This window comes from Orcinus orca, chromosome 8 (assembly GCF_937001465.1).
Source record: "Orcinus orca chromosome 8, mOrcOrc1.1, whole genome shotgun sequence".
Classification (NCBI taxonomy): domain Eukaryota; kingdom Metazoa; phylum Chordata; class Mammalia; order Artiodactyla; family Delphinidae; genus Orcinus; species Orcinus orca.
This window is the reverse complement of record NC_064566.1, coordinates 4321707-4390050: the sequence shown is the minus strand read 5'-3', so window position 1 is coordinate 4390050 and position 68344 is coordinate 4321707. Positions and strand designations below refer to the sequence as shown.

Genomic DNA, 68344 nt, shown 5'->3' with positions numbered 1-68344 from the left:
AGTGACTCAGTTATACACATATATACATTCTTTTAAAATATTCTTTTCCATTATGGTTTATCCCAGGAGACTGGATATAGTTCCCTGTGCTATACATTAGGACCCTGTTGTTTATCCATTCTAAATGTAACAGTTTGCATCTGCTAACCCCAAACTCCCAGTCCATCCCTCTCCCTCCCCCTTTCCCCCTTGGCAGCCACAAGTCTGTTGTCTATGTCTGTGAGTCTGTTTCTGTTTTGTAGATAATTTCATTTGTGCCATATTTTAGATTCCACATATAAGTGATATCATATGGTATTTTTCTTTCTCTTTCTGACTGACTTCACTCACTATGATAATCTCTAGTTGCATCCATGTTGCTGCAAATGGCATCACTTCGTTCTTTTTTATGGCTGAGTATGTGTGTGAAATCTTTGAAAATTGTAAAGCACTGTAGAATTTAAAGAATCTTTCTTTTAATTGAAAAAAATAGTTAAATTTTGGAAAAACAAAAAAGAGGAGTCACTGCTGGGCCCAGACTCCAGTCGATGACATGAAGTCATGAGCATTCTATTAGAGCCACGCCCAGCTCTGGGTTATTCGAGTCTGGGATGGGCGATTGCATCCGTATCAGAAAACATCACGTTTCTTCCATGCTGGCCTGACACCCGCAGGGCCATTGCTGTGCTTATTCCCGAGGTTTCTGCCAATGGAAACTGGTGATGCCTGTCAGTTCTTTTGTTGTACGCAATACATCTTCCTGGGTCAGAGTTTTTGTGTTTTGGCTGTGCCGTGTAGCTTGCGGGATCTTAGTTCCCAACCAGGGATTGAACCCGTGCCCTCGGCAGTGAAAGCGAGGAGTCCTAACCACTGGACCGCCAGGGAAGTCCCCCTGGGTCAGATTTTATACCCCTGCTCCTGCGATTCGAGTTCAGATCCAGAAGCAAGAGGTGGTGGCAGGCCCTAGAGGAAGCGTCTCCCTTAGGAGTGATGGAGGGGGGGACTCGGGATGGCTTCTGCAGGCAACAGAGTGTCTGAGGGATTTGGAGGTCCAGCAGCACCGCAGTCTTTCCAAATGGGATCCGTTCCAATGTTTGGGGTTCCCCTCTTTCCCATAGGTACCCTGATTCACCCCAGGGAACCCGTGTAGCTACGATTTCAAACGGCCGTGCTGACCCCACGGGGTCAGAGTTTGGGTCTGGTTTTCGAAAACCTTCACCCTGTGATTACAAGAGATGTGGACTTTTGAAGGGCAGTCATGCAAGTTTTCTGGTACCTTAATAACTTGGTCGTGGGTTCAGGGTCCAGACTGCCCCAGCACCGTGTGACCCCATTGCCGTCCTCCTGCGGTCACCACAGATAGAAGTCTGCCCGTGAGGTACTGACGTCTGCTCTCGGATGGGACCACCGCGCTCTGCAGTGAGAACTGTTGGCAGCTGGGGTGGGGGGTCCTCAGTTCTCAGGACCATCAGAGCCCCGTTGACTTGCCTCCCCGTCCTCCCTTGCAGAGGCTGACACCACGTGGCTCCAGCACCCGCTGGGGATTCATCTCCACCTCCTTGCCTGCCGTGGCCTCCTGGCCGTCTAGTTCCATCCTGGCTGCAACCCGTGAGTTTTGGGTTTTGCTATCCTAGGTGCTCTGTCCATTTCTCTAGGGGAATTTGGAGAGATCAAAAGAGATGCGTCACCCTTCCGTCTTCCCCAGACGGCCTTCAAGCTCTCTTGAGATAGCAGCAGAAGTGTCTGCTCTGAAAGTCCCAGGCTTGACGGCAGCTCGAGGTGGGCTGTTTCTCAATAGAAACAAGAGCACCAAAGAGCAGAGCATGACGCCTGGGCCCCTGTCACCAGACCCTGAGGCCTGGCGGAGAGAGCTGCGAGCGGGGCCACCGGGCACTGTCTCTGGGTCACATGTCCTCCGCGCACTTGGCTGACAGGGCAAGTGGGACTGAATCCCAGCTCATGCACGAGCCCTGGGTCCCGTCCCGGGGCTGCAGCCTCCACCCTGAGAATGCACCCTGTGTGCTGGGGGTTTCCCTGACCATAGGGAGGGCGTGACTGCCTGTCTTCAAGGCCTCTTTCCACGGTGGGATTCCCTACAAGGGGGTCAGCAAAGTGGCCTCTCCCTGAGATGGTGGGAGCCGTTGCCAAGGTGAATGCACGCCCTCTTGGCTCTGAACTGTACCAAATCCCTCCCAGCAGAAATGTGGGGTTCCCTCACATCTGTGGTCACCTTGCCACCTGCATCCTCACCTGGGGAAGGGTCTCAGGGATGGGGGGCAGGTGGGCAAGCAAAGCCGGGAGAGTCAAAGGAATCAACCAAGTAGGGAGTCGCTGGCCCATCCTAGCTTGGCCCAGCTCGAGGGGGCTCCTGGCAGAGAGACCCCAGGCTTACCCCCCTCCTGGAGGAGTACCCCCAACTTTCCAACCCCTGCCCAGGCAAGGGCTGCTCGGTTCCCTGGTTGGTGCAGGCCTTTTCCAACCTCTCGGTCTGTGCTTGTGTGTTCTCTCTACCTGCTGTTCTTTGGAAAACTCCCACTAACCTTCAGGGCCCGGTTCAAATGTCACCTCCTCCAGGAAGCCTTCCCATGAAGCCCTGCCAGGACTTGGCACACCGAAGGCACTTGATGAGGGATGAATGGGTCCAGTGTGGCTCTCTCAGCCAGCTCTGAAGGGCAGCGAAGTTCCCTTGACATCCTTCTCCCAGATGCTTCCCTGTTCCAGCTGCTGGGGCGTCGCTGGCTCTCTGAGGCGCTCACGTGTTGCTGAGTCGTGTGGGGACTTCCCCTCCACGCTCAGAACAAACCTTGAGTGTGACCTGCCAGATCCGCTGGCCTGGCTTAGATCCTTGGCAGGACGGCCGTCTCCAGCCCGGAAGACCACCAGTGCCTCCCCGTCAGGTTTCCTGGTCCTGGTGGACTCTGCCTCTTGGGCCCGTGCTCCCCGCAACCCCCCTTCCCCGCCCCGAGGAGGCTGGGCAGCTGGCCGGGCAGCAAGCTCAAAGTCCGCGGTGCTTTCCAGGCGGCCCCGGGGTCTGCTTCTGCCCCTGCCCTGCTGCCTCGCTCTCACCCTCCCTGCGGCCGGACGCGGTCGCCCGCTCAGCCCCTTTTCTGTGCTGCGGCCTTTTCTCCCTCACCCTGGGGTTTATCATCTCAGGGCAAGGGTGCCTTTAAGATACTGCAGGATACAAATGGCCACAACGGAGCAAGGTGTCCCCACCCACAGTCCCTCTTAGGGCATGGGGGTGAGAACAGGTTTGTACTGGGTAAGCCCCAGTCCCAAGGGGTTCCCAGGAGGCATGTGGTCTCCTGGGGAGTTCTGTCTCCTGTCCCCTGTAGTCCACCCCGTCCAGCCATCACACTTTTTAATTTTTTTGCAGTATGCGGGCCTCTCCCGTTGTGGAGCACAGGCTCCGGACGCGCAGGCTCAGCGGCCATGGCTCATGGGCCCAGCCGCTCCGCGGCATGTGGGATCTTCCTGGACCGCGGCACGAACCCGCGTCCTCTGCATCGGCAGGCGGACTCTCAACCACTGCGCCACCAGGGAAGCCCCAGCCACCACACTTTAAAAGCGTAAATCCCACATGTTTCTCTCCCAAGCTTGAGCCCCTCCAGCTGCTGTCAGAACAAGCTACCCCTCAGCACGGATGCCGCCCCCTCCCTGCACCTCGGGCCCCTCCCCTCAAGCTCACTGTCCTCAGCCCTCCGTCACTCCCCCTACGTGCCACACCCCCTCCTGCCCTGCCCCATGGCCACTTCCTCCTCATCCTTCAGACCTCAGCTAAAATGTCACCTCCTCCCAGAGGCCCTCCCTGACCATCTCATGTAAAGAGGACCCCTCTGTGTGTGTTTTTCATTTTAAAAAATTTTATTTATTCCTGTTTTTTTTGGCCATGCTGCACGGCATGTGGGATCTTAGTTCCCCAACCAGGGATCGAACTCGGGCCCCCTGCAGTGGAAGCGTGGAGCCTTAACCACTGAGCTGCCAGGGAAGTCCCCGGGTGTGCTTTTTAGGATCGAGATTTAATGAATTCTCTTACCATAAACTTCACCCCTTTAAAGTATAAAATGCAATGATTTTCAGTACGTTCACCAGGTTGTGCCACCATCACCACTGTCTAACTTCAGAGCGCTCTAATCACCCGGAGAAGAAACCTCGTGCCCCTTGGCAGTCTCTCCGACCCTCCCCTCCCCCAGGCCCTGCCACCACCAACCGCCTTCTGTCTCCGTGGACTTACCTCTTCTGGACACGTCGTATTAGTGGAATCCTACATTACATGGCCTTTTGTATCTGATTCTTCCACTTAGCGTATTTACCGTCAAGATTCAGCGCCTCATTCCTTTTTACGGCTGAATAACATGCCCTCGTGTGGATCTGCCCCGTTTTGTTCCTCCGTCCCTCACGCCCTTTGTGCGTGAATCCAGCCTATGCTTTTCATTTCCCCACGGTGCTCTTCTCACTTTTGGTCTCTTTGATGAGACACGGTCTCCGAGAGAGAGGCCCTGACTGCGTGCTCCTGGCCGTGCCTCGGTGCGTGGCCAGGGCTGGGTGCGCCGGGGTGCTCGGTGAATAGGGCGCCCCGAGTGGGATGGTCTGAGCTCCGCCCTGCCTTGTCTCAGTGGATGCCGGCTGGTAGCGCTGTGGACCCACGGATCCAGGCCAGGCCAGCGATACCCTCCCGCCAGCACCTGTGCCTTTCTGCACTGGGAGACTCACACCCTAGGAGTGGCTCCAGCCAATGGCCTTGTCACAGGGGAGTTGGGGGAGCATCTAGGCTTCCTCGCCCCGAGGAGGCGGGGACATCCTGAGGTTTTTTCTCTGAGGTCCCCACGGGGACTGAGCCTGGCTGCTACAGGCTGATGGGGCACCTTCTACGGCTTCTTTCCCTTCCCTGACCTGCTTCTGGGATTGCCATCCAAACACACTGCTCAAACTCTGTCTCAGGATCCCAGCCCAGGAGGACACGAGTGTGCCTGCCTGACCTGGAAAGGCCCCAGATTCCTCCCCAGGCTGACACGGCCCCCGCCTCTCCCAGGCTCTCACTCCAGCTCCCCACGGGCCTTCTCTCCAGCAGGTACCCCAACCCTGAAGGCACCTGGGCTCTGCTCTCCAGCCCCCGCCCCGCAGACCCTTGTCACCCTCAGCCCATCCCTTGGCCGCCACCCGAGCAGCTCGGTTCCCGATGCGACCAGTGATCCGGGTCTCCCCAGATTCCTGTTGCTTGTGTCATGTGTGGGAGAACTCAAAATAGCCAGTGCGGCCTGTGCCCTGCCTGGGAAGGATCTGGTTTTCCCAGGGGTTGGTCCCCAGGGCACAGACGAGGTCTTGGTCACCAACGCCCCTGCTTTTGGCCCCGTGCTCAGCCGATGTGCTCTCTTCCCACGCTTGGGCAGGCTTGATGTCCACTGTGTCCCTCACTCGCCGTGTGACTGTGGACAAAGCACGTGGCCTCTCTCAGCCTCAGTTTCCCCAAGTGCAACAGGAGGATCGTCGCTGCGCTAATCTTGGTGGTCATTTCAAGACTGAAGTATGACGAGGGACTTGAGAGTTCTTGGTGATCTTAAAACACTGCGTCATGTTTCTCCCAGAGATGGTATAGAAGGGAGGGACCAGGAGAGCAGGGACAGGGTCTGAGGCCCTGTTGCGTGTCCCTTGTCGCTGCAGATGGGAGTTGCTGCCATCATTATCCGCGTTTTATGCAGGCAGAGACCGAGGCTCAGCAAGGGGGTGGGGCTGCCCGAGCTCAGGAAGCTGGTCGTGGGCAGGATATGAATTCAGATCTGCATGATTCCAGGCCCATGATTTTCCCTTGTAGCCGTGAGGACGGGTGATTTAAATTTTTTTTCCATGTGCTTTTAGAAATCATTTGAAACTGTTACGAGGAGCAACTTTTGTCTTATTCAGTAGTACCCAGGCCAGTTCCTGGCATGCAGGAGGCCCTCAGTAGATGCATGGATGAATGAGTGAGTGAATGAATTAAACCATAAAGCTACATTGGCTTTATGGGCACATAAACCGTGGGCACATGTTTTCTGCTCCTGCAGGTGACAGGGGAGACCTAGCCCCATGGTGGGCGTTGGCCTGAACTGACCAGGAAGGAAATGGATGAGATCAAGCAGCGTCACGAGCAGGCCCAGGGTGCCCGACCTCTGACGGTCATGGGCCCAGGCTGGGAAGACGTTTGGGCCCCTCTGGGGTCTCCTCCATGCCCTGGCAGCCTCTAACCCTATAACCCTATAAAACAATGCAGAAATGTGCCAACACGGTTGGCACGTTGCCCAAAATAACACTGCTGGGGGCCAGCGTTCGGGAGCCGTGGGGGCATCTCTGTAGTTCGAACCACGTTTGGTGCGTCCCGCGGGCGGGTATCTCGGGAGAGAAAGCTCTCTGTTGATGCTGCAAGCCGCCAACAGTGGCCCTGGTATGGCATGAAGGATGCCCAGGCTGACTCAAAGCCAGTGTCCCCACCAAGAGGACATCTTCCTCCACTGCAGGTTCCGGGGACAAGGACCACAAGAGCAACGCTGCAAAGGCAGCTGCGGGGGGTGGGGGGTGGATTCCTCGTCCGTTTACGGTGTATGTGGGGTGGGGGGTGGCAGGAGACAGGAAGACGCTGGCCCCTTATGAATCTCAGGTCTGTTTCCTTGCCTGGGCGCGGGGCAGGGAACAGAGTTTGCGCCAAGGATGCCCTTTCTCATCTGCTTTGTAAACCAGCGGCTCTGCGACTGCCCCGTTGCAGGAGTGATGGATGTTGCTTCCAAGATTAGGTTCTAGAGGACGGTGATCTCCATCGCGTTAGTCCTCTCCGACTTTTCTCACTTTCTTGTTCTGACGAAGCCGGCTGCCCTGTTGTGAGCTGCCTTATGGAGAGGCCATGGGGCAGGGAACTGAGACCCTTGGTCTATCAGCCCGTGAGGAACTGCACCCAGCCCACAGCCGCTGGGGCTCAGTGAGCCCGGTCCCTGGAGAGGTCTGCAGCCCCTGCCACACCTTGACTGCAGCCTGGAGAGACGCAGGCACCCATCCAGCTAAGCTGTATTCGGATTCCAGTCTGGGAGAAACTGGGAGACAGCAAACATCATTTCAAACCATAATGTTTTGGGGTTACTTGTTATGCAGCCATAGATAACCAATACAAAGATTTCACTGAATGTGTCTTAGGAAAAACATAAGTAGCACGTGAAATTGGGTTTGGGACATTTATTGCTCGCAACGACACTAAGCAGGGAAAAGCAATCCATTTAAATCAGTTTGAAGAGAACGATAAGGTAAATAAACGTACAGATGGGTGTGGGACGGCAGAAATCGGGAGGAGGAAGGAGATGACTGACTGAAGTTCTGAGAGCACTGAGATATTGGCGGGAGGGTCACTGATGCCACAGCAGGTGTGTTCAGAGGTAATTCTGGGTTGTGTCTGGGTGCAGCTGTCTACAGGGTGCCACAAGGGCTGCCTCTTCCCAGGCTGAGTTCTGCTCTGCTGAGGGGAGGCTGCACAGGAGATCACCCCGGTTACGGCCCCCTTCCACAGCCTACGCAGGGTGCAGCATCCTCAAGGGGGGAGGAGTGGCTCTGTGGCCTCTTTGCTGTTGCCCAGTGTCCAGTGGGTTGAGGGGACCAAGGATCTGGGAACCCTGGTTCTAGGACAGCTTCTTTTTAAAATTTTATTTTATTAAAAATTTTTTTTGGCCACACCACGCGGCTTGTGGGATCTTAGTTCCCCGACCACGGATTGAGCCCACGCCCTCGGCCGTGAGAGCACAGAGTCCTAACCGCTGGACTGCCAGGGAAGTCCCTAGGGCAACTTCTGGCTGTGGCCGTCACCTGCCTGTGGGCTGAGGAGGGACAGTAGGTCCATGGGAGGAAGGGGAAGGAGAGAGGAAGATGGGGGTAGGGGTGTCAGATGACGTCACTGTCACACCCCGGGTTTCCTGCAGGCCTGCTTCCTGGTCTGCGGCACCAGAAAGACCCATGGGCAGAGCTGGGAGGAGGCCTGGTGACCTCATCCAACGTCAGCCACAGACAAGGGGAGATGTTGGCAGAGCCTTTGTCACCTCTGGTCTCAGTTTCCCCATCCCATGGCCTTTTGGGGGGTGTGGCCAGAGCCCACTGAGTCCACGTCCCTTCCTCCAAGCCTGTCACAGCATCCTCTTTCCCAGTTCCGTCTGTGTCCTCCACTGGACCAGACAGACGAGGAGCTCCGAGGGCCAGCTGGCCCCTGACACTGAGTGCCTCCCTCTGCCCAGCGCCTGACACGTGTCACCTTGCTTGTATCCTCTCAACAGCCGTGAGAGGCTGGTGTAATTCTCCCCCCACCCCCACTTTACAGATGGGGAAACAGGCTCAGAGAGGGGCATGACACGCCTACATCCTCAGAGCTGGGCCAGCCTAGGAGCAGAAGTAGCAGAGTCAGGATGCTGGCATCCCAAAGCACCTGTTTTGTTCGCTGCTGTATCCCAGCGCCCAGACTGGTTATCCCAGCGCCCAGCCTGGTGTCTGGCAGGCAGTAGGTGCTCGGTAGACACTTGCTGGGCAGGACTGGCTGAGTGGTGGCTCTTGGTCAACCTCACAGAGCGGCTGGACCTTGAGGGGCAGCTCACCCGGGGACTGGACCTCAGCGGAGGTTACATTGCCGCTAGGGGGGCTGTGTATGCCCAGAGAGTCCTGAGAGCCAGTGCCATCTCCTTCATGCCTCAGAGCGGTCTTGGGTTTCTTATGATCCCACTTCACAGAAGAGGAAACTGAGGCACGCAGAGGGGCTGTGACTTGCCTGAGGTCACATCAAGGCCAGGCTGGTGCCCCTCTGGTTTCACTCCCAGGCCAGCTCTGCTCCCTTGGTCCTGTCCCCCTCAGTCAGTGCCCTGGGCTCCAGGAGACCCACACATGGGACCACCAGGCTGTCGTAGGACCCGGCTACCCAGAGGGCCCCGCCAGCCCTTTCTCTCCCCACGGGCACCTCCAAGCGCGAGGCTGGCTTACTTACTGAAAGTTAGTAGTGGACATGGCGCAGAGGCCATGTGTCTGCACCCCAGGGTCAGTTTGGTTGTACAGGGGCACGCACTGGCATCTGAGAAACCTTGTTTCTCTCTCCCCTTTTATGAGCACTCCTTCTGTTAACCCCACCTGCATCCAAACCAGCCTTGACCGACTCCAGAAAGTCCATGCAAACGCTTACACAGCACTGCTTTCCAATCGGGCCTCATGAGTTTGTACGAACATCAAAGGAATTCTTTAACTGCAGTAAAGACAATCCTTGGGGGATGGGCCATTTTTGCAAAGGGCTGTGTGCATCTATTATTTCCTTTTTCAGAACAAACATGTCTTACTTTTTCCTAGGTTTTATTTATTTATTTAATTTCTTTTGTTTTTACCGTTCTGCTCAGGTATTTTATGTGTGTTTGTCTTTTTTCTTTTTTTGGTGGGGGAAAGGTTGGAAGGGATACAGAAAAACAAAACCGAAGGGAGAAAAAAAATCCACACCCACTGCCACCCCCGGTCCCCGGCCTGAGTCAATGAGGGCGAGATGAGCACACACGGGGCAGAACAGCAATAACTTAGGGTGGGGGGGGGGCATCAGGAGAACCCCAGATATGATCTCTGGACTCCACAGCAGACGACGCTGCCTGTCTAGAGGCCCAAAGGGGTAGGGGTGAGGTGGGCAAGCGTACCGAGGAAGGAGCGGTGACAGGGAGGAGAGATCTGGGACTGGAGAAACTTCACTGAGTAGTGGCAGATGAAGTGCATTTTCAATGCTCTAGATATGCGCTGGGGAGGAGCTAGAGTTGGCCACACCTCCAGGGGGCGGGGCCCCAGGGCTGGCGGGTTCGGGATCTCCGCGCAGCTAGAGTCCCTGGTGGTGGCTTAGCCGGCGCTGGCTGCGTGGTAGCAGCCGGGGGATATGGCTGGGCCGCTCACGGCCAACTGGCCAGTGTGTGGATGGCCCAGGGGGGCAGGCGGTTGGCTAAACCCCGGCTGGCCTGTGCCAGGCTCCAGTTCCAGCCCTTGCACGGGCCCCCAAACCTTGCCAACAGGGCTAGTGGGTGTCGGGCAGTGAGAGGATTACCCCGCCGGGGCCCAGGGACAGGCAGACGGCTGCGGAAGCCATCCATCCTCGTTGGTCTTGGGGTAGAGTGCGAATAGGCCCAGGTCCCCCACAGCCCTATAGGGCCCTGAAGGTCATGGGCGACAGACACAGCAGAGCATGCAACCAGGGTCGAGAGATGCCCTGGTGCATCCGGGGGCCCTGCTGCCGCACCCATTTGTCCCCAGCTGCCAGAGCTGCCTGAGGTAGAGCCAGGCCTGGCCAGGCTGGGAGCCAGGCAGCCCCAAGGCCCAGAGGGACACCCATGAGGCCTCGGCGCCCCCAGTGCGGTGCCCTGAGCCAGGAGTAGGAATAGACGGGGGTCAGGTGCAGAGCTGTACGAAGAAGTAGGTAGGAGCCCCCGACCTCGAGGGCCAGCAGGGCTGCCTGCGGGCCACCCCCCCCCCCCGCCCCCGGCCGCCAGCAGTGGGAGCGGCAGCAGAAGTAGCAGGGGCAGGAGGCCAGAGGAGGACCCCGCTGCAAAGGAGAGTCCAGCCAAGAGGCCATGGGACAGGAGTCCAGGGAGCTGGCTAGTCGGGCTGGGCCTCAGGGGTGTGGGAGGGGGTTCGGGGGGCATGTCTGGTGAGGGACAGCCATCTCCAGGATCTCTCGGGGTCCTAGACGGAGCCCCCTCCTCCTCAGGCACTGGGGTCACTGCTGGACCCTGGACCCAGCCAAGGTCCAACTCCTTATGCAAGAGGCTACCATCCTCCTTCCCCCACGACCTCCATTCCCCGGATGCCTCCTGGCCCCAGGGGCTCCTCTCCTGGGGTGCCGGGGATGGAATTCTACGCTCCTCCATCTCCTCCCCAGGGAGTCCCCAAACTTCCTCATCAGCCAAACTCCTCTGCTTTTGTGGACTGGGGCTAGGGGTTCCTGACTCTTTCCCCAATATCCTCTGCTCTCCTGGCTCCAAGGCAGCCCCTTCCTTCCCCAGAATCCTCCTCTCTGGAGCTGCTTCCTCCTCCTCTCCCAGGATTCTTCTCCTTTTTTAAAAGACTTACTTATTTTATTTTATTTTTGGCTGTGTTGGGTCTTCGTTGCTGTGCGCGGGCTTTCTCTAGTCGCGGTGAGCGGGGGCTAATCTTCGTTGCGGTGCGCGGGCTTCTCATTGCTGTGGCTTCTCTTGTTGCGGAGCACGGGCTCTAGGTGCACGGGCTTCAGTAGTTGAAGCTTGTGGGCTCAGTAGTTGTGGCTCGCGGGCTCCAGGGCGCAGGCTCAGTAGTTGTAGCGCACGGGCTTAGTTGCTCCACGGCATGTGGGATCTTCCCGGACCAGGGCTCAAACCCGTGTGCCCTGCATTGGCAGGCAGATTCTCAACCACTGCGCCACCAGGGAAGCCCTCCCAGGATTCTTTGGTCTGCCTCCTGGCCAGATTAGCAGGGCTGCTCTTCTTTAAGGGTGCCTGTGTTAGGTGGTCCCAGAGCCCCAGGAGCAGGGAGTGGGAGGCCCGGGGAACACTGGCCTGCACGTACGTTGAGGCTCTTGGGCTGCTGGCGAACCTGGGCCGCGTGCTCTGCCGCGGTCTTGCGCACGCCACTTACTGTACTCCAGCTGGTTGCCCAGCTCTGTCTGCTGCTGCCGGCGGGTGAGCTCGGCCCGTGTGCGCTGTACGGCCTGGGGCTGCCGGAGCTCCGGCTCCCGTGTGGTCTCATGCTGCCGTAGCAGCAATGCACGCTCCAAGTCCTTCTGTGTCTGTTTCTTGTTCAAGTCCTGAGGCAAAAGAGAGGCAGAGCCCAGAAACTGGTCCGAAAGCCTTGTTGGTGTCAAGGAAGGGAGAGCCCCAGGACTCCTCAGCAGAGGGAGCCGAGGGTGGGGAGACGGGGGGTGCAGGTGAGAGGTGGAAGGGAGCCAAGCTCCTGGCGGGCCTGGGAACTCTAGCAGGGTCTGGCGGGCATGAGAAGCGAAAGAGGCGTGGAAAAGAAGCTGGGCCGCAACACGAATGAGGGCAGACGGGAACGGCAACCACAAGTGAGGCAAATGGAAAAGGATGTAGGTGTCTGGGATCTGGGAGGGGAACAGGGGAGGGAGTGGCCTACTCTCGAAGCAGGTCCTGGTCCAGGCTGTGACGAGCCAGCAGCATCTCGCGCTGGTACTGGCGACACTGCAGCTCCAAGGCCTGGCGCTGCTGTAGCTGCTCCTTCGGCCGCAAAAGCCACCCGGGCTTCTCCCGCTTGGAGTGCTGGGCTTCTGGCGCTCCCCGGCGGGGGCAGCGGACAGCAAGGAGGTCAGGGCTGCCTCACCCTCCATCAACCCCACCCACCGCTGCAGCCCCATCCCACCTCCTTCAGCTGCGCCTTCCGAAGCATGGAGGCTCGCTTCTGCGCCTCCGGCAGGGCGGCCGCTCCTTCTTCTGCTGCCCGAGGACGTGCTGCTGGCAGTTACCCGCCTCAGCCCGGGCAGCTCGCGCCGCCTTCTCGCCGGTAGCCTGGTGCCGCCTTGACGGCTTTTCGGCCGCAGCCCCAAAGCCAGCCCGCCGGCCTCGAGCTCCCGCTCCTGAGGCTCAGCCTTCAGCCCCGATGCCAGCAGCGGTGTCCCGTGCTTTGTCGCCTCTGCCTGCAGCTGCTGCCGCAGGGCTGAGTCCTGCGCGCGCTCCCGGGTCTGACGGCTGACCACGCAGGCAGTACGGATGGTGGCAGAGCGGTCCCGGCTGCGGCAGTAGGCCTGTCAGCAGGCAGAAGGGGTGGTGGATGTGGGAGCCGGGGCTGCAGGTGGCTGGAGAGGGCCCGGGCTCATCTCTGGCGGGTAGGGGTCGTCACGGAGGCTGTCAGAGCCCGGCAGCCGGTGGACGATGGAGCTGTGGGAGATGACGGCGTGCTCGCCCTCCCGCATCGCGGCCGTTTCCCGGGCTTCAGGGCCTGTGCCTCCTTGTCAGAGGTGTCTGCCAGGCTGTTGACTGAGCTGCTCTGGCTGGAGGGCTCTCTAGACTGGCCCGTGTCTTGGCCCGCTGCATGGAGGGCTTGGCCTCCTCCTCTGGGGCCTCAGCGCCAGGGCCCCTGGGCGCCTCTTGCAACAGTATCTTCTTCATCTTGCGGTACTGCACGTTGTCCGGCTACCGGACAGCATCCTTGGTTCTCTGGATTAAGTCCATGATGACTGCGGGTGGCTGCTCCCGGAGCACAAAGCGGTGCTTCAGAAGAACCTCTGAGGTTGGTCTGTCTTGAGGGATTTTCTGAAGGCAGGAGTCGACACAATTCCGGAGGTACTCAGACCAGTGTCCTGACCGGAGCACCGGGGACTCGCTGTCTGCAATGTGGTATAATGCACTCATCGCATTCATGCGAAACAGCGGTGGTTTCCATTCCGCCAGCTCGGTGCAGGTGATACCTAAGGACCGAGACATCCACCTTGCCATCGTCCTGCCCCCTCATCCATTGCCAGGATCACCTCTGGAGCCATCCAGTACGGGGCGCCCACGAAGGAGTTGGCAGGTGCCATGATGGGTGCAGAGCCGAAGTCCCCCAGTTTCACCAGGCCTGGCTCTGACAGCAGAATGTTTCCAGCCTCACATCCCTACGGATCACGTTGTGGGAGTGCACGTAAGCCAGGCCGTGAAGGGCCCCGTGGTTCCCAGCTGCAATCTCCACCTCCTGAAGGGGCTTCCTGTGCAATTCTAGGAGCTCAGAAGCTGAGCCCAGGCGATACTCCACCACCACCCAAGCCATGTGCCTCCTCAGGTAACAGCCCCGGTACTGAATGGCATCGGGATGCCGGAACTTCTGCAGGAACCGCACCTCCTTGATGATGTCCTGCCGTTTCTCATTTGACTGCTTCCCACTGTAGGACACCTTCTTGAGGGCCACCACCCCACTATTCCGGACACTTCCGGCAAAGTACATGGCTCCAAAGCTGCCGTGGCCAATTTCCCGGAGGTCACGGAAGAGCTTTTCCGGGTCGTTCTTGAAGAAGAGCTCAGCCACGTCGGGGTCCTTCAGGCTCCCGGCCCGGCATGGTGGCCCCTGGGGGTCCTGAGAGTGGGGCTTGACCTGCTAGGGGTCACTCTGGTGCCCAGGGTCTCCACCTCCTCCTGGGGTCCGCCAACGCCTCTGCCAAGCAGGGAGAGGGCCAAGGAGCCCTTTCCCCTTGCCACCTCTTCCCCCATCCTCCCGCCCCTTCCTGAGGGGGTCCCTCCTCTAGGGCGCTGGTTGCTGAATCCCGGATTTCTGATTGTGGGGTCTGAACCCCAGATATTTGAACGTGGGGGGGAGGCCGAATCTGATATTTGAACTCATGGGGAATGAACCCCGGATACTGGTGCACGCAGGGTCCCGAACCCCAGAAACAGAGCCCCAGGTTTAGAGAGGAGTCCCAGATATCTGGAATCTCAGGAGCTGAGACCCGGATATTTCAGAAGCGTGGGGTCAGGCCCAGAAATTCGGGACAGAGGGGACTGAGCCCCAGGTTTTTGGCCACTGATAGGGGGCCTACCCGGAGGATTCCGACGGCACAGCCCCTCTCACACCGGAGTCCGGGGGTGAGAGCCCCCACTCCCACCCCGGCCCCCTCCCTTTCCCTTTCTCTCTCCCCAGGACAGCTGAAAGATTGTACGTAGCTGAGGGCGGTCCCGATGCCCTCTGCCCCTCTCCTCTTCTCAGTCTCCGCCTCTCTCCTCACCACAGCCCTCCGTCTCGTCCCAGTGTCCCTCTCCCTTTTCCTCCCAATTCCAAGATGGACACAGGGCGGGAGCCTTTTCTAGGTTTTAAAATGCACGCAGATTGTTTAAGAAAAAAACAAACCAAACCCATGAACGCATCCTGTGATTTCTCTCTACCCTCCTGGGGTAACCACACTGGTGCCCTCCAGAGCTGTATCATCTTTTAAATACTTGCCAAGTGATGGGCTCAAGGATTTCATTGTTATTTTAATTTGCATGCCTGTATTCTAAGGAGGTGGAGCTTTGCGTCGAGCATTCATTATTCATATTTCTTCTTTTGTGTACTTCTGGTTCTTACCCTTTGCCCCTTTCCCACCTAGGGGGAATTTAGTCCTTTTCTTACTGATTTTTTTTTTAAAGAAGATGTTGGGGGTAGGAGTTTATTAATTAATTAATTAATTTTTGCTGTGTTGGGTCTTCGTTTCTGTGCGAGGGCTTTCTCTAGTTGTGGCAAGCGGGGGCCACTCTTCATCGGGGGCCACTCTTCATCGCGGTGCGCGGGCCTCTCACTATCGCGGCCTCTCTTGTTGCGGAGCACAGGCTCCAGACACGCAGGCTCAGTAGTTGTGGCTCACGGGCCTTGTTGCTCCGAGACATGTGGGATCCTCCCAGACCAGGTCTCGAACCTGTGTCCCCTGCATTAGCAGGCAGATTCTCAACCACTGCGCCACCAGGGAAGCCCCTCTTACTGATTAAAAAAAAAAATTAATTAATTTATTTGGCTGCCTCAGGTCTTTTCGTTGTGGCATGCAGGAACTTCGTTGCGGCATGCAGGCTTCTCTAGTTGTGGTGCACGGGCTCCAGAGCGCGTGGGCTCCGCAGCATCTTAGTTCCCGGACCAGGGCTCGAACCTGCGTCCCCTGCATTGGCAGGTGGATTCTTAACCACTGCGCCACCAGGGAGGTCCCTCTTACTGATTTTTTTCTCTTTTTTAAAACATCTTTATTGGAGTATAATTGCTTTACAATGGTGTGTTAGTTTCTGCTTTATAATCTCTCTCTTACTGATTTTTAAGAGCTCTATGGGAGGCAGAATTATGGGCCCCATGACCTCCCCCTCCCCATCATGCTTGTGGTTATGGTCAGTTAGATGGCAAAAGAGATCCTACAGATGTAATTAAGCATACTAATCATAGCTCACGGGCTCAGCCGCTCCGCGGCATGTGGGATCTTCCGGGACTGGGGCACGAACCCGTGTCCCCTGCATCAGCAGGCGGACTCTCAACCACTGCGCCACCAGGGAAGCCCTAATCAGCTGATTTTAAACTAAGGAGATTATCCTGGATTATCCCATGTGTCCAGTGTAATCACATGAGCCCTTATAAGCAAAGAGATGCTGCAGAGGGGGAGGTCAGAAGGATTGGAAGCACCTTGCTGCATCTTGAAGCATCTCATTCAAAGCATGGGAGGATTCAGTGCTCTCTTCCTGGCTCCGATGATGGAGGGGGCCATAAATAAAGAAATGCAGTAGCCTCTAGGAGCCGAGAATGACCCCCAGCCAACATCCAGCAAGAAATGGGTACCTCAGGGTGCCACAGTGGTTAAGAATCCGCCTGCCACTTCCGGGGACACGGGTTTGAGCCCTGGTCCAGGAAGATCCTACATGCCATGGAGCAACTAAGCCTGTGCACCACAACTACTGAGCCCACGCTCCAGAACTACTGAAGTTCACGTGCCTAGATCCCGTGCTCCACAACAAGAGAAGCCACCACAAGGAGAAGCCCGTGCGCCACAAGGAAGAGCATCCCCTGCTCACCGCAACTAGAGAAAGCCCGTGCGCAGCAACGAAGACCCAACGCAGCCAAAAATAAATAAATAAAATAAATAAATTTATAAAAAAGAGAAGAAATGGGTACCTCAGTCCTAGCCCCATGGCAGTGAATCTGCCACCCACCTGGATGAGCCTAGCCCAGGTGGGCTGAAACCTTGACTTTGGCCTCCTGAGGCCTTGAGATGAGAACCCTGCCCAGCCACTGGACTTCTGACCTCCAGGACTTAGAGGTAATAAGTGGGAGTTGTTTTAAGCTAAATTTGTGGTATTGTGTCACTGCAGCAATAGAAAAAAAGCTCTTTACAGATTAATGTTGGAAATACTTTTTATATATAGTGTAAATATTTTTTTAAATGTATCACTTGTCATTATAAACTTTACCCTCAATTATACTTAACCTCCCTAATTTCATTATCAGAGGGTAAATTCAAGTTCCATTTTGGGGGATGACCTTTGGCATCACTCCCATGTACCCAAAAGTCACATGCAAAACACAGATTCCTGGGCCCTGCCCCGAGTTTCCGATTCAGCGGGTCTGAGGGGGCCCAAGAATGTGCATTTCTAACCCGCGCCCACGTGATGCTGACGGAGCTGGCCGGGGACCACCCTTTGACAGAGAAGGCCTTCCTTAGAAGGCCTTAGAGCCCCGCCCTGATGGAAGGAAGCTGAGCCCCACCCACCAGGAGGCGTGGCCGGCTAAGCCCCCGCCTCCAAGAGCAAGATCTCCGTCTTCATTGGCTGGTAGGAAGGAGCGTCCCGTACATCACAGGGCTGTCCCCGCCTCCTCCCGAACCCCGGGGGCGGGGGCATTGCGCCTGCGCAGTGGAGCTCGGCGCTCTCGTCTTGTGCTTGTGTGAGGTCTGGGTGGCCGGCTGTGACCCCATGGCGGACCCCCGGGAGGAATCGGAGCCCCTTCTGAGCCGGACCCGCGGCGGCAGTGCCCGCCATTTCCCGGCGGGCGTACCCTCCTGTCACAGCATCCAAGTCGGCCCTGGTGAGCCGCGGCCTGGGGAGGGGCCGGGCCGCGCAGGGGTGGCGCGTGGGGTCCGAGCGGGCCCGGGCGGCGCGGCGCGCCAGGGAGCCGCCTTCCCGAGGGCGGGGCGGCTGCGCCGTGCGGACCCCGGCCCCGGCCAGGGCGCGGGCTTCAGCCAGATTCTGCGGGGTCGCGCCCTGCCCCCGACCGATCGGGCTGAGACGCCTCGCTCAGCCCAGGGGCAGCCAGCCTCCTGCAGCCCCCACGGTTCGCCCGGGGCCTCGTGCTTTCCGTGGATCGCCTTGGTGATTCCTAGGAGGAAGCACTTCCGTTTTCCCCAGTTCTTACGGGGAAAGTGAGGCACAGAGAGGGGCGTTCCCCTACTCAAGGGCTCACAGCCAGGAAGTGGCCGAGGTGGGATTCGAACCCAGCTGGGAGTGAATTGTGAGGCAACTCCTTCAGCGTCGGCTTGGGGCAGGCCTCCCCAGACCGGGGTGGCTTCCTTCCTTCCTTCTCTGCAGCTCCATCCTGCTCTTCCTGTTTACCCGCAGAGAGATTGCTGAAACCCAAGGAGGGCGGGGAGGGTGAAATCCTTCTGTCCCTGGCAGACCCCAAGGGCACTGGGTGCTGGGTTAGGGATGGAAGGGCCTCAGCCTCGTTTTGCAGAGGGGGAAACTGAGGCCCAGAGAGTGTCCAGGACCTGTCCAAGAACATAGACCTGGGATCTGTCTCAGCCGCTGCAGGCACCCACACTGGGTGCTCCTTCCAGGCCACCTTCTGTCTCTGGGCTCACTTTCCTCCTCTGTTGGGGAGGGGTCCGCAGTGTGTGCCTGTCCTGGGATTATTGGGGCGGGTCTCTGGCAGGAGATGGAAAACACGCCCACCTGCCCATCTCAGAGGCTGTCCTGGGAAAGTTCTCCGTCCAGTCCGTGCAAGACCTCCCGGGGCCCTGGACATGGTGGCATTCAGGGGATGCAGCCTTTGCGCCAGGAGGCCACTTCCCGGCTGTGTGACCTTGGCAGGTTGCCTAACCTTTCTGAGTCTCAATAAAAGTGGGGTGGTCGGGGCGTTGTGAGGATTCAGAGAGAGTCCAGGTGCCCGGCCAGGTGGCAGAGCTGGTGCACGTCAGTGCTGATGACCATTCTGGGCAGAGAACCCTGATCACTGCAGGTCCAGCCCCGGGAGAGTGCATGGAGGACATGTGAGACTCACCCTAGGGACAGGAGCCGGGGCAGGCAGTGTGGCTGGTGAAGGGGGACCCTGGGGATGGCTTTTTGTCCCGACGCCGTGGCCTTGGTGGGGGCTTTGGAGAACATGGACAGGACATTCTGTGTTCTGGATTTCCCTGGTCAGGCTGTCCAGCCAGGCTCTGCAGACCCTCATTCAGTTTCTGCCCAGCTCCCGTGCGGGGCTCCTGGATGGGGTCCTGAGCTCAGGGTCCGCCTGTCCGCAGCTAGCTGGACTCTCCTACCGACAAGGGTGGGGGAGGGCTGCTGCTGGGTGCTCCGTGGACCCCAGTGGGCCCGGTGGTCAGGTCCAGACCCAGCCCCACCTCTGGGCCGTGACCACAGGGTGGGGATAGTCATTTTCTCTTCCTGTTCCTGGTCAGGGAATTACCCTCTTACTGGTTATGGAAAAGTCAGAGGACAAGGGGTCACTGTGCCATAGAAGGGGCTTTGAGAATAACAATAATAGCAAATGTTTATGAAGAGCTTACCGTGCACAGCACTTCAGCTACAGTAACCCACTCCGCCTGCCCATCAGTCCTGGTGCGTAGGGCCCGCAGGAAGTGAGGCACAGAGAGGGTCAGGGGCTTGTCCAGGGTCACAGAGGCAGCTAGTCAGGACTCCACCCAGGTAGTGGGGAGTGGGCAGGGGCTGGAGCCAGAGCGGGAGGGGGGTTTATTCTGGGATGTTGGGGAGGGCAGGCTTGGGGCGGGGGGACCAGTGCAGGGCTGAGGTGTTCGAGCCCCCATGTCCTCTGTGCTCCGACATTCTACAGTGGTTGGGGGGGGGGCGCTGACAGCTGATCACCACCTGAGGCAATGAGTCCCTAGACGCCAAGCTGGGGCACAGCGCTCCCGGTAGGGCCGACAGCCTGGGAGGCTTTGGAGAGCTTGGCCTTGGCGGAGCCAAGTTCAGGGTGAGTGGCGCGGAGGGCACAGGGTGGAGGAAGCAGCAGGGGAGGAGGCGGGCAGGCGGGCGGGGTGTGGACTTTCTCCTGGAGCAGTGGGGACCCACGGAAAGCTGTGGTTACCATCTGAGGGTTTGTGACAGGATCCCTCCGGCCACCGCAGGGTGGGAAAGGGAGGCTGGTGTCGGGGCCGCAGAGCGGTGTGGGATGGCTTTCCTGAGGTTTGGTGCCTTGAGGGCCGGGTGGCCAGAGGGAGCCCCTTCCGCTGCACCCAGTCCTGGTCCTGGAGCGAGCTCTGGGGGCCTGGCTGCCTGTCTCTGCTTATCCAGGAAGCTTGTCTCCTTGGACCTCTCCAGGCTGAGTCCCCTGAGTTCTCACCCGGGGATTTGGTGACATGGGGCCTCTTCCGGCCCCTCAGAGCACCCTGCCCTCCCAGGCTCCCCTCAGCTGTTCACTCAGTTGATCAGTGGGACTTGTGGGCTGCTATGTGCCGAGCCCCACGCTGTCCTGGGCTCTGTGGGTACAGCAGGGAACAAAACAGGGTGCCTTCACATCACAGCGTTCCCGGGCGCTTCCAGGGGAAGCAGGTGGTCGCCACCCTCAGAGCCTCCGTGGGAGAACTTTTTGGCCCCTCACGTGAGCGTGGAGGTCGTCCACGGGAGGAACCTGAGGCCCAGATGGAGGAGGGTGCTGTTCCTGGGTGACACAGCAAGGTGATGGCGGAGACAGGACAGAGTCCAGCCTCCTGTCTCTGTCCAGGGTCCCCCACGTCCCCGGTGGGCACAGTCCCTGAGGACAGCGGCAGCTGCGTCCCTGGGGTCGGCAGGCAGAGTGGGCAGGGCCCGGAGCTCCGCCCAGGTGCCCGGCCTCCCCGCCTCTGGCCTCAACATCTCTGCATCTCTCGGGACCGGTTAAGGGCGGTTTGGGCAGCTCCTGGGCTCAAGGGCAGATGTGAAAGTAGAATCTTCAACAGAAGTGGTGACAGGCCTGTTCACCGCGTTTCCAAGCCTGGATCTGGGAGCTGCTGGGGGCTGTGTGCCGGCTCTGCCCCCCCGCCGGGGCCTGGGCTGCGCCGTCTCCGGGGCCTCTCTGGGGGGTCCTTTTTCCTGTGAGCTGCGGCTCCTCGTGCCTTTCTTGGCCCTTTACATCAGGCTTCTGTGCAAAGCTGCCCACCACGCGGTGGGCAGAACCCTAGGCCAAGGTGACAGACCAGGGGTTTGAGCCATGTGACTTGTCCTGAAGGCCCCTCCTAGTCAGGAACCTGCACCACCCCAGCCTCCCTGGCCCCGAGGACCCCAGTCCCTGGTTGGTGAAGGTTCCCTTGCCTCCCACCCTCGGGGTGACTCGGTTGCGGTCGCCTGGCCCTGTGGGCCTGTGACACAAGCAGGGAGCCACGATGGCCTCGGAAGGTCCTTCTTAGTGCTGAGTGTTTGACGGAGGGTCACACAGCGCCTCAAGCTTCTAGATATCATCTTCCTGTGTGAGTGTTAAATCTGTGACCTTGTTTGGTGAGCGGGTAGGCCGGTAGCGCTGCCCCATCTTACAGTCGCGTAAGGGGGGTGCAGCGTCCTGACGAAGGTCACCTGGAGGCTGGTGGTGGGACGGGGCAGAAGGGTGGCTGTGAGCACGTTCTGTGTGCCGGGCCGGCCCTGGGGGGTCCTGCACTTGCATTGGGGGCCAAGCTGTGTGGCTGTTAACACCCCCGTTTGACAGGGGGAGATGGGCACAGTGAGCTTAAGCCCACGGCCCTCAGCCTTTGAGCCAGTAGGTGCGGAGCCGGGGTCTGAGCCCCCTGAGCCTGGTTCCGTCCCACTGGCTGCTTTGTGCCCTCTGCCACTCCACCCCAGGGGGTGGGAACCGTGGGAGCTGCTGTTCCTCTGGGCCCGGAGCCCGTGCTTAGACCCTGTCCCACCTGGGGCCCAGCCCTCGGGGGTCCTGCCCTGTGGGCGTGCACACACGCTGCGGGGCAAGAGGCGTCTCGTCCCAGAGCCTTGGAGAGGATGCAGCCGGGTTCTTGCCTTGCTCTCGGTGGCCCTGAGGTGGACGGGCGCCTCCCGAGGCCCCTCCCCACCCTACGTGTCCCCTCTGCCCGCAGGTGCCGTGGCCAGGCGGGATCTGTGCTTGGACCAGGCTGTGGTGTTCATTGAAGACGCCATCCAGGTGGGCGGCGCCTGCTCCCGGCGGCTTGTCCCTGGGGCTCGTGGGGACTGCACGATGGCTGCCCCACTGGCCCCTTCTCTCCTGCCATCCTGGGGCCAGGGCTGCGGTTGCTGGACCGTGTGGTCATTGTGGCTGCGATGACTGGGCTTTGGGGTGTGGTCCCCTCGAGTCCCCCTTAAGGAGACACGTGCTGGGTGCTCTTCTGGGTCCCTCGTCCCTCATTTCACTGATTCACCACCTGCCGAGGGCCTGTCGTGTGCTGCCCTGGTCTCGGTCCCATGAAAGATGCCCAAAGGTGGCAAGACCTTCCCCTGCCTGCAGACAACACACAGGCTTAATCAGGGAAAGAGACTAGAAGCCACCAGTGCCCCACCTGGCGGATGAGGCTGGGGGCGTCCTGCATGGGGACACAGCTGAGGTGGGTGGGGTCAGCCTTGCACAGAGGAGGGGAGACCCTCACAGACAGGGCACAGCTGGCATCCAGCCAGCAAGTGTCCGTCCACCTACCAGCCCTGGGGAAACCTTGCAGCTTGGGAGGGTCTGACCCTGCTGGGTCCCGACGAGCCCCTGGTCCCTGTACTGAGTGGAGGTGGACCCTGCGATCCCGCCTCGGGCCTGTCGTGGGTGAGAGGGGTGCCCTGCACGGGGCTGGCTGTGCTGTGTGGCACGGAGGGGACCCTCAACGTGCCCCGTGTGACCTTCACTTCCAGTATCGCTCCATCAGCCACCGCGTGGACGCCAGGTCTCTGTGGCTGTACCGACGGTACTACTCCAGCACGAGCCAGTGGTGAGAGCGCATGCGCGCGCCGCGGGCCTCCCGCAGCCGGGCCTGGGGAGGGGGCTGGTCTCGGGGGCCAGGCAGGCTCCCCTCCCCGCCGTTTCCCCTCCCCATCGGAGCAGAGCCCGGCCCCTCTGTGGTGAGGGTTCCTTTCCAGCACCTTCCGGCCAGCCACGGCAATTGAGTTGTGTGCCGGTACGTGTTATCTGACCACACACACGAGTGGCCATGGAGCAGGAAGTGTGGGCTCCGGCCTTTGGACCCTTCCTGGCGTCCCGCCTGCTCCTCTGCTTCTTTGGCCCCGGCGTGTGGCTGGTTCTTTTGCCTTTTGACCAGTTTCGGTCCCTTTTCCAGGACTCTGAGCTTCACCATTTTCTTGATCCTGGCTTTGGCTTTTATCGAGACCCCCTCGTCACTCACCAGCACCTCTGACGTGCGCTACCGCCCGGCCCCCTGGGAGCCGCCCTGCGGCCTGACCGAGGGCGTCGAGGCACTCTGCCTGCTGGTCTTCGTGGCCGACGTCTCCATGAAGGTGAGGGGGCTGCACAGGTGCTGAGGTTGGGACCCGCGCCCTCCCGGCCCGGCTGCTGCTTCCTGGGTTTACTTTTCGCGCTCCTGGAGCAAGCTGCCTGTCCCACTGTGCGCCACGGAGCAGAGGCCTAGGCTGCCTCCTGGACAGCTCTCCCCCATCCCAGACCACTGATGGGGGCCGGCCGAGCCATCGGGGGCGCACAGCCTTGCGGGACCCTGGGAGAGAGTGGCCGAGGGTCCGGCAGTGCCTCTGTGGGGAGGGACCCCCGCTGAACAAGAGGGGACCGGGTGTCTCTCCATGGCCTACGCTCCCGCCCCGACAGAGGAGAAGCCCGGAGGGGAGGGGCTGCTGTCCCGCCCCCGGCCGTGTGCAGCTCTGGCTTCCTGACGCAGGTCCTTCTAGAAGCTGGAGCTGGGCCATGCCTTGCTTGCGTGAGCTGAGCTGTGTCAGGGCTTCAGAGCTGTAGTGACTTCCCATTGAGACGCAGGGTGTACCACTGGCCACGCCTTCTGTCGCTTCTGACAAACAACAGTGATTCTGATTCCGTTGCTCCAGCCCCGGCCCACGTGCACGTCCACACCCTGCCTGCAGGGCGCCCCCTTGCGGGGTGGTTTGGCCTCTGTGGCCTGACTCGGAGGGGCGTGGGTGAGCGTTGATGCATGTGTGTGTGACTGAGGGCCCGGGCGGTTTCTTATTTCTTCTTTTTTAGCCTATCATGTGGTTAGGAGGTCTGGGGGTTTTTAAACTGGAACTGAAACTGGGTAGAAGTTCTCATTAGCCTATTTGGAATGGTTGGTCCATTTGGGAAGTCTCGAAAGGTGAGAGAGAGCACGTGTTTTATCTGCAAGCTGTGACCTCCGGCGGGGGTCAGTGATGGGAAAGGGCAGTTAGGTGCCCCGAACAGGTGACGAGCTCCCGCCTTCCCAAGGCGCGTCCCCTGCGCATCTGGTCAGATTCCTAGGCTCTTCCGGAACGATTCCTAGGCACAAGCTACAGTGGTGGTTGGGTAGGCAGGACAGGCAGGGACCCCGTTACCCGTGAGGACATGGGCGCAGCCGGTCAGTGCGGAGCCCAGGGTCACGGGCTGCCCAGGGTCACCCGCAGGCTGGGCGAGGACCGTGGGCCTTCTGACCATGGCTCAGCTTCCTGCTGTGAGTCCCGCGGGGACCGTGCTGCTCGCTGAGGCTGCCTAGCGCCCGCGTGCATCACAGGCCTCAGACCGGCTGCCCGGCCGGGGTCTGTGTGGCCACCCCCGGCTCAGCTGCGTCCCTCTTGCAGAGCTACCTGGTTGGGTGGGCCCAGTTTCGGAAGAACCCCTGGCTGCTGGCCTACCTCGTGGTGCTGCTCGTGTCTCTCGTGGACTGGACCGTGTCGCTGAGCCTCATTTGTCAGGAGGTAGGTGGTGAGGCGACTCTGAGGGGGGCGGCGGGGAGCTCTGGGGGTTGGGGGGACGCAGCTGCCCAGGGGAACGGTGGGCGGGAGTCCCGAGGCCCTGCATCCGTCCGGCCCACCTGCCCGGCTCTGCCCGCCCTCCAGAGCACGTCAGTCACCCACGGGCCAGGGAGCTTTGTCCCCATCTTGCAGATGAAGACACTGAGACCTGGGGGAGGCGCAGGGCCCTGGGGGCGAGTTCCGGGGTTCCTGCCCTGCCTCAGCCTCGCTGACGACAGCATCTTTGTTCCCCCCGAACGCCCAGAAGCATCGCCCTGTGATTTGATAGAGCAGAGCTGGGAGCAGTTGGTTTGGGGACATCCTGAGCCATCAGGGCTGGTCGGGGAAGCACCCGTCAGGTGCTTTAGTCGAGAGAATTTAACATCGGGCCTCAGACGGGGATGAGCGAGCAAGAAATCGAGAAGGGGGCCCGGCGAACACAGACCTGCAGGCGGCAACCCCCCTGCCCCCCTAACCTGGGGCTAGGGGAGGAAAGGAAGGAGATTGGGGTTATGGAACCTGGAAGCTCAGGGGAGGGGCTCCGAGAGCTGGGACCCTGCCCGCTGGGGACGGGGTGCTGGCTCCTCCAGGAGACGCGACCACGATGCTGGTTCTGGGGGTGCCGGAGGAGGGGGACGCTGGATGCCCTGGGTGCTGCCGGCGGGAGCAGCAAGATGACGGGAGACAGCGGGCCCCCAGCCCGTGCCTCCCGCCTCCTTCCCGCTAGGCAGGGGCGGCCGATGAAGGAGAGGTGTCAGTGGCGGGTCCTGGCCCAGCTCACAGCAGGGCCGCAGGGCGGTGGAGGGCGCAGTGCCCCCTGCAGCCCCTGTGCCTCCGCCGTGGCCCTGTAGGAGCGCGACAGCACATGCTTCTCCCTGAGAAGGTGCTGCCATCTTCGTACCAAGGAGGAGGCCCTCACCCGCCCCAGAAGGCGGACAGACACCAGCCTGACCACCGCCGGCCCTACTTCTGAGTGACCGTCTCATGTCACCTGAGCATTTGTCACCTTAAGGCTGGACTGTGAACCTCAGCACCACCAAGGGGCCTTGCGTGAGATTAGGAAGGGGGGAGGGGAAAGGGGGCCACTGCTGGATACAAACCTCTGTCTGTGTAACTGGCCCGCAGGCCTTGTGTGGTTAGTGGCCCAGGAGCCCAGCTGCCCCCTGCCCCAGCCCCACATGCCTTGGGTCCCCTTGTACGGGGACCCAGACTGGCTTTTTATTACTGGAGTTTGGCGATAATTTTTCATGTTGGACGCAGACCTCCCTGCCCCTCTGGGCAGCAGCATCCCAATCTGTCCTTGGTGATTGGAGCTTTTTTGCCCGCACTGGCCCCCAGCCCTCTTTTCATGAACAGCTGTGGTCCAGCCCGGTGGGCCCAGCGTGCGTCCCTGGTAGAAGCATCTTGGGAGCGGATGCTTCTGGACCAGCAGGGCCCGGGATCGTGGGGTGGGGAGTGGTGTTGCTGCTCCCATTTGTCCTAGTGCTCAGAGGGGTTTTCCCACCCCACGAAGGGCTGTCCCCCTCACCCCCCCACCCCGTCCCGCCTCAGGGCCACCAGGCCCTCCCACAGGCCAGCTGCTTCGGGGTAGGTCCATGGTAAGGTGGGAGCTGTGGGCCGTGCCCGGGTTGGATGCAGCATTGGTCCTGAGGTTCAGACGGTGGTCCAGGGAGAGGCCTGGAGGGCAGGGCAGGCAGAGCCCATAACCCCCGCCTGCATGTCCGCTGAGGACAGCTAAGGGCCTTGCTTGGGGAGGGGCTGGTGGGTCCCCACAGGGGCCGCCTGGGGGCCGGCTCTGGGCTCTGCTTCTGGCAGGGTGGGCCCCCAGTGGTGGCCTGGGTGGGGGGGTCCATGTGGTTGGCCCCGGGCGTCACCCCCGTCCCTGCTCTGTGGCCACTTTGCCTGTGGCCTGTGGAGATCGGTGCGGGGTGGCCAGGGGAGAGGCTGAGGACGTCCACAGACGTGTCATCTGTCCAGAGAGCCTCCTCCTGCTGCCTCGTGGTGGGGCACTCTGCCCACCCACACGTGTCCTCTCGGACAGTCTCGTCCCCAGACGCCCAGGCTGTTCTCTCCATGGCCCTGACCCCCTGGGAGTCATTACCTTTCTGGTCCGTACAGGGTGGACCCTGCCCTCTGTAAAGCTCCCCCTGTGGGACCGTCGCTAGGGGACTTTCCCGTGGAGGTTGTAACACCACACGCCGTCCACTTCTGGCTGGGACTGGCCCATCACCCAGAGCCGTCTGCACACCAAGCCCAAGGTGCTTCTCCGTGGCCAGCTGCTGGTCTTCAAGAGCTCCCCCGGCCTTGGGGCCTACAGGAGGACCGGGGCCTCTGACCTGCTCCAGTCTGGTCTTCCCTGTCCTTTTGCACCCGATGGAGTCCTGCTTCCCCAGCCTTGTGGCTGGAGGGTCAGGTCACATGGTCTGCTGGTCAGCTGACAGGCTGTACTCGTGACTGCCGTGCCTGTTTCTCATAAGAGACTAGTTCTCTGCGGATTCGTTGGTAGCTTCTTTCTAAAGGCTCAGAGGCCTAGGCTGTGATTCTCAGTTGATTTAAGCCTCGTCAGGGGCTTAGCTGGCCCTGGGCCGGCTCTCCTTGCAGGCAGGTCACGTGGGAACGTCTTCCCACCCTTCACATGTGCTCCCTGCATCCGTGGCAGTGATGTGGCCCCAGCCGTCGGGGAGGCCCTCGGTGGGGTGGGTTGGGCGGGGTGATTGCATCTGGAAGAAGCCGTGCTCTGGTCTGTGTCTGACTGCAGGCGAGGGCCCAGCACCCGGGGAGTGGATGCGGCTGGACCTCTAGCTCCTGCTCGGCCTGGGGGACGGGCTAAAAGACTCCCGATATGGGCCCCGAGACTGGCGCTTCCGCCCAGGGGCAGCGAGCGGGTCGTGGGTGAGCTGGGGCCCTGGTCCCTCAGCCTGGGAGTGGGGCAGACCCCTGAGCCTCGCCCGTTCACCGCTGTTTCCTTCTCCCTTCTCAGTCCTGTCGGCAGCCGGGGCCCCTTCTGAGGGCGAGTGCAGCCTGGGGAGGCCGAGTGAGTCCTTGGGACGCTCACGCTGCAGACATTCTGAGGGCCTACTGTGCGCTGCTGCTGGCGGGGCCTCGTTCTGTTGTGAGAGGGGCTGATGGTACCAGGAAGCATCAGATGTGTGCGGGGCGGGGGGGGAATATCGAGGCGAGTGGCGAGAAGGAAGGTCGCCCATGCAGCGCTGGAGGTGGCACTGACGGCTGGACGGAAGGGCCCGGTGCGAGCAGCCCGCTGAGTGGGTGGGGGTGGGGGTGGGGATGGCGGTGCCGAGTGCGGCGGCCAGTGGGACAGGGAGGGGTGGGTGCCCTGGGCCTCCAGGCAGCCCCGGAGGGCTGGGCCGGGAGGCGACTCTATCAGCCTCTCGTTTCTGAGACAAGACCTCCATTAGGACGCGTCTGGAGTTGAGAGCTTGGGTTGGAGATTGAACGCGTTGTGACCCTTAAAATCCCAAGGACGGACATGTTCCCTGAGGCGCGAGGCCAGAGGGGGGGAGGAGGGGGCGCAGGGGTCCAGCGCTTGGTGGGCACAGAGGAGGCGGCCGGGCGCAGGGCGGGGCAGCTGCCCATCCTGGCAGGAGGATGGGAGGTGACCTTGGGCTCAGAGGCCTGGCGGTCACCGTGGTGGGTCCCCTGCCCTTGGACAGGAGGACAGATTGGCTGGGGTGGGAGCGGGAAACGGGTGAACAAAGGGGCAAGTGTCGTTTTGGTTGCGAGTGGCAGGTTGTGGAAACACGAGGTGTTTGTGTCCACATGCGGGAGGGAGGAAGGGCCCCTGAGGGGAGCCTCTGAGGGGCCGGGGTCCTGAGCACGGGAGGAGGGCTGTTTGGCTGTGACAGGAGGGAGGAGAGGAAGGAGTGTGTGTGTGTGTGTGTGTGTGTGTTCACGTGTGTGTGTGAGTGGAGGTGTGGGGTTCCTGCTCGGTTTCTGTGCACCTGTGCTGGAGGCTGAGGCCCGGAGCCGAGCAGAGGGGCTGGGGGCTGCGGAGAGGAGGCCTGAGGAGCCCCCAGAGGGCAGGACAGCCGGCTTCACAGACATGTGCAGGGCGCCCGGCCATGGCCAGAGTAGGAGCTGGGTGCCGGAGAGGCACGCTGGTCACCCCCCTTCCCCGGTGCTGGCGGGTCTGGGGGCTGGGGTTCCGAGCTGGGCCCCGGGAGGGAGCGGGGAGGGTGTTGAGCCTGTGGGGTCAAGGCCGGGCACGCTGGGAGCCCGCAGACAGCCGGGGCCGGGGCCGTCCTCGTCCTCGTGCAGAGCATCGGGCCTCCGGGCCCGTGTGCCGTCTGCCAGCCCGCAGTGGCTGTGCTCAGGGTCCCGGGTCCTGGTCTCTTCCAGCCCGTGCGGGTGCGCCGGCTTCTGCGCCCCTTCTTTCTGATGCAGAACTCCTCCATGATGAAGAAGACGCTCAAGTGTGTCAGGTGGTCGCTGCCAGAGATGGCCAGGTGGGCCCGGGGGCAGGTGGGCTGGCAGAGCGGGGCGGGGGCTCCCCTCCCCTGATCTGGGGAGACCGGTGGGTGGGCGTTTGGGGGTCTCTGTCTCACACTCAGGGCGGCCCCCTAAATGACCTTGCTTTGAGCCCCACCCCTGCTCCATCCTGCGGGCACGTCCCACCTTGGCTCTGACCCCTCTCCTCCCCGCCATCCCCCACCCCACCCCCATGACTCACGTGGACGACCCTTCCCCGTCCGGCCCGGGTTAATGGAAGTGGCCTTTCCCCTCTGAGAGTCCGGGGGTCCTGGGACACTGCCTCTCCTGGGCCCCTGGGACGCTCCCTGGGCGGGAGGGCGGCAGGTCTGGGGCAGAGCAGGGACCTGGCCCAGGGCCTCGGCCGCGGGGAGGCCCCTGTGCGGCCAGGTCGGCTGTCCCGGAGCCCGCCCGCCCGGCGCTGAGTGCCACTCTCGCCGCAGTGTTGGGCTGCTGCTGGCCGCCCACCTGTGCCTCTTCACCATGTTGGGAATGCTGCTCTTCCCCAGCGAGAAGGTACCGTGCTCTCTGCTCCCTGCGGGGTGATGGACAGCGCCGCCCCTAGCTAATCCGCCAGGTCGTTCTCGGGCCGGCAGAGATGGGGACCAGGTTAGGCTGCCCGCCCACCTTGCCACCAGGAGGTCAGCAGGGGCCCCCCCTGGAGCCCAGGCGTCTTTCTTCAAGTGGCCGCGTCTCCAGGGCGTCTGGCTCCTCGGCTCTGCCTGGCCGCCTCTTCGTCCCCTTCCCAAGCCCCCCTCTCCTGGGCCGGTTGCTTGGCCAGGGCTGTACCTCACTTAGATGGAAGCCCCTCAGACTAGCCATCAGGATGGCTCCTCTCACCGCCCCTGCTCGCCTCTCCAGAGGGCATCTCCCACCACTTCCTCCCCTCCCCGCGTGGGCCCCCTTCCCTCCCAGCCCCTCACTGCTGCCCGGCCCCCAGCAGCTTGTTGCTGTGCGGAGGTGTCACCCGTGGGGCCTGCCTCGCATCTGCCGTCCCGTGTTCTTTCCTCGTGTCCCGGCCGGGGTCACCGTCCTCCTCAGGGCGGGGCTGTCGTGCGCCTCTGTCCTGGGATCCTTCCCGGTGCTTGGCCAGGGCTGGTCTGCAGTGAGGTCGTGGCAACACTTGGGGGTTGTGGCCGTGCTGCCCGTGAGGGAAGACGAAGACCATCCCTCAGACCCCCGGGGAGGAGTTCCGCTTCGCGCGTGCACGTGTGTGTGTGTGTGCGTGTGCGTGTCTCTGTATATCTCTGTGGGTGCTGTGTGTGTGTGTGTGCGTGTCTGGGTGTCGGGGCACCTAGGCTGTGAGATGTGGGACTGGCTAACAGACTCTCAGGCCCCGCGTGTCTGTCCAGTGACCCTGCTGTTCGCGGAGCCCAGGACAGGGCGGGTGGGTGCACTGGGCATGGGGGGCTGGGGTGGGCCTCTGACCCGGGAACGCTGAGGGTTCCAGGGTGTCTGCTAGAGGGCTGGCCCTTGGGCGGCAGCCGGGAAAGCGGCTTTGCAGGCTCCCCAAGTGATCAGGTGGTTTTGTGCGTCTGGGCGCCACGCCTGCCACGCACACTGGGTGGAAGGCACACGGCACGGTGCGTGGAGTCTGGCTGAGAGCGGGCTGGCTGGCCCCCGCGTGGGCCCTCTCTGTGTCTAGGCTGTGATGCTCTCTGCCAGGCTGGCCGAGAGCTGTTCACCCGCTGCAGTGGCTGGTGTCCGTGTGGGTGTGTGGCATCCCCGGACGCTGGCCCTCGGGCCCGGAGGTTCTGCGTTAGGTCCTGTCCGGCCTCAAGCTTGGAGCCCGCTGGGAGGTGATGGGGAGGTGCGGGTCCGGGGCTGCTGAGCCTTGGTGGGTGGTCCTGGCTTGCTGGGTCCCGGGCCTGGGCTTTGGTGGCCTGAGGCCCGGGCGGCACCTCAGCGCTGCCACGTCTGTTCCGCAGGACGACAGGCGGGACAGGCAGCGGCTGACCTACTTCCGCAACCTGCCCGAGGCTCTGACCTCCCTCCTGGTGTTGCTCACCACCGCCAACAACCCTGATGGTGCGTGACCATGACCGGGCGGGGGGGCCGGGCTAGGGGCCTGTTGGGTGGGGGCGGGGTGGGGGCGGAGTCAGCGCTGAGCCCGAGAGCCCAGCTCAGGGGTGGGAGCCCCTAAGGCCTTTTGTGGAGAGCTGGGGACCCGGGTGTGATGCTGGAGCCTCCCTCCTACCTTCCTTTCCTTCTTGATTTTCTTTTTCTCTTTTTCTAGTTTCCCTTCCCTCCCCGACTTTTCCCCTTTTTCTTCCCTTTTCTTCCCAGTTTTCTTTCTCTGTTCCGTTCTCCTCTTCCCCTTGTTGTCTGTGTCCTGAGAAGCTAGAGGTGGACGGTGTTCTTTGTGTGGTGATGGATCAAGCTGTGCCCAGCGGGGCCCTTGGTGGTCTCCTCTTGGCGGCCCAGCCGTGGGGTGAGGCTTGGCCGCACCGCGTGTCAGAGGCCCTGGGGTCTCCGGTGGCTGTGACGCTCACCGTGTCACGGTTGCTGTGGGGGCCTCTGTTCGCTCGGGCCGGGGATGTGGCCAGGATGGGGTGGTCACGGTCCTCCGGGGCCCAGCTGTGGCCTGACCGCCCTGACTGAGGCCTTTCATCGTGGGCTCGGATGGTCATTGACCATAGAGGCCCTCCCAGGAGGGTAGCCACTGGCTTTCACACCCGGGGAGGGCTGCGCTCGGGACCCTGAGCACCGTCCCCATGTGTCCTGTGAGTCCTCGAGTCACCCAAGGGAGAGCTGAACTTTCAGTCTGGGAGGCGTGGTCATGGGGAAGCCTAGAGGATGAGCATCCTTGAAAGGTAGTGAGTTCCCTGTCCCCGTGGGTGTGCAAGCAGAGGCGTGAGGAGCAGAGTTGGACAAGAAGACCTCCCAGCTCTCCTAACACAGGGCCCTCCTTTCTGTGGAGAAGGCAGTGGTGTGAGCCAACGAAGGGAATCAGACTGGACGCTGGATCTGTGGGTGTGTTTTATTTCCTTTAATTTCTTTCAGTGATGATTCCTGCCTATTCCAAGAACCGGCTCTACGCCATCTTTTTCATAGCCTTCACCCTGATAGGTGAGTCTGGGCAGGTCTGCAGGGTCACGTGGGGCAGACGAGATCCCGAAAACTCGGGGCTCGGTGTACTCCCCAGACGCCGCAACTTCACCTCAGTGGACCCCCTGACCCTGTGACCGCACCTCGGCGGGACCTCCCCAGTCCTATAACTTCATCTCTCTGTGGCCCGTCCGTGGTTTTCATTCTGTGACCACTGATGACTTGTCCTCAGTGCCCCTGCTGGGCAGGCCAGGTGGCGCCCCTGTCCGCAGACGAGGCCCCCAGGCCCCAGGCCCTGTCTCCGCCCATCTGGGCCTTTCTCGCTGCTCACCTTCTTGCTATGCCCGTGTCGGCCCTCTGGGCCCCCAGCGCTGGTGATCCTTCCAGACTCTGCCCCTGCCCGTGTGCTCCCCACTCACCATGGCCTTTTCCTCTCCAAGGGAGCTTGTTTCTGATGAACCTGCTGACGGCCATCATCTACAATCAGTTCCGGGGCTACCTGATGGTGAGCTGAGCTGCCCACCCTGCCCGGCTGTGAGGGGAGCTGTCCCTGGAGGCCTGGCGGGAAGCTGACCAGCAGGGGGCCGGGGGGACAGGGTCCGCAGTGGCCTCAGCACTGCCCCGGCTCCCTCTTGTGGGTAAGGGGGACTGGGCCCATCCTCCCTCCCTGCCCCCCAGGAGGTGCTGTCCCCAGCACCACCCTGGGGTCCCTCCCCTGCCCCACCTCCTCTAGAGGGAGCTGCAGTCTTCTTGCAGTGACCCCCAAACCCACCTTGCAGGGGGGCCAGGGACCCCAAATCTGCCGAGAAGAAACGCATACCTTAGGGAATTACACAGAGAGTGGCTATTGGCAGGACCAGCCCTTGTTGTCGGGGACTGTCCCCCTGAGGCCCACGGGGCAAGGAGGTGCTCCCCAGGCTGCCGGTGGGCAGGGGCTGCCCGGGGACAAGGGGCTGGGCGGCTGGGGAGAGGGCTGAGCCGAGCCCCTCAGAGCCATACCCTTTGCAGAAGTCTCTGCAGACCTCACTGTTGCGGAGGCGCCTGGGCATCCGGGCTGCCTACAAGGTCCTCTCGTCCATGACGGCAGAGGGAGAAGCCCACCCCGAGGGGTGAGTGTGGGGCTCCAGCCCTCTTCCCCTGGGGCTGCCCTGGGGGGAGGTGTTCACGGGGTGGGGGTGTTTCCTGAGCACCCACTCTGTGCCGAGCTCCCTGCTGGCAGCAGGTTGCAAGGCTCCTTTGGGATCACGAAGACGTCCCTGGGCTCCAGGGTTTCTTTCCATGGTCCTTGCGTCTGAGTTAACTCGTGTGTCCTCGTGACCCACTGGAGATCCCTGGCTCGTGAGGGGCCGTGTGCTCTGACCCCTCCAGGGGCACCCTTCCCACACCCTGGTGCTGTGACTCGTGTGTTGGGACCAGAGGGGCCCTGGGACACACATCGACTCTGCCGCCTGGCCTGGAGGCCGTGTCCCTGGGGAAGCTTCAGCCCCCCCTGCTCGTTAGCCACGGGGCCTGTTGGATTGCACCCCTTTCCCAGCTTCAGCTGCTCCTCTCTAAGGTGGAAGATGAGGTCTCGGGGTTTTGGACACAGGAGGACCATGAGGCGCTCCTTCTTGGAGGCCCTGTCATCGCCCAGGGCTGCTCAGGCCAGAGGTTGGGGCGCCCAAGGGTGCTGAGCTGGCTGGGCTCACGGTGGGGCGTTTTCCCCACAGAGTCGGGGTGAAGCCCCAGGACTTCCTGCAGGTGCTTCAGAAAGTCCAGCTGGACAGTGACCACAAACAGGCCATCACGGAGGTACCGGTCCCCCTGCCCCCCGCCTTCCCCTGCCAGTGCCTCTGGGCTCCGGGCGTCAAGTGGGTGTCATTTCGGATCAGCCGGGCTGGCCCAGTCCGGGTGGGGCCGGGGGCAGCTCCCCCCTCCTGCCCTCAGCCCAGCTGCTCTGTTGACCTGTGCTTTCCTGCTTTGCAGAAGCTGCATTCCCGCAGTGGGGACCTGCTGTCAGCTGGCGAGTTTCAGAAGCTCTTCGATGAGTTTGACAAAAGGGTGATTAAAGAGGTAACGGGCCAGACTGGAGTCACCTGCCCAGTGCCAGGGCCACCCGGGGTTAGGGGGAAGTCCTCGGTGTCTGTTGGCATTGATCATCTGGGTCACGCTTAGTGACCATTGCCAGGACTTGCCTTCCCAGGGATTCTGGTCCTTAGGATGGTACGTGGGAACAGAGATGGTGTGGCTCTTGGGGAGATTTTGTTGACCTCATGAAATTCACAGACCACAGGGACTGTTGTCTTGACCCAGAGGAACTTTCCAAACAGTTTTCTCCGTCTCCGTGATAGACTTTTATCCTCTTCCCATGTGTCCTAACCTGCGAGGTTCCTGAGTTTGTCTAAAACCTTTGTTTGTTGTCCTTGACACTGAGTTTTAAAGTTACCGAATGGGCCTCAGCATCCAGCTCAGTGCTGTGTCCATAAGACCCTGGACCGCCTGCATTTTACGTAGCAGGTTTCTGGGAGGGGGGGGCGCGGGGTGGGGTAGGTGAGGGGGGTGGCAGAGGTGCTGAGAGACAGCCAGGCTGTTCACAGGCAGACCGTGGGAGCAGCGGAGGGGGCTGCCACTGCAGCCACTTGGCCTTGAGAGGGCCAAGCCGGACTCGAACGGGGATCAGAGTGAAGAGGTGGAATCAGATGTCTCCTGCTGATCGGACTCCTAGCAGCTCTGTGTCACCGTTGAGTCAGTCAGCTCAGCTTCTGTGACAAATACCACAGCCTGGAGGTGCTTAAGTAACAGGGCTTATTATCTCCCAGTCCCGGAGGCTGGAAGTCTGAGATCCCGGTGTGGGCAGGGCTGGGTCCTCCTGAGGCCTCTGTCCCTGGCGTGTAGACAGCCGTCTTCTCCCTGTGTCCTCACAGGGTCGTCCCTCTGTGTGTGTCTCTGTCCCGGTCTCCTCCTCTTATAAGCACCCCAGTCACGTTGGACTAGGGCCCCACCCCAGTGACCTCATTTCCCCCTAATTTCCTCTTAGGAGACCCTGACTCCAAATACAGTCACATCTGAGGTTCTGGGGGTCAGGATGTCAAAATACAATTTTGGGGGATACATCTTAGCCCACAACAAAGGTCAGCTTCTCCAGGTCTTGTGGTCAGCCTCTGTGGCCTCAGGCCCCGGTCAGAGGTGGTTTTCCTAAGAACATGGTTTCCTGAGGTCTTCCCAGGTCACCTGGAGGCAGGCCCTGCTAGGCCTGGAGCTCTGGGCGGTGCGTCGTGGCATGTCTGTTGTCAGCAGCGTCCTCGCTGTGGCACCCTCGGGACATGGGAGTTGGTAGTAGGGACACACAGGCGGACACTTTGTATGTTAGTGCACATCGCACCTCTCTTGGGAAGAGGCTAGGCAACAGTGTCTGCTTCCAGGTGACTCGAAGGAAATAGTAAGTATGTACCATCAGGTGCAGATTTTGCAGAAACTGTGACACTGGGTCCTCAGACGGTAGAAGATCAGGAAGCACCTTTCTAGCTGGTGGCCCTCATCCTGGGGCAGGAGGTTTGCTGGGCCCAGGACGCAGCTCCCGGCAGCTGTCATGCGATCCAGCCCTTTTCCTGGTTCAGGCTGACCTGGGCAGGAAGACATCTGGGAAGGCGGGCTCCTTTCTCAGGGTTCGCTCGGTGGGGTCCGCTGGGCCAGCCAGGCTCTCCCTGGGCACTTGCCTGCTGGCCTGTAGGATGCTGCTGGGTCCGGGTCTTCCAAAACCGACTCTCCCTTCCTCTTCTGGCATCAGGATCTGATGATATCAAAAAGGAGGTGCTGTGGTTGTGACTGGCGGAGCAGGGCACATGCTGGGCGCAGACGCAGGGATGGTCTAACACGCAGGCCACGCCCCTGCCCTGACCACGCCCCTGCTCTGGCCACGCCTTTCCTAGTGTGGTCCATGGGATGTTCTCTCTTCTCACAACTCCCTGGGTCTAAAGTCCAGAATTGTGATTTGAGGAGGGAGTTTGGGTCCTAGAGGTTTGGGGAGCTGTGGTGTTCTTGCCTTGGTTTTATGACAGCCTCTTACCCCGAAATGCTGATTGCAAGGGGGCAGGCAGGTGCTTCACGGATTGTTAGCATGCGGGGGCTTGTCCCAGGTGCCCTGGCAGCCTGTGAATTTGGAATCGCTGCTGAAGAGAGGCGTGCTGCAGGCAGGCTGATACCAGGAAAACGTGAGCCTTCCACGAGAGCCCTCCCGTGTGTGGTCAACCCCTGTCCATCAGCCTAGCCTCCAGTACTGGTCGGTTCTTGCTAACTGGTTGTAGAGAAGGCACTGTGCCAGCTTCCGAAAGTCTGTTTTTCTTTTAATAAGAAGCTTTTTGGGTTAAAAGCATAGCAGTCATTCATTATAGGTAGTAGAGGAAAATAGAAAACCCCACCCAGCTGTCCCCCTTCCCAGAGACAACCACTGAAATCATTTCAAGGTTTGTGATTTCTTGATAACAAGGTAATCTATGAGTCCATACTTCTTGTAACCATTTAAACATCATGGATAATGCTGATATCTCTCTTGGCCAATATATCAGTCTGGGTCCAAGCAGGAGACAGAAACCACACAGTGGGTTTAGCAGGGGAAGTTTAACATTAAGAAGTGTCAACTGTGATGAAAGAGTAAGTGTAAGATACGAGGAAACTCTGCGGTACCTGAGGGGTGAGGGAGATGCCTGAGGAAGAGTAGAGTGGGGAGGGGGCGTCTTCCCCAAGGCCAGGGTTCACACTCCCTTGGAGAAGTTGTGGTCCAGCCCACAGGGTGACAGAGGCGTTTGCCGGTTTGCCCGGCCTGGAGCTGGTCTGCAGTCACTGGGCAAGCAGGAAGCCACCCTCTGGGGTGCAGCAGGGATGGGTGCGGGTGCAGAGGGAATTGGTACCTAATTCTCTCTGCACCCGCACCGTACTAGTGTGGGCAGGTGCCTCTGGGCACCAGTTCCCACGTGGAGGACTGTGGGAAGATGGGGAACGTTGTTACTGGGTAAGGCTGTGGCTGTTGTCACCAAGGGACCATGCGTCTGAGTGTGGGGCTGGGTCAGAGCTCCGTGGGTGTCCTCATGCCACTTGAGATGTGGCTATCGTGACAGAGAAGCTGAGTGTTTAATTTGAGCGGATTTAAATTTAAATCAAGTGGCCACGTGCAGTGAGCGGCCCCTGCGTGGGACAGCGCAGGCGCGGTCCAGCTCATGCTGCGGTGACCGCCCTGTGCCTCTGTCCTGGCTCTGGGGGCTGCCGAGCATGGGAGTGCTGGGTCTGACGGGTGTCTTCACGTTAGTATTTGTTGCCTAATGGCCTTCCTTTGAGTTCCACTCCAGCCTGGTCACAGTGTGTGAGGTCCCTTCGTTCTGTGCCGAGTTTTCATAGTTATTAGCTTGTAATTTATACATGTATTTTCACATGGCGCTTTGCATACATTTAAGACGACTGTGTGATAGTCCGTCACGGGTTACTTACAGCATCAGTGGCCGTCTGGGTTATTTCCACCTCTCTTGGTGTTAGAAAGACTGTGATGAACATCTTTGCGCATAAAACCGTTACTGTGTTTGAGACGATTTCCTTAGGCTGGAGAGCCTGGGATAGGAAGTAAGGTAGGAAGAGGTCAAATCCCAGGATAAGGGGGTACAGGCATCGTTGGGCCCCTGTGGCCATGGCCACCTCCGGCATGTTTCTGAGCGTGTGCGTCCCCCCAGCACCCGCCGCGGCCCGGGTACCGGTCTCCGTTTCTGCAGAGCGCCCAGTTCCTCTTCGGCCACCACTACTTTGACTACCTGGGCAACCTCATGGCCCTTGGAAACCTCGTGACCATCTGCGTGAGTGAGGATTTGCCCTGGCGTCTCCCACCCCCTAGATCTCTCACTTGCCCTTCCTCCTGGCTTCGGGGCTGAGTTGCCGTCCGCTCTGGCTCCACAGGTGTTCCTGGTGTTGGATGCACATGTGCTGCCCAAGGACCGTGACGACTTCGTGCTGGGGGTGAGCTTTCCAGCCGTGCGGGGTGCTGGGGAGTTAGCGGGGTAGAGGGCACAGCCGCCCCACCTGGGGCCCCAGGTCCCTGGGAAGCTGGGCTGTCCTAGTGCATCACAGGGACGGCCCAGGGGTCGGGGTGCCGGCCATGGGAGGGCAGCCGGGAGCCCGTGCAGAGCCCCGGGTGAACCGGCGTGCGGGCCGGACGGCGGAGGGAGAGTTGTGTAGAGAGAATTCCTTTCCTAACATTCTGAGGTCTTGTCAAACACCTTCGGAACTTAAAAACAATTTTTCCGTTTTGGATTTTAAGCAAAAAGCTGTACACGCCGTCCCCGCCCCCATAACGCCAGACCTTCACAAAGCATGTATTTTAAAGTTTATTTTAATGAAAAATATTATGAGTGATATTAAGTTGATGAAAACCATTGAACGTTCTCTAATTATATAAGAAAAGCTTGATTTGTCCAATTAAAAAGTGACACATCAGGTCATGTATGTTAAACACAGGGTTAAACTTACAGCATCAAAATTGAGGAAATGGCTTCTTGGCCTGCTGTTTGAAATTCCTCTATTTTACACTTAAAATCAAATTTTCTACTTTCCTAATTTTTTTTTTTTTTCCTGGATTCGACAGGAATTGTTCAGTCTCCTCTGTGTGAATAACATACTGCAGAGGTGGCTGGTTTTTATTCCTGACAAATGTCAAGTGGGATACAGCTGACCTGTATTTCATCTCTTTTAACAATAGTTTTTCTTTTCTTTTTTTTGCGGTACGCGGGCCTCTCACTGTTGTGGCCTCTCCCGTTGCGGAGCACAGGCTCCGGACGCACAGGCTCAGCGGCCATGGTGCACGGGCCCAGCCGCTCCGCGGCATGTGGGATCTTCCCGGACCGGGGCACGAACCCGTGTCCCCTGCATCGGCAGGCGGACTCTCAACCACTGCGCCACCAGGGAAGCCCCCGGACAATAGTTTTTTAAGCACTGAGTCAGCGTGATTGCTTATGAGAGACTTCTGGTCAGATCAGTGCCACGTAGGGTTCTTGAGGTGACTGCAGAATTCCATCCTTTTACGCCCCTTGATAACTGCTCATAACGTTTATTCTTCTGCCTTTAACGGTGATCTCTGTGTAGGTGTGAATGAGACAGCATTGGCTAAGAATATAGAATTTAGACTGGACACTGGACAAGGTGACCCCATGCCCCCCATCACCCCACTGCGACGTAGCCCCCTTTAAGGGAAGAGCTACTTGATACTTACTGGCTTCAAAAAAGACAGTGACCCCATAGCCTGAGACCAGCTTTGCTGATGAGGCCTCCTAAACACATCCCCCAGCGACTGATGCTGCTGGGAGCCAGGAGGTTCCGTCAGGGAAGGACACTGCCCGGTGTCCCCAGGAGATTGGACCAGAGGGGCCAGGTTGGAGGCGGAGACCCCCGAGGAGGTGTGGGTGACCAGGCCCTGCCAGCATAGAAATGATGTGGGGTTGGGAGACACCGGGCGCGGGGGCGTTGAGGGCCCGTCGGATGGTGGGGGGAGTCTGGGTCGGGGGATGCAGACGTGTGAATTGTTGTTGAACCGTGCACGGGGTGCAGGTCACCCCAGGAGAGGCTATGGGTCAAGAAGGGGGCTCTGAAGATGCCCGTGTCTGGAGCTGCGGGGGCGTCGGGAAGAGCAGCCCAGGGGAGCAGAGGAGAGGGTCACGTGGCTCCGGCAGGGGCGGGGCTGTCTGTTTCCCGGCCAGCCCCCTTGTGCCGCAGGGCGGGGTCCAAGGGGCCCTGTGGCGTCCAAGCCGCGTGGATCTCTCCTGGGCCCCATTGCAGTGGGGGGCGGGGCAGGGCGCGGGGGCGGCACCGGGACTGAACGCCGGGTCCCGCTTCTCCCTTTTCAGATTCTCAGCTGCGTCTTCATCCTGTACTACCTGCTGGAGATGCTGCTCAAGGTGTTTGCTCTGGGCCTGCGGGGGTACCTGGTCTCCTCCAGCAATGTGTTCGACGGGCTACTCACCGCCGTCCTGCTGGTAAGTCCTGCTGGTAAAGTCTGAGACGGGCCGAGGCGCGCTCTCGGGCGGGCGGTGAGTGCTCGGCGTCTGGCCGGGCCTGGGGGCCGCGGGCACTGGGGCTCCCGCCTCCGGTGACACAGGGGCTGGCCTCCCCCGGATGAACTGCTTGGCGGGCGGCTGCAGGAGGCTGGTTTCTGCTGCATCTGCGCATCGTGGGTGGAGGTGTGCAGCGGTGGCAGGCTGCCTCTCCTGACCCTTGAGGGAGGCGCGGAGGGAACCCGCAGTCCCCGCTGGCCAGTGGGGCCTCGATGTTGGTGAGGGAGGGGCAGGGGTTCTCGGGCACCGCGGGTCTCGGGTCTCGGGACACCTTCCCCAGGGCCTGGGGGAGTGAGGGGCCACGCCTGGTGTGCGTGTCACTGCAGCGATATTGGCGTGACACGTATTCGTATTTGATGGATTCGAGCCGTGGGCCCCTGGGAGCGGGAGGGAGACAGCTGACCGAGTAGCTTCTCCCGTGCCCGGGACTCAGCCGGCCCTTCCCGAGCCCTGCCCTTCGTGTGTGCAGCCCGACGCCTGAGGCCGGGTGTCTTTCTCAGCTGCAGGATGTCCCCACGTGGCACCCGCCGTGGGGATAGGACCCCCTGGTCCTGATTTCTCCCCGGAACCCCCTTTGGGGACAGCGTGTTAGAGCTGCCAGTGGGCCTTTGCCGTAGCGAGCTTCTTTTCTTTTGTGATTAAAGGTTTTGGAGATCTCAACTCTGGCTGTGTACCGCTTCCCACACCCGGGCTGGTATGTGACTGTGGAGGACCCAGGGAGGCCTGGCTAGCGCCCCGGGGAAGGGTGTGCGCCCGGCCTCCGGCCGCTGGCCCGGGCAGCCTTAGAGCCAAACGCCCGACTGTCGGGGGGAGCGGCCGCGGCTCCTGCCCTGCTGAGGCCTATGGGGACAGGCCCCTTCTCATCGTAGCCGCCTTCAGAAGGGTAGCGTTCCCAGAGCCGGGATGGGAAGCTGTGGAGCTGCCGCTTGCAGTGCCCTGGCTCAGCGCCCCGTGACCCCCACCCCAGGATGGGACACGGGGCCCTCCTCTGGTTGGAGGCCCTGTGACCCGGGGTTGTCACCTCCCACTCTGGGTGTCAGTTCACCTCCCTGTAGATGGCAGGGATGGCCCGGGGCTCGCTGAACTCACGCTGCCACCAGTTCTAGCCGCGCAGAGCGATGGACATCTGGCCAGGGGTCCCAGGGTGCCTCGTGGTGTGGCAGCCTTGGGGTCTCTCTGCCCAGAGTACAGCCGCCAACAAGCACGCGTGCTGACCTTGGGCCCTCGGGCAGCCCTGGTGTCTTGGTCCCTCTGCTGGGCTGCTTCCGTCTCAGTGGAGCAGCTGGGAGTTGCCCGAGATGGGGGTGGGGCCCCGGGAAGGGTCTGTGTCGGGAAGACGGGGGCCGTGTGGTCCTCAGCGGGGACCTGCGCCCTGGGAGCAGTGGGGCTGCTGCACCGCCCGGCACCCTGGGGCCGGCTCACCTTGTTTCTCAAGTGCACTAAAACCCGCACTGGGGAGGCGGGGTGAGCTGGGGTCGGGGGGTAACATCTTGGGTGAGAATGGGTTTAAATTTAAATAGAAATGAGAGGCCAGTAAGGCCACGAGAGACACCAAGGGGACGGGGTCAGGGCTCGGGATGGCTCAGAGGTTAGGGAATGGGGTCAGAGGATAGGGGATGGGTCGGGGCCCCACCTCTCCTAGCTCTGCTGGGACCTGAGCTGGGCGTCTGGAACCTCAGTGTTCTCCCGTGTAGGAGGGGGGTTGGGTAGCCCTGCGGCACTGCGGCGGGCTGTGCCCTGGAAGGTGTTGCCGTGACCGCCCTGGGGCTGCAGGCGTGGGCGGCTCAGGCTCTGCCCTCCTGTCACGATGGAGCTTTTCCGGTTGGCGTTGGCTACGGGGCGCGTTCCCGGCACTTCTGTGGCTCTCTCTGAGTCCCTGCGTCTCTGTCTCTGGACCACGTGTCTCCCGTCTGCCCCTCGCTGGCCTCCCGGCCTCCCCCAGCCCGTCTCCATGTGTCTCCGCAGGAAGCCGGAGGCGCTGGGCCTGCTGTCGCTGTGGGACGTGACCCGGCTGGTGAACGTGCTCGTAGCCTTCCGTTTCTTGCGCATCATTCGCAGCGTGGAGGTACCGCCCCCGCCTGCGCGCGCCGTGGCCTTGCCCTGGGAGTGGGTGTGCCAGGCGAGCAGGGACCGGCCAAGCACTGTCCACCCTGCCCACCTGCCCCCGCCACCTGGGGCCCTTCGGGCTGTGGCCCCGCCCTGCACTGCGGCTGGGCCATGCTGGCGGTGGTTGGAAGTATGAGTGTCCAGCCCTGTTTTGTGGGGGTGCAGGCGGGACCCGTGTCGGCCAGTTGCAGGGGTGGCCTCGTGCTCCTTGGGGTCCCTGACCTTTGCAAGGAACTGGTGTGCTCCCAAGCGTCCCGCGTTTCTGAAAGGCCTTCGGCATGGGCTGCTGGTGGCTACTGGTGCTCGTTTCCAGGACCCCCAGAGCAGGAGTGGGGCGGCCTGTGACCGTCTCTGAGCCTCGGTTTCTCTTAATGTTCCCACCCGGAGTAACACCCACCTTGAGGGGAGGGGAGGGGAGGCGGGTGCTCAGGCCCGGCTCCCACCTGGCACGGAGCCTCCCGTCTGCTTTCCTAAGCACTTTTCAGGAGGAAAGGAACCAAGGACATCTGACCCCTCTCTAAGTGTCCAGGTCCTTCCCCTGTCCATGTCTGTCCTTCCTACCAAGCTGTGCTCCTGGCCTGTCAGGGGAGTGACCTGTCACCCAGGGGTATTTCCCATCTGAAGGTGGCTCAGGGGTCCTGGGTGCAGAGGGGGCTGCTGCCCTGAGGCCTTCACACACACACACACACACACACACACACACACCTGTGCGATTATACACACGCATACACATAGTGTACGCAGGCATGTAATCACACACACAGCCCCACGAGCACACATACAATTATACACACACACACGTAATCACACATCCACACAACCACACGCGTCATCTCACAGATACACATGACTATACACGTGCATACACCGACAGGTGTATATGTGTAAGCACACACAATTGTACACATATGTGCCTGGAATCACACACATACACATAATCATACACTAGAGCACACACAATACGCTTATACAAGCACAACTGTATGTACACACACAAATAATCACACGTGTGCACTCACACACATGCGTGATCACCTGTACACACCTGTACACACCTGTGCACATGCATGTACATACGTGCACGTAAATCACATGTGCACACACGTACAGCACGGTCCCCGCCTGCTACCATCCAGCGCTGTGTTCTCCTAACTTACCAGGTGGGGTAACCAGGCTGCTTGGAGAGCCCTTCTCCGGGGCTCAGGGTAGCTGTAGCCGGGGTTCCTGATGGGGTCTCTGAGGCCCCATCTCAACCCTATCACCCGGGGCTGACTGGCCACCTCCAGGTCGGCATTTCTTAGGAGCCTCCAGGCCAGGGACGAGCTGACCCAGCCTTAGTGGGTTGGTGGGCAGTGTGGGCCAAGGCCCTGCACACCATGGCTTCACCAAGGGTCTTCGACTTAGACCCATCTGAGGCTGGGTGGGTGGAGGTATCTGCAGGGAAGGGGGTGTATGCATCTGCGTGGGTGGGTATATACAAGTGTGAGTATGTATGGGTGGGCACAGAGGTGTGAGTGTGTGTGTGCACAGGTATAGGTATACAGGTGTGTATGGGGGCCTGTGGGTGTGTACAGGTGCGTGTACAGGTGAGGTGTGTATGGGTGTGTGTACAGGTGTGTGTACAGGTGAGGTGTGTATGGGTAGCTGTGGGGTGTGTGTACAGGTGTGGGTATACAGGTGTGTATGGGGGCCTGTGGGTGTGTGTACAGGTATGTGTACAGGTGAGGCATGTATGGGTGGCTGTGGGTGTTTGTACAGGTGTGTGTGTGAGGCCTTAGGTGTGTGTGTACAGGTGTGTATGGGGCCTGTGGGTGTGTGTACAGGTATGTGTACAGGTGAAGCGTGTATGGGTGGCCGTGGGTGTTTGTACAGGTGTGTGTGTGAGGCCTTGGGTGTGTGTGTACAGGTGTGTATGGGGGCTGTGGGTGTGTTCAGGTGCGTGTACAGGTGAGGTGTGTCTGGATGCCTGAGGGGTTTGTGTACAGGTGTGTGGGTTGGGAAGTCACCAGTCTCCTCCTGCCTTTCCAGGTCAGCGTTGGGTGGTGGGCGGGTTGGTGTCACCTCAGTGGGACCGGAGGAACCGGGTCTGTGCTTTCTCCCCGTCTCAGCTGATGGCTGTGGTGGCTAGTACCATCCTGGACCTGATCAGAAACATGCGGGCTTTCGGCGGGATCCTGGCGGTGAGTCTAGCTGCCTGCGCTGGCCCCTCGGGGGAGCGGGGCTGGACTGTTGGGGAGCCAGGGCTCAACAGGAGGCTGGTGGCCTTCGGAAGGAGGGTCCCTGTGTTTGGGGAGCGGGTGACCAGGGCCCAGGAAGCACAGGGCGGGGCAGGAAGCCAGAGAGAGGAGCTCAGGGCTGGTCTGGCTGGAGGCGCTTCCTGACCACACCCCTTCCCGAGCCGGAGATCCTCTTGGTCTGAATCCCTCCTGTGTCCTAGGCCAGGGGCCACACTGAGAAGATGAAAGATGTAAGAGGCACCAGGGACCCCTCAGGGCCCACAGAGCCCCCAGTGGGGTTTGGTCAACCATCCTTGCTCAGAGGGATTTGGGGAACTCCCAGTCACTTTTGCTGAGAGCCGTGATGTCCCCCCGCCACCCCCGGGGTCAGCCCTTCCCCCGCCGCCGCTGTTGACTACCCTGTGGCCCAGGCGGGGCCGGGCCCGGTGAGCAGGGGCCCTGGGTGCTGCTACAGGCACGAGGCCTGGAGGGCAGGAGGGCAGGTGACAGAGCCCTGCTGCTGCTTGTTTTGGACAGTGAGGGGGCTCCGGGGGTGCTCTGGCTGTCATGGGATGCTAGAGGTGGCACCTTGCTTCAGGCACTGCCCCCCAGACCCCTGTTTGCACAGTGGAGGAAACTGAGGCCCAGAAGGGGGCTGGGTTAGCCTGGGGTGTGCGCCTCTTCCCTGCACCCCTCCTCCCCCCACCGGGCATGCTGGGGACAGGTCAGGGGCGGCCAGCAGCCCCTTCTCTGACTGTGGCACAAGGCCGCCCAGTGGTGTGCTCAGACGTCTCCTGATGGATGTGGGGAGTGGTGGGACTTCTCTGGAGGGACCTGGCCAGCCCCCGGTCACCCTTCCATGGCACACCGTCCCCTGGCCCTCGCTGCCCTGTTCTCAGTGGAACCCTCTTCCTGCCACAACAGCCCTGGAGGAGGGGTGGACAGCCTCCGTTCTTACGCCTGGGCCCCCGGTTTATCTTGGGGCTGCCCACCGTGGCTCCTCCCCGCTTCCCTCTGGCGCGGGTGCCTGGGAGCCCATGTTCCCGGGAAGGCCGGCAGTGCCCGCAGTTGGGAATCCCTGCTGGCACGCCGCCCTCGCAGGCCCAGCCTGACTTTGCGGGGGTCCCTCCGGGGGGTGCTGACAGGCCCCACCTGCCTCCCTAGGTGGTCTACTACGTCTTTGCCATCGTTGGCATCATCCTGTTCCGAGGTGTCATCGTGGCTCCTGGAAACAGCAGGTGAGGGGGGCTCCGAGGTGCAGAGAGCGCCCCGCCTCTGGGGCGCTGGAGCCGCGGGTGACGGCGCCGGGCGGGGGGGGTGGTGGAGGGGTGAGACGCAGCTCCCCAGGAGGGAGCCAGGAGGCCCCTTTCTTCCTTGGCCTCTCCACCCGCCCGCTCCTCACCGAAGCCCTCCCTCGAGCCTGCACTGAGGGTGTTTCCCGTGCCGGCTCAGAGCCCCCAGCTGTGCCCCTTTCTGGGCCTGCAGGCCAGGCCGCGCGCCGGCAGGGGGGGCGTCCAGGGCCAGGCCTGAACTGTAGGGCCGAGGGCCCCCCCGGGCCGGCCGTTGGCCGTGTGTGTCCACAGCGTTGGCCTCCTCGCCGCCCTCAACACCTGCGAGGTCGGGGGCCGTCTCGCCTTTCCCCCGCTTCCTCAGGGGCCCAGCTGGGTCCACGCCGAGCAGGGGCCGCGGCGGTGCCAGGGCTCCCGGGTGTGTGTCCTGCCCCCGCCTCCCACCGACCCGGCTTGTGCCCCCGCAGCCTGGCCCCTGACAACGGCTCCGCGCCCTGTGGGAGCTTCGAGCAGCTGGAGTACTGGACCAACAACTTTGACGACTTTGCCGTGAGTCCTGCGCCCCCCGCCCCTCGGGACCCCCGCCTCCACCTCCCACGGCCTCCTGGACCCTGCGTCTGCCGCCCCACAGGCCGCGCTGGTCACTCTGTGGGACGTGATGGTCGTGAACAACTGGCAGGTGTTCCTGGACGCCTTCCGGCGCTACGCAGGCCCGTGAGTGACCCGTCCTGGCGGCCCCGGCCGCGGCTCCGTGCGGGGTGCGCGTCTGGGTCTGCGCCTCCCGGGGGTGGTGGGGCACGTGCAGGAGCAGGTGGCTTCTGGGGGCCGTGACAGCGGGGCTTGTGGGGTGACAGGGCTCAGCCTGGAGCTTGCAGAGCTCAGACCGGCTCCCGCTCTCGCCGGCCGAGCGCCCCTGAAGGCCAGGCTGGGCCAGCTCGAGGGCGGGAACAGCGATGGCACAGGCGGGGCAGCAGGGTCGGGGCAGCAGCCGCGCTCGGCTCACGCGCGGCCCCGGTGGCCTCCTTGTTCTCCGCAGGTGGTCCAAGATCTATTTTGTGTTGTGGTGGCTGGTGTCGTCCGTCATCTGGGTCAACCTGTTCCTGGCTCTGATTCTGGAGGTATCGGCGACCCTGCCCGGGCTCTTCTCAGTCGGAGTTGCTAACTTGCTGATGGGGGCCCACCCGGAACTTGGTCCAAAGAGGCCGTGCTGGGTTCGGGCAGCCCTGGTGGATTCAGGCTCCGTCCTCCCTTGGGGCTGCTTGCCCTGGCTGCTGGGGGCCTCTTGGAATGCTCCTGACCTTTGACCTGTGGGAGGGGGGCTGGAAGAGGGCTCTCAGGCATCTGCTCCCGTAGGAGCTGGTGGCCTTGGATCCTGGTGTCCAGGGTGGACTTCTCAGCCAGGCCGACACTGTGGGATTGGGGTAGGGGGACAAGGCTGGTTCTGCGCAGGGCCCACGCCTACTGGCCACCCGTCCCTCCCTCCCTCTTGCCAGAACTTCCTTCACAAGTGGGACCGCCGCAGTCACCTGCAGTCCCTCACAGGGGACCTAGAGGCCACCTCTGAGGTGACCGTGGAGCTCCTGTTCAGGTGCGTGGAGGGGGGAGGCAGTGGGCGGGCGGTTGGTCCCCACGAGCCCGGGGTCTGCCTCTGCTCCTGCTGCGGGGCCGGGCCTCTGTCCTGCTCTCCGGTGAGCATCTTTCGGGAAGCACCCTCAGGTTCCGGTGGTCTCCAGGTGATTCTGTTGGTGGGTGTAGACAGGTGGCCCGAGGAAGCCTCGCCCTTCTCTTCTCCATGGTAACCTGGAGATTGTCCCTCTGCTGGTGCAGAGAAGTGACAGCCGTCCCAGAGTCAGCCCCGGGTGGTCACACTGCCGTCTCTGAGCGTTTGCTGTGTTGTTACGGCCACGCGGAGAGGTGTCCTCCCGGGCTTTGAGGGACGCCACGTAAGCATCCCAGAGGTGGACCTGAGTCCCCGGGGAGTGGTCCCGAGGGGCCCCTCGTCCCGAGCACTGACGGGGCTGCTGCATCAGCGCTGCTCCCCTGCTCCTCTGGAGGTGCCCAGGGCTCCCCAGCCATCCTGTCCCCGATTCCGCAGGGATGTCCTGCAGGAGCCCACGGAGGAAGAGCTGGCAGAGAAGCTGAGCCACCACCCGCACCTGCAGCTGTGCAGGTGACGTCCAGGCGCCTTCCCGGCTGGGGCGGCGGCAGGTGATGCGGCCTCGGGATGGGCGCTGGCCGGGGGAGGAGGCGGCCGCGGCCCACTGGAGAGGTTGGTCCCTTGGGCAGAGCCACCGTGCGTGCCGACTCTGGGACACACGCAGGCCCTGGTTTGCAGCCGAGCTGGACCACCTCCGCGGCCCCTCAGGCGCTGTCCGTGCCACTTTCTTTTTATAAGCTGCTTCCCTGAGACTTATTTTTCTAAATATTGAAAGAGGGTGACTGGGAGGGAGATGCAGTGGCCCTCCCCCTGGGCCCTGGGATTTCCGTGGTGCCTTCACTGCTGGTGGCCTTCAGGGACCAGAGGCCCACGTGGGGCCCGCACAGGCCAACCGGCAGCTTTCCAGGGCGTTAAGCTTGGGATCCTGGTTTTACATGATAAGAATCTGGACTGTGTTTTATTATTTTATGGCTCGTGTGAGTGTGATTGGGTGCGTTTCTTTATGGGTGCGAATGCCAATCATCTTCATCAATAAGTCTTGCAAAGAAGGAGGTGGTCATCCTTATTCCGACACGACTGTGCTTCTCTGGAACGGGGCCACCCGGTCTCAGCCTGTCAGAAGCCAGTGCTGTGGTTGGACCAGCCCTTGTGGTTCGTACTGTGTTAGCAAGATGCCTTTCAGCAACCACCGTCAGGAAACTTTGAAAAAATAAAGGTTTATTACTTACGAGACCTGGAAATTACATAGTACACCTGGGGCCACACAGCGAGGTCTCGGGTAGAGAGAGAGAGAGTGTGGGCCTGGGGTTATGCTTTTGTGGGGGTCGAGGGTTTCAGGGGCTCACTCTTTATTGGTGAATTTAAAACATAAGAGCAGGAATTTAAAGCCAAGGAAGAAAAAAAAAAGTGGTCCAAATGGTCAGTTATCAAACTCAACCAAGATTTCTAAAATAAATGAGCCTCAGTGGAGGAAGGTGGCCTGGCTCTTTATCTCATCGAGCGGCTGCCAATGTGTTTATTTGAGATAGCCGTGTTTGAAGTGGACGCCTCTGCAATCAAAGCTTAAGACAGGTACTTGCATTACAGAAAAGAAGAAAACAACTGTCGGGGCTTAACACTACCCCGGGTATGGTTGTGTAGGTTGTGCACTGCACAAGGGTACCTGGCTGCAAGGGTGTGTCCTGGCATTGACTGTCTACCCCAGGAGGGGGACATCTTTTTCTAATTTGCATAAAGACATGTATAAGTCAGCGGTGGCCCTACTTTGTGTGTCCTCAGGGTGTGTGACAGAGGGGGCTGGGGTGGGGAGGAGGGGGAAGTGAGCAGTGCGTGGCAGGCCACGTTGCCACTTGGTCTGCCATCGATCCAGGTTGATAAGTGGGTTTCTCATTTCAAGGGCCAGCTCGAGTGGTTGGTGGTAGCTCCTGGCGGTTCTGTTGAGAAGGATTGGAATCTTCATGGGAAGTGGTGCTGGGATCTATTAGTGATGTCTGCTGTGGGCACCGAAGGGGAAATCAGGCTACAGATGCCGACTCCACGGCAGGAAGTCATCCCAATCTTCCCCAGCTTATCTGGGAAATGGGATGAGAGGAAAGCTTAACTGAAAAACGGCACTTCTAAAATGTCACGAAATCCAACTGCTTGAGGTTTTCTAACGGCTGGTAACGTTTTGTGTGTCCAAGCACATTGGGTTTCTGATCCCGGAGTTTTTCTGAAATTGTGGGCATTCCTCAGGTTTTGGGGACCTTTGTGGAGGTAGACAGGACTCTCCCAGACCTGCCTCCCTGTGCAGGCTGCCTTCCTGGAAGGCTGATTTTGGGTGGGGAGGCTCTCGTGGAACATGGTTTAGAAGTCGATACCCAGCTTGCCTCAGCAAGGCCCTGCTCTTCTGGGGACGAGGGTGAGGCCTGTCTGGTCAGCTGCTGTTCCTTCTGGCTGTATGTCCACCCTCCCACCCAGGTCTGAGCGCCATCTAGTGGTGGATTCAGTTCAGTTGACCTGACTCGTGATCCCCAGGGGACAGCTCCTTGCTTTTCCCAGTCCCCCTGCAGGCCTGCTTCCTCTGTGACCCGCCTGTGATCCGAGGCTGGGAGCCTGGCCTCACTGGGCTGCAAGCTTGTCCACCCAGAGTGAGCCTGGTTCTTGTGGGCGGCGTGCCCTCTGCCCTGCCCTGTGCCGGCCCCAGCTGAGGGTCCACCTCAGAGGGTCCACGTTCCGTGTCTTGTGTGCAAAGAGGCCCTTCCGGACAGCCCACGCTGGGCCCTGGGAGACGCGGGCTCTGCCCTCGGGGGGTGGGGGGCACGACTGAAGCCGCTGCTGGTGCCTGCCGTGCCGGTGCCTTCTGGACACAAGCTGGGGCACCCGTCCCTGCGTCTGTTCCCCGTGTCAAGTGATGTCCGCCTCGGAGCCTTTGTCTGAATGAGAAGTAGGGCCGAGTTCAAGGCCGAGCTGGGGCCTGGCTGCTCGTTAAGGGGGGCAGGGCTGGTGGGGTCACCCGCTTTGCAGTGCTGCCGGTGTCCTCTGTCCCCAGCCAGGCGCTCCGTGGAGCTCAGGAGGATGTCACGGCCACACCAAAGGTGCGTGTGACAGAGAACACGTGCTCGCATTTGTCGCTACACCCTTGCGGCCCTGGTGAGGTCTCCTGCTGCTTCCTGCGCTGCAGCGTCTCTGGTCACCCCCCAGCACTCTGGCTGACTGCCAGGTGCAGGGGGCTCAGCCCTGTAGGATCCTGGGATTGCCCAGCACAGTGGCAGGAGTCGAGGACACCGGGAGCTGCTGTGTCTGCCCTGATGAAGACAGAAGGAAGCAGGCTGGGAGGCGGCTGTGGCTGGAGGAGCCCTGGGGCCTGGGTTAGGGGGTGAGGCAGGGCCTGTGTCTTCAGGGACTGGGGAGTCCTGGGCTGGGTGTTGGCAGGAAGTAGGTTGGAGACAGCTGGCCTGGTTGGGGGGGCAGGCCCGGGGGGGAGGGGGAAGGGGTTGGCACCCACCTGGGAGCATGGCTGGAGCGGGAGGGCAGGGCTGTGGGGCAGCACAGGGGCACCGGTGGGGCGGGGTGGTGTGGGTGCCCGTGGCCTGGACCTTGGGCCCGGGGCTGCCCACACCAGAGAGAAGCCGCTAAGATCCCGCATGCCGCAACTAAAACCGCGTGCCGCAACTAAGACCTGACGCGGCCAAATAAATAAAAGAAAAAGAAAAGATGCCATAAGGTAGGCAAGGCACAACCTGGGAGAAGATACTGGTAACAGATATAACTGATGAAGGACTTGTATCTAGACCACGTATAGAGCGCCTACAAATTAGCAAGGAAAAGATAAACCAGTGACAAAAAATGGGCTTGAACTGGCTTTCCACAGAAAAGCAAACTCCCAAGTCCAGCAAGTATGTGAAAAGATGCTCGATCACACCAGTAATTAGTGACACGCAGAGAAACCTCATGGCAATAACGTCACTGTCACTGCGAGGTCGGAATTGAAGAAGTCTAACCAACTGAGTGATTAGAACTTTTATATATACTTGGAGGAAATTTAAATGGACTCAATCTGTCTGGAAAACAATTTGGCTTTATTTATTGTAGTTGAATATGACATACCTTATTCTCCTGCAAGGTACACTCTCAAGAGAAGCCCCTGCCCGCGTGTGCCAGGTGGTAAAATGTCCAAAAGAGCCAAGCGAGCCCTGCAGAGAGATGGACACAACCCAGATGTCCCCCACAGAATGCACGTGACGCTGAGGTTTATTCGTGCAGTGGGATGTGGTGCGGCAGTGAACATGGACGATCTCCAGCCACAAACGACTACGTGGCCAAGTCTTAGAAACACAATGTCGAGTGAACAAAGCAAGTTCCAGAAGACTCTGTGTGGCAGCATATTATTTATCAAATTCAAACCCACAGTTAAACCCTACAGTGTGGGCATGTACACAATGGCAGTAGGATTACTTAAAAGTGAAACATAGGGGCAGCCTGTAATCCAGCAGAGGGGTCAGCGCTGCGGAGACGGGGGCAGCGTGAGAAGGACCGTCTGGGTGATATGGGTGTGTAATTAAACTTTATAATGTACACACATTTACATACAGGAAGTCCCCTACTAATGAACCTTCAAGTTGCGAACTTTCAGAGATGCGAATGTGTGTTCACATGTCCGGTCACATAAGTTAGTGCATGTGTCTGGTGTACGTAGTCACGTGCATGCATCCTCTACAAGTGGCTGTGCTTTTGTGTCCTTTAGTGTATAGAGTGCAGTAGTGCAGTATTTTTATTTCGAGCCCAGGATGTCCAGAGCAAGTGTAAAGCCAGCGGTGTATAGCCCACTGTGTTAGTTGGGTACCTGGGCTCACTTCGTTCGACTTAATGAACAAATTGGACTTACGAACGCGCGCTCGTAACGGAACTCGCTCGTATGTAGGGGACTTACCGTATATTCTTTTGTACATACCAAAATGTAATATATTAAAATGTAATAACGGAAGAGCGCAAGAGGAGGGGAGTTGAAGACACAGGGTATGGGCAGCTCCCCCTGGGAATTTTGTTGCCAAGGGAGCAGAGACATGAGAGCGATGGTTGGAAGGCAGCGGGGTCAAGACAACGTTGGTTATTTACGTGGGAGGAATTGTGTGGACTGTGGGGAAGATCCAGGGACGCAGGGGTGCGACAGGGAGTGGCTGTGGCCTTGGCTTTGAGTGGGGGACAGGCGTGGCCCCCTGGACGAGGGCAGTGGGCAGCAGTGGGGGCATGGGGCAGGCTGGGGGGTTCTGTGCGCCCTAGAGGCGGCCAACAGCATCTGTGTGTGGGGTTTCTGCCGGCCCCGTGGGCCCAGGTTCCTCGTGGGAGCAACAGAGGCCACTGAGGTCCCTTCCCGGGCCCCCTCCCACATGCCGCCCCCCAGCCCTGGCAGCCGGGCAGGGCCCAGGCCCGGGGCCCGATCTGTCGGTGGAACCTTGGAGCGGAGTCCCAACAAGCGGGTGTGGGGCTTTCACGTGGTCTCCTCCGAATCTTGTCTTTCACCAAAACAGCCAGGGTTTGGTTTCGTGCCTTGCTGATAATTGGTGGTTCTGATTAAAACGTGAGAACAATTCCTCGCTTAAAACAAAAAGGTGGAAGGCAGGCGCGCTGTACCACTCTTAAAAACCAAAGAAGGGGGCGTGGGCCTCACGACACCCCTCACATCAAAGCGGCCGGCAGATGCCGCGTCCCCCGGCCCTCTGGTCACGTTCGGCCGAGCTATTCTCCTGGGAAACACGATCGGAGCCGCCCCAGGGCGGCCGGCCCACACCTGCGGGACCTGGGGGCCCGGCTGCTGCCCCGGATCCAACAGCAGTTGGCTAATCCGTGCCTGGTCCCTGCCACACCTGTCGCCAGGTGAGCCAGACCCGCCTGGCCTTTGCTGTTTCATCGCAGTTAACGGGCGGGAAGACGTGTGGGGATGCGGGAGCTGCTGGCGCTAGAGTCCACGGCCCAGGCCGTTCTACAGCCGCACTCACTGTTGAAGCCTGTTGCCGGCTGAGGGCTGAGCGTCGGGCAGGAGCCTCTGCCATTGGCTCTGACCTGCGGGAGCCTCAGAACGCCCTGGAGGAGGGCTTGTTAACACCAGTCCCGGGCCCCAACCACACAGCATTCGGGGGCCTGGAACCTGCATCCCTGAGTTCCCAGGTGATGCTGCTGCCGGTCCAGAGACCACAGGTAGAGAACTTCCCACCCCTTCCCTTGTTTGCTTTCTTTTAGCACCTATGTAACGAGCACACGTAGCTGCTGTTGGTAAATTTTTAAAAAGCGACGTTTTGGGAGGGAGCTATGAAAGGACTCCTTTCTGGGGGGTCAGAATTGCCCAAACTGTCCGCTCTGGGCAGAGGATTCAGGGAAAGATGTCAGCTCATCAGGACACACGTGTTGGTCAGCAGGGTCCAGGCAGACGGTGCCGCCCATCCTTGGCTCCGGGTCTGTGCCCTAACTGCATGACTGGCCGTGGAGAGCCGGCTGGACCCTGAGGGCCCCTCCCAGTCTCGGGTGGGCTGGGTGGAGTGGGCTGGGACAGCACCAAGGGCCCCTGGGCTAGAAGTGGGGAGAGATGGGGGCCCAGCCACCCGCTCCCAGGCCCACAGTCCTGTGTTCTCACGCTGCCCCCCTGCACTCCCCCTGCCCACAGTGGGGTGTTTCCACTCCCTCCTCTGTCCCCAGCGCCTGCGGTGCTTAGCGTGTAGCTGGCTCGTAGCCAACATCTGTGCGTCAAAGAATCCTCAGCTATTCACACCATCTAATGCGGGAGAGAACACGAGGAGTCCCGTGTCAAACACTAGCATTTGCTCTACAAATATGTCCTGGGGGCCACTATATACCAGAACACAAATGGAGCAGCAGTAACGTGGGCAGCCACTCTCACGCCGGCAGCCAACGAGAGAAGTGGGAGAGAGAAGTGAAAGGGGTGAAAACAGAAGAGGCGGGGCCGGGAGGAAGAGAAGGGACTGCAAACACACCTGAGGACCTGCTGCTGCTGCAGGCCAGCTCTGAGCTTCCTGGCAGCCTCTGGGAAAAGGGAAATGAGCCCCTACCCACAGCAGCCTCCCTAGCCTTGGTTTTGTCATCTGCGTGTCTCAGGGCTCACCGTGGGGGCCCCACGAGGTAAGGATGTGAAAACACCTCCTCTCAAGTCTGTGAAGCAGCGCACACAGAAGGCGTCAGCATTTTATTTCCCTTAAGGGAACCCTCAGGAGAATAATAGTTACAGTGATAATTAGTCACAATAAAAACCACGGTTTGAGTGCTTGCTCTCTGCAGGTGCTTTTCTGAGCACTTTACACTGGCTAGTTTAATCCTGAGAAGTCCCCAGCTGTGGCGCCCCTGACAGCTGGGGAAACTGAGGCAACAGAGAGGTTGGGTAACTTGCTCATGGCCACACAGCTGGTGATGGCGTTGCCTCCTCTCCTGGCCCAGGCTTGTCTCTGTTTCCATCCCCCTGTGCATCAGTGGGAGAATTCACAGAGCAAGTGCTGCAGCGCCAGGTGTAACTTGCAGGACTGGCAGGGTCACCGAGGCCCTGTTGGGCTCCGTGTGTCACCACAGGAGGTGGGAGGTGGCACGCATGATGAGGTGACCTTCAGGATGCAGGCTGGGCTCCTTGTGACTTTCTCCCGTCTTAGCCACTATCCGAAGTAGCCCAGGGCACCCGGAATCTAGGCCTGGGTCTGCACCCCGCCTTCTGCACGCCGGGATGCATGGCTGGCCTTCCTGGGCACTGGTTCCCTCGCTGGAAAAGGAGATGGGTAGGCGGCTGGAGAAATGGCGTCTAGGAAGCCCTTGTGCTGGCTCAGGTGCAGTATTTGCACTTCAGACACGTGCAAATAGCACTTCTGAGCTCTTTGTAGGTGGGGGTCATTGTCCTTGTCTTGCAAGTGGGGAAACTGAGGCACAAGAGATTCAGGGGCCCAAGCCCACAGGTGGCAAGGCCGAGTATGAGCCCTGGGCTGTCTCGGAGGCCAGGTGCTCTCTCAGCCTGCTGTCCTCACGGCTGTGGCCATGAATTTCTCATGCTTTGGCTCCTGGGTTTCCAGCCCTTGGCTCGACCACAATGACAGTGGGTCTTAGTGGACCACTGGCTTCTCTGTACTCATGTCCTCAGCTGTCAAAGGCCACTTGGCGAGCACCTTGTCACCCTGAGCTTGGCGGTGGCTGAGGCAGGGAGGGGCTGTGGGTGGGCCCCACCTGGAAGGGCTGAACCTTCCGTTGGGGATCCCAGTGCCGGGTACCCGGCGATACCTAGTGTATCACCTGTACTTAGACGTTTAGGAGCATTCTCAGCGGCCCCGTCAGCCCCACCTCCTCCACCTGGGGACAGTGTCCAGGCCCCTGGGCTGGGTCACTGAGGCCAGTAGGCTCCCTCTGTCTGGGAGTTTCACCCGCCCCACCTGTGAGCTTTCACGAGCTCCCTTTCTCACTTAGGAGAAAGAAAGGGTCCATCCTTGGACACAGACAGGGTCGTGAGGCACACCCAGGACACACAGTCAATTTAGCCTCTCCAAAATTTCACAGGTTCTTAACGTAAAACAAAAAGAAATAGGACTTCCCTGGCAGTCCGGTGGTTCAGACTCAGCGCTCCCACTGCAGGGGGCACGGGTTTGATCCCTGGGCAGGGAAGATCCCGCATGCCGCATGGTACGGCCAAAAGAAAGAAAAAAAAGAAAAGAGAAAGAAAAAAGAAAAAGACAAAACCAACCAACCAAACAACCAACCAGAAAACAACCAAAAAGAAAGTAAAACTCTGGCTCTGATAGTCAGTTTCCGAAGTCCATACAGGTGTCCCACCATTCACGGGAAGGAGGCATGAAGGACCTTGTGTCCAAGGATGTGGACGAGCACAGGCTCGTGTGCCCTCCTTTCTCCCGCCCCACAACATTGCCTGGAGAAGGATGCAGCAGGGGGAAGGGGGAGGGAGGAGGCTGTGGTGCTCCCAGCTCCACCGGACACATCCCGCGGTCCCTGCCAGAGCTCCGGTACATGGTCACTGCTTTCTCCCGCCCGGGCTCTTCCTCCCTGATTTGCGGACGGAGGCCCCGCCCTGCAGTGGGCTCAGGGGAGAGGAGGCTCCAGGTGAAGGGCACGGGTTCCCGGGTGGATGAAGGTGCCACAAGTTCAGAGCTGACTCCTTGGGGCTCTGCTGGGTCCCTCCTACCCGTCCAGTGCCTCTTGTGACAGGTGCCATGCCCGTCCCCGGGGGTGACACTCGCCTCTGGAGACCCTTGTTCTCCCAGGGGTCCCTTTGGGCAGGTCTTCAAACGGCTCCATCCCAGCATCCTCTCCCCTTCCCGCATCACCCACACCTGGCCCTGGGAAGCCTCAGGTGGTCCTGGCCCCGCTGACTGGAGTCTGCGGGTGCTGCCCTGCTGCTTTGGCCTCAGTGCATGGTCCCCAGTTGTGGGGTACAGCCCTCCAGGGGACCCTGAGCTCAGTACAGGTGCGGTGTTGTCAGACGTGGGGAAGGGGTGCAGCACAGCGGTGCAAATCCTACCTACTCCCCCTCTGGGTGCTTTCTAGTCTCAAGTGGACAAGGGGGCTTAAGAATCGGGGAGCTGGTTTTTATCCCTCTCCTTTGTCGATACTTTTTACGTCCAAGGGGCTCTGACCTTGGGATGTCACGCCTCTTGGGTGCAGGTAGAAACATCATGGGTAGCATCCCCCGCTGGTGTGTCTGCACAGAGGCAAACCCAGAAATTCTCGGGCTGGTGTCTCTTTCCTCTGGATGGCGGGAACGTGAGAGATGTTTAAAGAAAGGACTGAATGCCCACCCTTCCCTCCATACTATGTCCTGATTGTGGAAAAAGTAGGGGCAAACTGCTTTAAAATGAACTAGAAAGTTCTAGATTGGACAGAGGGTTAAAGCCTATAGCCCTCGTGATGCCAGTGGCCCTTGGGCACCTGCCAAAAACATAACGTAAAAAACACGGGGTGCAAGGAAACGATATTGAAAAGTTGTCAGCAAAACAGCAACAGACCCACATGTGCGACAGAGCAGCAGCCTGTTTCGAGACATGGGCGAAAGTGGCCACAGTGAGAAATGTGCCTGTGATTTCTGCTGATGACGGGCCGGTGGTCCTACCGTCACCCTGGCTTGTGGCCTGTGTTCATATAGAAGGGAATGACACAATGGGGTTTGATTTTTTTCAAAAAATAAATTTATTTGTCTTTGTTGCTGCATGCGGGCTTTCTCCAGTTGTGGTGAGCGGGGGCTTCTCTTCATTGCGGTGCACGGGCTTCTCATTGCGGTGGCTTCTCTTGTCGCGGAGCACAGGCTCTAGGCGCGCAGGCTTCAGTAGCTGTGGTGCGCGGGCTCAGTAGTTGTGGCTCGCGGGCTCTAGAGCGCAGGCTCAGTAGTTGTCGCGCACGGGCTTAGCTGCTCCGCGGCATGTGGGATCTTCCCGGACCAGGGCTTGAACCCGTGTCCCCTGCGTTGGCAGGAGGATTCTTAACCACGGCGCCACCAGGGAAGCCCTCAGAGTTTGACTTTTCCCATGCACGCTCACAGGTGGAACTGTGGCAGGATTCTTCGTGGTCGCTGAATTAGGATGGTGAAAGCTCAGTTCTGATGTCGGCCGTGGCTGGTGGGGGGCTGGCCCAGCCCCCTCTGCCAGGAGGCCTCTCTGGTCCCCCCGCAGGAATGAACCCCCTCCCCAGTTCCTACTGCCCTTTTTCTCTGTTCCACCACTGACCCCACCCCTAAGTCACAGGTGGGTGTGGGCCTGGGAACGACATGTCTCATGTCTCCTCAATCCTCATAAGTAAGATGAGTCCCAGTAAACGTGGCACCCAGTGCAGCCCCAAGCAGGGCTCTTGTGCGTATGGGTTACTGAGGCAGGAAGGGATGTTTTCTGGAATCATTTAGGTGGTCCCCAAACTTGAGCACATCTCAGGACGCCTGGAGGGCTTACGGAACACAGCTTGCTGGGCTCCACCCTGGAGTTTCTGATTCAGCAGGCCTGGGGAGATGGGCCTGGGAATTCGCATTTCTAACCAGTTCCTAGGGGATGCTCTTGCTGCTGGCTAGGGGCAGGACTCTGGGAGCCACTGGGGGTGTTCCCTTCCCTGGCACCACTGTAGGGAAGTCAGTGGTGACCCCTCCCAAAATATATGTCTGAGTCCTTACCCCTGGTACCTGGGAAGGTGCGCTTATATGGAAATAGCCTTTGCAGATGTGATTGTGCGCTTATATGGAAATAGCCTTTGCAGATGCGATCGTGTTAAGGAACTTGAGATGAAGCCACCCTGGATTGAAGGTGGACCCTGAACAGGATGAGATGTCTGTACAAGAAGAGGAGAGGATGCAGAGACACGCGGAGGAGAGGCCACATGGCCATGGAAGCAGGGCTGGAGGGGTGTGGCCACAAGCACAGGGAAGCCTGGAGCCCCTGGAGGAAGGACCCTCCCCTAGAGCCTTTGGGAGGAGCGCCCAAAGCGCCGTTCGTGATACCTCGTCACGGCCGCCCCAGGACACTCACGCAGCCCCTGACGATGTGCGAAGCGGCTGCAGCTTCTCTTTTTTGCTGAGCTCCTTGAGACCTCAGAGCACAGGCTCCAGGTGGCCCAGACCCGTCCAGTGGGCCCAGTGCTCAAGGGAAAGAAAAAGCAAAACAGGTGTGCTCTGTCCTGTTTCCCGCTGTTCTTAGGGAGGTGACCCAAAGCAACTTCTGGGACACATCGAGGCCCAAGCAGCCTGGGTCTGGCCCCAAGGGTGAGCCTGGGTGAGCCGGGAAGCAGATGCACGTTGTGACTTTCGGGGTCCAGGTACCACGGGAACAATCCAAAGAGCCTGCCCTGGCGTGGGTCCACGTGTCAGGCCTGCAGCTGCACGATGGAGGTGGGCGTGCTAGCCACCCGTGGGCTACCAGCCGTCCTAGCGTGGCCCCATAAGCCACCGGGGTCTAGGGGACCTCCCAGGAGGCCCACTGACTGACTGGGACATTTGCTGACCCACAGCAGAGCACAGGTGACCATCTGGCTTGGAGGTCACCCAGGCCAGGGCTTGACCCCAGCCCAGTAGGACCCTGCTCTGTGACGGGGCCCTTTCTCTCCTCTGGCCTTAGTTGCCTGGTGTGCGAGATAGGACGGAAGGGCTGCCTGTGAGCCTGGGGCGCGGACCTTGTCAATCCACCAGACACTCAGGTGACAGGAAATGCAGGTTCTTCCTCTGCCCCTGATGGCAGTGGACTGGGGGGTCCCACAGGTGACTTGCATACAGGTGAGGGCTGGAGACAGAGGCCCTGGGCATCCAGAGGCAGGGCCCGGTAGAGGGCCAGGTAGGACACGCCCGGAGACGCTCCCCGGCATGTACGCAGTACCAGAGCTGGCCAGCAGAGGGCAGCAGAGCTCCAGCGACGGGGGTCCCCGGAGGCCTGGCCTAGACCACCCCCAGCCCCACCCCAACTCCAGCGCCGCCCCGCTCAGCCCAGGGCCAGGTGCCCCAGTCTGGAACTTTCCCCCCTTCCTTCTCTGCAAAGGGTCTCCTCCTCCCGCAGCCTTCCTGGCTCCCAGGCCCGTCCCGGGAACGTCGTCTGGCGGGCACTGCCTCCTTTAGGGCTCACTTGTCACTGCGTTAGCTGGTCTGAGGGACGCCAGGGGACCGGAGCGGTGGCAGTGATGTGTCTGGGCCGAAGTAAGCACCTGCTGAATTGCAGGCTATGCGACGGAGGGCAACCTGGCCTGAAAGTGGGGGGACGGCGTGACCACACTCAGTGGGCGGCGCCGTCTGGCGGGCAGGGTGGTGGCCCAGGCCTCTCTGGCCGCAGCAACCCCTCTGGGTGGGTCTGGAGTGACCCCGGTGCCGGGTCCGCCTGCCGGCCGCTGCGGTGGCACCGTGGAGCCCCGTCTCCCCCGCAGGGGCACCGGAGGTGTCCGCCTCAGCTGCCCGCAGGGAGAGTCTGGGTGCTGGGGGCGGGCAGTGAGGGCCTCTCCGTCGTGGCTGGAAAGACCTCACGCTTCTGTGGATGCTTGGTTCGTGCGGCCATACTTCCCAGGAACCTGGGTCTCGGGTGGGCTCCCCCTCCCCCACCTCCCCAGGTCTCTTCGGTGTGACCCCTCCCCACATGCCTTGAGTGTGGTATCTGTCTGTTGTTTGCCTTTCTTACCGGAATGCAGACTCCACAAGGGCGAGGACTTTACTGTATCCTCTGCTAAGTCCCCGGTGCCCAGAATACTGCTAGGCACGTCGTGGGTGCTCTGTAAGCATCTATTGACTGAATGAATGAATGCATGGCGGCCTGACCCCGTGCCCCACCCCCAGGGCCGCCCCATCCCACTTCTGAGCAGCTGCGGGGCTGGGTGGAGGGGGGCAAGGTGAGGTGAGAGGACGAAGCCCCCTCCTTGCACCCCGTTGTCCTGCCCGGGTCCCCCACTGTGGGAGGTGTGGCCGCTTGGCCCGGGTGGGGTCAGGCGGGGTCAGGTGGGGAGAGGTCCCTGGTCACCTGCCAGGGCTGTGTGTCCTGCGTTCAGATGTGGGACCTGCTCTGCCTCTCACTTGTTGTCACCTGGACCGGGGCCGAGTCGCACCTGGTTGGCAGACGGACTCAAGTCTGGCTACTCTGGGCCCAGAGACCCCTGGGGGCTGACTGTCTCTGGCTCAACTCCTGTTCCTGCCCCCTGGAGCAAAAGACGGGGCTCCGCGAGGTGGGCCCAGGCCCTGGAGGCGTGGCTCAGTGGTGCCTGGGAGGTACCAGGATGTAGCTAGGACGATGGGCCACGAGGAAACAAGGGGACAGATCCCAACTCTTCTCTGTCCAGGGCCAGCAACCTCCCACCCCAGAGGCTGGAAGAGGTTCCGGCTCACCATCTGTGCTCCAGGGAAATCAACAAGGAGGGGAGTGAAAGGGACCCGCGCTCACGTTCTTGGAAAAACGATTAAATAAACCTCTGGGGGCTCGGCCCGCATTGGGGCAGACGGTGCCTGCCAAGGGCGTCTCTCTTTGCCCCCAGAGGCTCATGCGTTCTCATTTCTGTCTTATAGAGGAGGGAACTGGGGCTGAGAACATTCCAGAACACCTCCCCCCAGCATCAACACCCCAGCCCCTGTGCGTGCCTGTCTGGCTGCTTCCGGAAACCGAAGTGTTGGCCGCTTATGTTGGGGATTGTCCAGGGTTAGAGGTCACCCCAGTGAGACCGATGTTAGCTCAGAAGGAGGGGGATATTGTTATTGTCAGAGGTGTCCAGAGGTGTCGTGGGGTGAGGGGCTTGAGGGAAACGGGCCGAGTCCCTTCCAGAGCCCGACCTGCGCTGGCAGGGGCAGGAGACCGGCCGGCACTGGGGCCTCGAGGAGGGTTTCGCAGGGCTGGGAGACCCCGCTCTGGGAACGCTCTCACCCTGATCAGATGGCTTTAGCGCTGTTTTGAGACACAAGGAACGTGTTTGGGGGCGCTTGGGACCGGATGGTCTCGCTTTCCGCCGGGTATGTAATTCTGCCGCATAACTAAAGGGCAGTGACTGCTTGACCACGTGGCCGCGAAGGTGTGCAGGACGGAGCTCTGCCCCTGCCTGTCGGGTGGACCGCAGCGGGGGAGGGGGGCTGCGGGTGGGGGTGAGGCCATCCAGGCTGGAGAAGGGCCCCTCCTGGGTCCTGGCGGGAGGATCGGCCGTCCTTCGTGGCCTGGGACCCGTGCTCCTTGGGGGAGAGTCCTGGCACCTGTTTCTCTTTTTCCAGAACCAAGCTCACCCACATCCCCAGTCAACTGGTAACGTGGCAGGAAGAGAAAGGTCACGTGGCAGCGCGGAAGCTGACCTGCATGACTCCTCCTCCCGGAACACAGGGCGCTGGGGTGAAGTACTACCTTCCTGGGAGGCTGGAGCAAAGCACCACAACTGGGTGGCTTTAAACAACAGAGGTCTCTCCTCTCACAGCCTGGAGGCCAGGAGTCCCAGATCAAGGCGTTGTCGTGGCCACTCTCCCTCTGAAGGCGCTGAGGGTGCTTCCTGCCTCTCTAGCTCCTGGGCCCCACCGGCAGTCCTTGGCTTGTGGCCGCATCCCTCCAACCTCCGCCTTGTCTTCACGGGGCTGCCCCTCTGTCTGCGTTCTCTCCTCTGATAAGGATGCTATCATTGGCTTTGGGGCCCACCCTAACCCAGGTGACCTCATCTTAGTTACATCCGCCAAGGCCCTGTTTTCAAATAAGGTCACGTGCTGAGGTTCCGGGGTGGGGGGACGTGAATGAACCCAGCAGAACTTCCAGTGGCCGCATGCTGGGCACAAGGGGACTCAACGTGGAGGGGCTGCAGGAATCAGGGCTGGAGTTTGGTGCCCAATTTGGGTTCCAACGCCGGCCTTGCCGTTCGGTAGCTGTTTGGTCTTGGTGAGTTACTGACCCTGCTTGGCCTTAGTGTCTGTGTCTGTAAAATGGGTCTGCTGACGTCACCACCACACTGACGTCAGTGCCTGATTCTCTGAAGGAAATGGAGAGGACAGAGAAGAGACGGTTACTGTGGGATCGTCACAGGAGCAGCGTCCTCGGGAACGGCCACGGGTCCCGTCCTGCCGCCCGGTGGCTGCACAGACCCCTCGTACCTCGGTTGTCTCATCTGCAGGATGGGAGAACGATCGTGCCCACCTTGCCGGCCTGCAGTGAGGATGGACCAGAGACCAGCAGGAAGCCCCCTCCTCGCCACGGCCCCGTGCCTGGCCCAGGGCCGGTGCTCAGCACAGAGCAGCCTCACTGGGTGTGTGGCTTGGGTCTTGGCCCCTAGAGATGGTCAAGGAGAGTCTTGCGTACCTTGTCTCTCTCCCGAATACTTTGGTCCAACATAGGTTTTATTGGCATTATTAATGGTGAGTGCCAACAGGACGAACCTGAAACTATTATAATTATCAGGCACCTTTAGAGATGAATTGTCCTAGGAGGGTGGCACAGGTGGCATTGGGAGTGGGAAATGCAGGCTTTGTCGGAATCAGTGACATCCCAGAGTCTTTCCTCGGATGCTGGGCTGCTAGGACCCTGGGCCGTGCAGTGTCCACCACCAGAAGACAAATGTGGGCCGTGTGACCACCAGGCTGCCAGCGCCCCTGCCGCGTGGCGAAAAGCACGCCTCTGTTCGCACCTAGTCTCCTTGTTCAGAAACGGGGCCCCGTGGAGAGGAATTCACTTTTTGTTGGTTTTACGGGAGCCCCTCGTGCTTGTGTGACCGTCTTTCCTTCTCGATGCCGACGCCACGTCAGCCGGCAGGGTCTCCCTTCCCTCTGGCTTCACACCCCCTAGCTCCAGGCGCCTCTGCCAAATAGCTGATGATCCCACACGGGGTGGGTGCTGGGAAAGCTCCCGTTTGAGCGGGCCCCGCCGTGGAGCTTGTGTGACGGAGGGTTGCGTGGGTCCGGGGGACCCCACCCCCGTGTGGTCATCTGGGTCAGACAACCCCGGCCTCGCTGGCCCCGGGTGCCCTGTGGCTCGCTCACCTGGCCCAGAGAAGCGGGGACAAGCGAGAGAGGGGCTTTGGATCTCAGGACGGCTGGTACTCCTGCCAAAAGCCCCAGACGGCTCTCCTGGCTCGAGCCCAAGCCAGCCTCTCAAAGGGCAGCTCCTTCGAGAGACGTTTGGGAAACACCTTTGACAAATGGCTTTGTGCAGAGGCCTGGAGGGCTGTGGACCCAGCCCCAGGGCTCCTCCTTGGCTACCAGCCTGGGTCCCAGGATGCAGGGCCATCTGGCAGGTTCAGAACCTGCGCCAGGCCCCCACATTCCTGCGTGGCGGCCCCAAGGCCCCCCACCGTGTGCAGCCACTGCCCATCGACGCCAGCCACAGCCCTCTGGAGCCTCAGTGCACTTGGGGTGGGGGGGGCTGGGCTTCCCCGGCGGCAACCTGGAAACGCGTGTGAAAACCAAAAGAGGTACCACCACCTGCTCCGGGGCAGCGAGGCTCCGTCGGGCCACTTAAGGGCTCTCAGAGCCTGTGCCGCGGATGGGGCCTTCATTTATCTGTGTCCCATTCAGCCCGGCCGGCAGTGGTTAACCAGGGGCCATCGCAAATGTTTCCTCGTAAGCTGGCTTCAAGGAAACGTTTGCGCACGGAGCACTTTCCCACAGCCCGGGGACAATGTGCCGTCCCGTGCCAAGGGTCCCTTTAGCCATCCTCAACTTTCCTGTGGCTGGAGGTGGGCCTGGAGCCCTGCCAGAACCGGTCTGCCCAGCCGCCTCCCTTGGTCATTATCAGGAAGTGTGTGATTAATATCTGACGTTGAGAGAGGCCGGCGCTTGGCTGGCGGGAGCGCCCCACAGCCGAGGAGCTGGCGCTCGGAGGCCCCGCTCTGTGTGCAGGGTCTGGGGGGACCACCGGCTGGCAGGTGGCATGAGTGACCGTGGCCGTGTGAACTGGCCGCCCGGCCCAGCTCCCGGCCCTTTGAAGCATTTCCAGGTCGCCCGGCTCGGTACACCCAGTGCGGAGCTGTGCATTTCCAGTCCGTCTAGATCCACAAAGCAAACCAAACTGTCCAGTTCCCCCGAGGCCTGCTGGCCTGGCCTCCAAGGGAGGCCTCTGTGGGAAGGTGCCCCTGGGCGGTTCTCTGAGCCTGTTTGAGCCTCCTGCCGGCCCCGCCCGTGGACACAGGCCCCCTTCTCACCAGCATCCTGCCTGGGGCCACTCGGAGGCCACAGCTACCGGGCCAGCCCTTGCTCACGAATGGGACAGCGACAACATCTGGCTGTGGGGGGCCCGGCCACAGAAAGACGGGGGGACGGCAACCAGCGGCGATGGGATTTTCAAGGACCGCAGCCCCTGGGCGGCAGAAGGAGGACCCCGTGGATGGTTCAAAGGGCGGGTCCAGGCGGAGGGGAAGAAGGGGACGTGTGGCTGGGGAGGGGGTACAGGGAGGCCTGGCTGCTGATGCCCAGGGGATGAGCTGTCTGCTCAGTGAAGCTGATGGGTGGTGGGTGGTGCCTCAGGTGAGTGGGTGTCCGGACAGGCAAGCCCCGCACGTTCTCGGAACAGGAGAACTTTAACGTAGGAAGGGCCTTTGGGGACCTCTGCCTCAGATCTCCAATACTGGGGAAGCCAAGACCCGGGGACGCAGGGAGGAGCCCAGGGCACAGCACTTGGGGAGGACCCCCGGGCACCGTGCCAAGAGCTCATTTGGGAGGGTCCTCAGGCCCCTCACAGTGGGTGCCTCAGGGCCTGGGACACTGTGTTTGTGCTGGAACTTCAAGGAAGCCCTGCCATTGACGCAAGTGTTTGCTAAGCACCGCACAGCACTGCACCCTCCTGGGATGCTGTGATGAACATGGCAGGTGCGGCCCCTGCCTGGATGCTGCTCTGGGCAACTCGGCCTCTTCCACATCAGGCCACATCCAGGGAACAGGGTTCCTGCGGTCCCCACCCCTCAGCCCTGTGGGAGGGTCACACCTGGTCATGCTCACCTTCCCCATTGGGGCTTTTTTTTTTTTTTTTTTTGCGGTACGCGGGCCTCTCACTGTTGTGGCCTCTCCCGTTGTGGAGCACAGGCTCCGGACGCGCAGGCTCAGCGGCCATGGCTCACGGGCCCAGCCGCTCCGCGGCATGTGGGATCCTCCCAGACCGGGGCACGAACCCGTGTCCCCTGCATCGGCAGGCAGACTCTCAACCACTGCGCCACCAGGGAAGCCCCCCATTGGGGCTTTTGTCCAGGATGTTTGTAGTGACCCCAGAAAGATGTGCTTGAGTCCCCCTGCCCCCCAGGAACCTGTGAATGTGACCTTATTTGGAAAAGTGTCTCTGCAGATGTAACCAAGTTAAGGGATCACACGCGTCCTCAGAAGAGACAGAAGAGGGGAGAATGCAGAGAGAGAGGAGCCCTGTGGAGAAGCAGCAGAGGCTGGAGGGACACGGCCACAGCCCAGGGATGCCTGGAGCCTCCAGAAGCCCGCAGAAGCTGGAAGAAGCAGGAAGGACCCTCCCCTAGGGGGCGGAGCATGGCCCTGCCCACACCCTGATCTCAGACTCTGGCCTCCAGACTGGGAGGCAATTGGTTTCTGCTGCTCTGAGCCCCGCTTTGCGGTCGCTTGTGACTGCCGCCCCAGGACACGCACACACTCCCTCTGGCTGACACGCACCCTCTCGTGCACCTCTTGGGTCTCAGCCTCGCCCCACTTCCGGAGAGAGGGGCGCCCTGCTGCCCTCCGCGCGCCCACCTAGGAGCCCCACGCCAACCCACGACCAGGCGCTTCCCTGTCACCGGTGGATCCGTGTGGAGTCGCTTACTGACCACTCCTATTAGTTCGATTATTATTCAGTGAATGAGTGAAGGAATAACGCCTCATCCATCTATCCATCCATCCACCCACCAAGTGCCCACTGGGTACCAGGGCTGCGGGGACAGCTGGCAACGGGACAGACAGGAGCACCTGCCTCTGCGGGTGTTCTAGTAGGGGGGGAGTGGGCGGAGAGAAGCAGAGGAACTGTCTGGTGTGTCCGACAGTGTTGGGGGCTCAGGCCAGGCCAGGGGTGCTGCCGTTTTCAGTGCGTCAGGGCAGGGCCATCTCAGCAGAGGCCTGTGGGAAGGAAGGGTGGAGATCTGGGGGAAGAGCCGGAGGAAGCAGCATAGGCAAAGGCCCTGAGGGGGTCTTGCCTGGTGCGTCCAGGCTCACCAAGGAGGCTGCATGGGGGGCAGAGGTACTCTGGGGTGTGAGGGATCACGGGCTGACACAGGGACTTTGTGGGAAAAGGAGACAGGGAGCCCCTGCCGCGTTCGAGCGGAGGAGGGATGGGGGTCGATGCACATTTTTAATGCTCTCCCTGACGGCTGGGACATCCGCTGCCTGTGAGCTGGGCAGTCTGGAGGTGAGTGTCCACAGGGGCTGCTCATGACCCTGGGCTCCAGAACGTCTCTGAGATGTCAGGACAATCCCTTTGACCAGGCACCGGAAACGACTGGAACCAAAGCTGGGAGGGGAGGCCGTTTCCTTGTTTACTTAAAGGCAGGGTCAGGCTCCGCACCGACCAGGAGCCGAGAGGTAGTGCTGGGACCAGGGCAGCTCTGTTTACAGGGTTCTGCCATGTTTAAAGGAACCTCTGACCGGGCTTCTCTGGAGAACGTCAGTCCCTTCAGAGTCTCAGCTCGATCACTCAATCGCCTGTGTACCAGGCACTGCACTGGCATTGCACGCTACCAAACAATCCTTGCCACTTCCCCGTGGTATGCCCTTCTCATAGATGAGGATCTGGAGGCTTGGAGAGGACCATCCACTCATTCATCCGTCATCCATCCAACCGTCCATCCACCTGTCCATCCATATCCATTCAATTATCCATCCATCCATCCATCCAACATCCATAAATCCATCCACCTGTCCATCCATCCATCCATCCATCCACCTGTCCATCCGTATCCATTCAATTATCCATCCATCCATCCATCCATCCAACATCCGTCCATCCATCCACCTGTCCATCCATTTAATCACCCATCCATCTCTCCCTCCCTCTCTCCCTCCCTCTGTTTTCTATGGCAAACAGCCTTCTGGACCCTGGGGATACACGACAGACCTGGTCCCTTCTCTCACCACTGAATGGTAGCCAAAGACACTGAACACATTATTACACACATAAGAATTGCACTAGAATTCTGAGGATCACACCTGTGAGGGAAGAGGCAGCTCTCACTGAGGGTATAACCACGGACCCGCCTCCTCTGGTAGTCAGGGTGGGCTTCTCTGAGGAAGAGACCTGAAAGTGGGATGAGTCGCGGAAACGGGTCAAGAGAGTGGAGCAGGGGGAAGAGAACGTGCAAGGCCTCTGGAGCAGGAAGGCCTTGGGGAGGTGGGAAGAACAGAGCAAAAACCAGTGTGTAGGGGGGAGGGGAGTGGGGGACCGGCCCCGCCTCAGATCGGGGGTCCCTCTCCTGCACCTCCTGAATGCCTCTGACTTCCTGGGAGTCCGTCAATCACTCTGGTGGCGCGGGCTGTTCCAGGTCTGTTTCGCAGGCTTTGCTTTCTCAGAAGGTTGCTTTGAAAGGGGACCTCAAGGTCAAGATGGGCACTTGGATGCCTTAGATGCCGAAGCGGTTTCATTGG

At 60.4% G+C, this 68344-nt stretch overlaps 1 protein-coding gene and 1 pseudogene across 5 annotated transcripts; one reads left to right on the top strand and one right to left on the bottom strand.

Moving 5' to 3' along the window:
• Positions 1-9610: 9610 nt before the first annotated feature.
• Positions 9611-13966, bottom strand: LOC125965106 (serine/threonine-protein kinase TAO2-like; annotated as a pseudogene).
• A 3322-nt stretch (positions 13967-17288) lies between these two features.
• Positions 17289-49100, top strand: TPCN2 (two pore segment channel 2). Of its 5 annotated transcripts, none has more exons than XM_049713053.1 (26): positions 17292-17472; positions 21680-21744; positions 22455-22531; positions 22877-23054; positions 24333-24449; positions 28842-28948; positions 29414-29486; positions 30899-30998; positions 31974-32039; positions 32459-32523; positions 33027-33127; positions 33728-33809; positions 33984-34070; positions 37715-37834; positions 37935-37994; positions 39319-39429; positions 39875-40003; positions 40726-40775; positions 42047-42146; positions 44296-44367; positions 45568-45641; positions 46160-46241; positions 46324-46406; positions 46729-46810; positions 47186-47280; positions 47788-49100. In XM_049713053.1, exons 1-26 carry the CDS (start codon positions 17361-17363, stop codon positions 47864-47866), a joined length of 2367 nt encoding a protein of 788 aa, XP_049569010.1. In that variant the 5' UTR covers positions 17292-17360; the 3' UTR covers positions 47867-49100. The 5 variants fall into 5 exon arrangements, 4 of the variants coding, with proteins under 4 accessions (XP_049569010.1, XP_033258365.1, XP_004278094.1 ...); XM_033402474.2 differs by lacking the exon at positions 39319-39429 and adding an exon at positions 31207-31401; XM_004278046.4 differs by lacking the exon at positions 39319-39429 and having other exon boundaries at positions 17293-17472.
• The last annotated feature ends 19244 nt before the right edge of the window (positions 49101-68344 follow it).

Excerpts from the sequence above, each read along its gene's own strand:
- TPCN2 (XM_033402474.2), top strand. The coding sequence starts at position 17,361 with ATGGCGGACCCCCGGGAGGAATCGGAGCCCCTTCTGAGCCGGACCCGC. Across the intron at positions 24,450-28,841 it reads TGAGCCTCATTTGTCAGGAG|CCCGTGCGGGTGCGCCGGCT; the intron begins GTAGGTGGTGAG and ends GGTCTCTTCCAG. Across the intron at positions 37,835-37,934 it reads GAAACCTCGTGACCATCTGC|GTGTTCCTGGTGTTGGATGC; the intron begins GTGAGTGAGGAT and ends CTGGCTCCACAG.